We start from the raw sequence: 72,089 nt of genomic DNA, 5'->3' as shown, positions 1-72,089 counted from the left end.
AGCTCTGTGTGACCCAGAAGGGGTTCAGCAGGAACCAACAGAGCTGCATGGCTGTTTCTCCCAGTACATTCCTTCTGTATGCTGAAAAGAAAATTTTACCACAAGAAAATCGTACCCGGAGAAACTAAATGTCTGAAAGAACCACAGAATTGTTTCAGCTGTAAGGGGATTTAAAGACCACCTTGTTCCAACCCCCCATCAACGGGGACACCTTCCACCAGACCAGGTTGCTCAGAGCCCCATCCAACCTGGCCTGGAGCACTCCCAGGGATGGGGCAGCCACAGCTGCTCTGGGCAGACAAATGGGCAAACAACTCCAAAAATATGAATGACAGAAAGACACAAGATTTCTAGTACAACTGGTTCACTTTCTGCAGGGGTTTCAAAAGGAGCAGTTTGGTGGCCGAGCAGTGTCAGATCCCATTAGTGAGTCTGAAGCACAAGGCTGTTTGATTTATTTATCAAAGCCTTCATTTTCAAAGGAGTTTAAAGGGAACCTGGTCATCTGGGTGGGGAGGGAGAGAGAGATAGAAAGTTGTAGCACAAAGAGTTCACATCTAGAAAGGCCTTTTCAAAAGTTGAATTTCCATGAAAGATTTCTATAAGAAAACCCCAAAAGCTTCCACTGAAGCAGTTACACACTTCCCTGCCCAACTCCTGGCAAGAAGCACGAACACCAAGGTGGTAGAGGGATTTGTGTGCAACACCCACAAGCAATGCAGAATGCTTTGTCTATGGAGCACTTTTCTGTGGTTTTAACCTGGCAGCCATTCTTTGCTTGCTCCTCTGTCTTTTCATGGGAGAGCACATATCTACATGGGAGAAAAACACCTTTAAATATCACACTGTATTCTGGAAACACAATTTTCCACCCCAGGTAGCTTCTACTGGCAAACACATTTCCTCAGGAATTTATGAGAAGAGCCACAGGTTGCAGCAGCCACCCTCGGGGAGGAAGGTGGCCCTGCTGTCACTTGGTCCCAGCAGTGGAGCCTCATTCCTCTTCTTGGCTGCAGGGAACTTGGCTCCGACAGAGCTGCAGCTGCTAAAATAAGCACGGGATGAAGCCTTTTGTATTCTGAACGATTTGCTGCCCTCTGTAGTCCAAGCAGAGCTTTATTCAATCCACTACTGCTTGTAGCTGAATTTCTCCAGCAGCCCTTGGAAGTGAGAACCCGAGGAGGTGTGAGAAAAAGGTGATGGGTGCAACTGGGCAAGCAACAAAGTCACTCTGCCAAGTGTGAATCTTCACCAGGACAGCCATCCCAAGGGTTTCTCATCCCCGAGGAAGCACTGCCTGAGAGTCAGTCATCAAACTTCACAGGCACCACCCTGCAGTTAAAAAGGAGAGAGGCATGGCTTAAGGCAATACCTGTCTCACTGTTCTTAGTGGCTCTGCTGTGTCTCCAAGCTAGAGAAATTCAAAGCTGGAATAGAAATCTGCAAAGTCCGTGTGAAGCTGAAAAACAACCCCACAACAGTCTGAGCAGAGAGCCCTGGAGAGGCACAACTCTTCAGCACACTGTAACACACCTGCAGATAAGATATTTCACTTGCCAAGCTCCTGCTGCCCAACTGCACCTTTCAGTCCTGGAGTTGAGCAGGAAAAGGGGGCTCAGCCCATTGTCAGGCTCTGCAGAAAGGTGACCCCAAGGAGACTGAGGAGGGCTTGGGTTTGGAGAGCAGAGGGGCTGAGCCTCAGGGAAACACTGTCCAGCTCAGGCACAACACAAAAATAGATGGCTGGGAGTAAATTCGGGAGGTCAAGGACCTCTTCATCTCCAATGGCCATAGTAGTTAATTTGTGAAAGAGGGAACATAGCTCAAAACAAACTAAAGCTTCTCTTTTCACAGTCCTGGAATCCTGAAAAAAATTCTCCCCCCTTCCCTCCCAACCCACTGCCTCTATTAGAACTAACCACAAAGCTTCCAACAGGGGAAAAAGGTGCTTTCACTGCAAACCGATGAAGTTTACAGCCAGATTTTTCCCAAAAGAAAACAGTTTCTGCGTTTCAGCCTTCCCCAATTACTCTGGCACAAAACATCCCTCAAAGTGACAGGTGCTCTGGGTTTAGGGTAACCCAAATAGAGTCTGCAGGTAGATGCAGCCCTCCAGTGGTGAGAAGAAAGACACGCAGGTATGCATTTTATTTGTGTGTGGATAGAGACAGAGTTATCATAAAAGGGCAAAGGATTCTCCTCACTCTTGGTGGGTTTTGGGGGTGCCAATGCACAGAAAACTGTAAATCGAGACCCAGCTCAAGACATCACTGCCAATTCACCCTGATTGCAGTTGGTCTCCCATCACCTTTGCAATCAAACAGAGCCAAATTGATGGTCAGATAACAATTTGGGACACCATGGTCACCCAGGGGTCAGGGAAGGTCATCATTCTCTTAGGGCAGGGTCTAATTCTTACCTGCACAATGTAGAGATCATTTGCTGCTTCTTCAGGTCCTTCAAGAAGTGATGGGGAGGTGGAGGAAAAACCTAGAAAAGACAGCTTAATTCACACCTTTTGGCTCTGGCCAGTGCTGTTTTATTTGGTGTGAGCACCTGGGCAGAGCCTGGGTCACACTGCTATCCATCTTCTAAACCACCAGAGAAAGAAGGGAGTTGTCCCTTGTAAATTAGAGCAGCTCCTTGCATTTTGTCCTGCTCACACCAGACCTCTGCAGAGCTCAGTGAGCAGCACACTGGCCACACATCTTCTCAGGAGAGCAGAGGAGAGAGTTTACACCAAACTAGCAAGATTTGGACACTCTCTGGGGCAGCCGAAAGCTAAGGAAAAACACAGGATGATGTCGCAAAGAGGCAGCCTTGTTTGAGGGAGGGCTGTCCGTGGGCAACAGGGTCCTTTGATCCCCAGCCCAGCCAGTGCTGACCGCTGCACCCACACCTGAGCTCCCCTCCTGCTCTGCCTTTCCACACAGCTCCTCGACAGCAATTTTCCAGCAATCCTTCAATGTAGCAGTGCCATCTTCAGGCACAAAACCTGCCCTGCACGGCTGGGGGAGAAGCGACCTGCCCGGGGAGGACGGGACAAGGTGTCCCCACAGGGAGGGCTCAGTCCCTGTGGGGTACCAGCATTTGACTTATTATTGCCATGTGTCAGCTGTGTTACCCTGACTTTCCAGGTGATCCCAGCGTTGAGAACTGCAAATGCAAAATCCAGGAGGGCTTTTTTCAGCCTCATGACAAGCCTCCCTCCCAACACTGATGTTTTATCCCAAGTGGAGCCAGAGCAGACGCCTCTGAGCCACCCCATCAGCCCCTGGTCATGTCTTCACTCAGCCCCATCTCCCAAAACACAAACTACCTGTGAGGTTTTTTTGATGCTGTTGTTCACCACAACGACACAGACTCCAACTTCAGAAGGCTGAAAATGACCCCTTTATTTTTGGGATGTGTCTCCCTTATATAGTTTTTTACACAGACCAATTTGATTGGTGACAAGAAGACAAATCTCCTCAATCACATTGGTCAGACCAGGGGGATATCAAGAAGTCCCTCGTAGGGAAAAGAATGAAAACAAAGTACAGTTTACAAAAACATTTCTGTTTCCAGAAAATTCCCTGGGAAAAGAATTTTCATCTCAGGCATGAACCAGGGCTACCGTTTTTATCTTCTTTTCTTCATGTTAGAGCCAGGATTAATACACAGGAGTTGCAGTTTTGTGTTTGGACTCAATGTTTATTAATTTTTGTCTATATTACAGCCTCACAAGTTGTGAGCTCTAGCAAGGTAGAAAATGGAACTGTCTCTAACTCTTTCCAACTCTTTATTTAAGCATAAACTATCCAATAACAAGATGACACCTATATTATTTATACTTTTAAACCAAAAATTGACCATAATGTGGACCTTTTTCACTCAATTAGAAAAAAACACCCAAAACTCTGAAGAAGATGATGAAGAAGGACTTAGACAATGCCTTCAATCCTCCATCTTGCCCTACATACACTACTGTAGCCTAAAGCCCCAAAATTCAAGTTTCCAGGGTTTCAACAACTACCAAGTAAAACAATCCCAGGAGAAGAGTAATTCCTCGGTAGCGAGTGCAAGACTTTGGGGAGCTGAGAACTTCCAGCCCAGGTTTTTTGTCCTAATTCAGGTGCATCCTTCAGGTGTGTCCTAATCCATTCTGCAAACCACCTGTCTGAGCAGCAGCCAGACACAATCTCTGGCTCACCCTCCAGGGCAGACGTGTCTTCACCACAGCATATAGAGGTATATCCTAAAGGGTACCAAGGTGCCCATAAGCCTTAGACCCAAAATTTTGCAGAAAAATAGCTATTTACACTAATGCTGGAAGCAAGTGAGCCATCTCATTGGGATCATCAGGAACAGCACTCTGATTCCATTATCAAAAGGTGGGATATCATGTGGTGGGATATCTTTGTGGGATATCACACTGTACACGTGGCCATGCAGGACCTGCATTAATTCCTGCTAACACAGTGCAGGACCTTATAGCACTGTCACAGTGAGTGCATTCACAGAGTCCCGCTCTGCAATTCCACCTATCTACAAAATTCCAATGTTTCCCTGGATAACATGACCTCGAGATGCCACCCCTGCCTGCACCAGAGAGCTCTGGGAGAGACCCTGCCTGCCTGGAGCATGGTGCATCCAGCCTTTTGGAATGCTTTGTGTGTATGGGATTGATGATCCCAATAAGGACAGGTTAAAAAACTCTTATGGCTCCCCACAGGATCCCAGCAAGGGCTTGTCAGATGCCCAGACTGTGCTGGGCTGCCCTACCCTGGCACGGCAGCCCAGATTCATGGAGCAGCTGGCACAGAACCCAGGGAACCATGGAATGGGATGGTCTCAGCACACCTGAAATGTTTGCATGGCCCTGAGCCTCAAATACAGGAGAGCAATTACAGCTTCCCCACTATGAACAGGGGATTCTGGCACCTTACAGAGAGAAAGACTTTCTCCTTTCCAGCCATCCTTCCTCTCCCCTGGCAGCAGATGTTACACACAAACCTCCTTGCAGCAAATTGGCATTGATTTCCACTGAGCAGTTTACATCACAAGAAAAGGCTCCTTCAACCAGTAAGAGCTACAATTTGGCATCACTCAGCCCAACTGGGGACAATTTCCCATCAGTGGCACATCAGCCTGCAGGCAGCAAGGCAGAGCAGACCTCTCCAGTGCACTAGGAGAGGTGGGAGGCTGCAGGGCTCTGCACAGCAATCTGCAGCCAGGAGCTCAAAGCATCACCTGGTTTGGCCATCAGCACTGCTTATCTTGGGGCCTGAATTAATTAAGCCCTGAAATGCACCGAGGGTGGGCAGTAATGATGAGTTACAGCTCTGGGCTGGGTTCCCTGGCTCCTGTGCCAGCTGCTGCATGGATCTGGGCTGGCAGTGCCAGGGCAGGGCAGCCAGCAGCTACTTCAATTCAAAGTGGCTTTAAAGAGCTAAAAAGAAAATAGAGCTGAGTGCAGAGCAAGCCCACAATGGTCTGGCTGTGGTATTTTCATCAACTTCCTTAAGCAGCAGAGGAATTGGCATAGAGGACTCCACCTTAAGTCTGCAGCTGAATTTGCTTTGTGGCAGGATGATCCACATGACTTTGAAAAGATCCATAGTGGGAAAGTGTTTGCTTGTGTTGGACACTCCAGCTCCTCTCTTCTGGGAAGTGAGAAGCTGCTCCAATGCATTTTATTTCCACACTAAGGCAGTTCTCCCCACAACTGGGCCCAAGGAAGCCTCAGCAGATCTTACCAGTGTGGCGAATCGTCAGAGGTGGTGGCTCCTCCCAACATCCAGGAGGAATTTTGGGCATTTGAATATATTTCTCTATGCCAGGGCTATGTCACCCCAGAGACTCTTGGTCATTCACACAAAACATGGGGGAAAAAATAGGTTAAACTGCAGACATACAGCAAGCCCATTCCTCTAAGTCATGGCCAGGTCTAGGTGTTGCTTCTTGGTTAAAAAGAAGAGCTGTTCAGAGACAGGTAAAAGACTGTGTCTGATAAGGGTTTGAGTGGTGGCTGCTAATCCTGGCAACACCACATCCACATGAGGCATGTGAGGGGCTCAGAATCAGTGGTTTCAGAGCTGTCCTCAGGCTGAAACATCCAGCTGTTGTCTCCTGATGCAACACCTTTAGAGGAGGTGACTGATGTACTGCTGTGCTTATGGCACGTGGTTAGGATGTTCAGTCTTTACAAAACTTGGACCTGCAGCTCACATGGTACCCAAGTGCTGCTGGAGATGGGAGAACCTGGCCCCTGAAAGATGTTTCCTTGTGACTGCCTCAAGAAGCTCCTGGCCACAGGGGAAAGCCCATCCTTTTGTAAATAATTCTCCTTTTCAATACCTCTCAAATATGTTCAGTGTTTCACCTTCTTCAAGAAAAAAATCCTAAAGAAAATTCCTGAGGATAAGATGGTGATCTTTCCATCATAATCAGGATTTTTAGTAAAAAAAAGCCCATTTTTCTGAATGCTCCCAAAAGCTAACTATTTTAACTTTGACCCTTTGGCAGCATCTGAAATATGCCCTTCAGAACATCATTAGGAAAATGGTTCCTTGCAGATTTTTTAAATAAAATACATAAATAAGGAAAAGAAGGGTCTTGCAAGTTCGTAGGCAAGTTGGGATGCAAACAGTGGGATCAGGGCAGGACAAGTGAATGACAGAGGTGTTAGCCCAGGTTTACCCTCTGATCCAGGTCCCTCAAATAGTCTGTGGTTATAATTTTTTTAGGGGATTGATAGAGTTAGAAACTTTTCTTTAGAAACATTACATGTTAACTTGTAAACCAACCAACATACAGTCAACAAGAGTCCATCTGGTTCAATAGAAATAGATCTTTATTAATAACATGCACATCATACGTATATTTAAAATACATATACATTTTTTCTACTATTCACTTTAGAAAACAATTTCATAAAAACCTTCAATCAGGTCCCAGGTAAATTTAAACATTAAAAAGCCTTTATTACTATTTTTATTATTATTATTTGTTACAGAACCAGTAGTTATTATTCCAATTACTTGGTGTATAATCACCATGTATTTAACATAATGCAGGCTCATGCATTTCAGTAGAAATAGGTGTTCCCTTCTCTGCTTTATCAATCATATCAAATACATGATGATATACTTGACAACACCTGCCACAGTTGTTATATGCAGCTGTGATTCCCTCCTGAGAGTGTTTTACAGGTGGTGTTTAAAATCTGGAGACAACTTTTTTACAACTTTCTGAGCTCCTAGTGCTGCAAATGGCCCAGAGCCCAGCTATGGCAGAAACCAGAAAAACAGAATTTCATGAGTGTCAGAGAGGAAAGCAATCTGAAAAAAAGAAAAGAGGGAATTGGCAAATCCCCTCTGTGTTCATGGCAAACTGAGGTCAGGGCTGGGTTTCCCAAGGTCCTGCCAAGTACCAAATCAGATCTGTAGAGAGTGCACAGAGATACCAGCGATAGACGGTTTGCGGATTTACAGAACATTTACAAAGGCTCCTACGAGGGCGGGACTTTAAGGCACAATAGTCCATATACTCAACACATTCATTAGAAAACAGGAGTTCAATTTACAGTGCAATAGAGATGTATCCAAGGGCTCAAGCAGCAGCTCGGTGCTCACCGATAACGCGGCGGTCAAAGCGGGATCTCTGCGGCGGGCGCAGCCCCAGCCCTGCACAGGCTCATGCACATGCTGAGCATCAAGCACACCAGGAGCCTCCCGAGCTCCAGAGACAGGGTCTGTGCCAGGAAATCGGGTGATAACCCAAGCATTTACAGGATCAGGGCCCTAATGTTGCAGAACCGTGGGATCATGGAATGGTTTGAGTTGGAAGAGACCTTAAAGACCGTCTGGTTCCAACCCTCCTGCCGTGAGTGAGGACACCTTCACTAGAGCAGGTTGCTCAAACTCAGTGTTGGGGTTCTGCACCAGACCCAATACACACCCACACTGTGGCCCCCACAAAGCCACCCCCATGCACCCTTCACCAGCATGTCCAGCCAGAAAAGCAGCACAAAGAAAACTCAACTCGTAGAAACACTAATTACAGTCAAATGTGCTGCTATTCCCTGGTGAAAACAAATTGTCCTAAGCCAGTCATTTTCAAAAGGATCAGCTCTCCTCTCCAAGTCTGTCCTTGTTACCCAGCTTGTCTATATTCTCTCTGATGAATATTCTATCTCCAAGGCAACTGAGTCAAAGGGAAGCAAGGACTTTCTTTACATCCAGTGCAAACATAGCCCATACGTAGGAGTTCCTAATGCAGTCATAATAGAACATATATATATATATATCTCAATCTATCTCACTGAAAGTTGACCACCTACAGACAGATTCTCACATCAGAAGCCAGAAGAGCTGAACTGTAGCTACAAACCCAAAAAAGAAAAAAAATCACTCTATGTAGCTGTATTAAAATGCTGGTACCCAGTAACTTGGCGACCAAATGTTAAAATCAATAAAAGTATATAATTCAAAAGGTGTCAAATTAAATATTTCGGGAGTCACTTGCAATGCTATTGCACATTTGTACTTCTTCATCACCCCATAAACTATTTTTAAGTACTCAAGTTGAATTTTTCAGACCCATTTGCAGCAGCACCAATCACTGGGAAAAAGCAAAAGGCAGTAAAAACTGAAGCAGACTTAAAGCATATAGAACAGTGAACCTCTGATTCAATTCCACTACAAAAAGCTAACCATAAAAAACCCAATTTGTTCTCTAGAAAGAAATAATTCATTTTAATGGCTCCTGGAGCAAGTAAAAATTCAAAAAAAGAGACAACGGGTTTTGTTCAAGAAAACAGCACATGAGAAAAACTTGAGTAAATTATCATCCTCTTTCCTGGGTAGCCCAAGGAGTTTTGTGACCTGATACAGATTTTAGTCTGTTGTATCTGTTCAGTTATCACAATGCCTTCACAGAAAAGCTTTCAATTGGCAAGAAAGTATCTGCCTCTTTCAGCAGGCAAAGAACCTCTTCAAAGGTCAATCTGACCGGGCCAATGTTTTTGGGGGTTTTTTGTTCAGGTGAGGTTAAAGACTTTGATCCTACTGAGCTTTTTTCATTCCATTGAAACGTTTCTATTTTTAAGTTAAAAATTTTGGATATTCAAGCCAGAGCCATCCTATGAATGTAAAAAGTCAGTCAGCGAGAGAAAAGATGCATTTAAGCATTTCTTGTATGTGCTAGTGCATTATGAAATCAGGTGAAAATGGGCATGAAGAGGGGAAAAAAAGCATAAATCAGACCCCTTCAGAGTGGAAAATTACATGGTTTGAAAAATTAGGAGACAGGAGCAATTTTCTTTTACCATTCCCCCAGCCCTGGGGGTGGCACGAGGCGTTCCCGGTGCCGCAGAGCCCAGAGAGCTCCTGAGGGATGTAATGACACCTCTCACAACAGCAAATGGGCTTCTCTGCCACCTCTTACTGCTGGTAGTGGGGCTGTCCTACACACCTGGTCAGCAGCCTGGGCTCTCCCAGGCCCCTGTTGAAGTGGGCATGGCCCCTTTCCACTGGAGATTCCTCAAACTGGAGATTCCTCAAACCACATTGAAACCATTTCCCAAATCATACAACTGGATCAGCTGCATGATTTTGGGCTGGTGCAAGCCCAGGGGCAGCAGGAATCAAAGCACACAGAGCCAGGAAGCTCTGAGGCTGAACTGCACTGGCTGAGGATTGAAAGACACCCTTTTCTAAGAGATAAGTAAATATGACTTGTCTCAAAGCGAAAACAGAGACCTGAACATTCATCATGACTAACAGCACCTCCCAAACAGCACTGCCCTGTTTTTTCAGCCTTCCCACAGTATCTGAGATGTTTATATTCTCCAGTTTGCAGGTTATCCTTGTTTTGAATTACACTGCTAACTTTTTTTTTTTTTTAATTAAAAAAACTTCTAACTTCTAACTACTGATACCAGAGTTAACTTTGTTCTTCACACCTTTTTGCTTCTGCCTTTCTGCCTTTTCTCCAGCACTAACAAGTGACTGGAAGCTGTGATGATATGTGTGACACACATGACCAGGATGCTCTGAGCAGGGTGACAGGAGGAATCTGACACAAAAAAAGCACATTCCTGGCAAGCCACGGTATTTGTTCACACTATATAATGCTCCAGAAACAGCATCAGCCACATCTGCAAGAGCAAAGCCTTTCAAAATAAATAAAAAAATTAGGTTCTTAGATATATATATATAGATAAATATATATATATATATATATTGGCCTCCAGCTGAGTGTGCGCTTTTATTTACTTTGCTTTAAAGCTTTAAAGTGGTGATAGCCAGCGAGGCAAAGCCGTTTTCTTCGCTGCAAGCCAACAGACCTGTAGGACTTTGACAGGCTTTGAACCATCTCGTGTGTTTGTTCAGCAGTTCTGGGATGCAGGTCCCCCTGGGGAGCTGCGGTGTGTCACTAACAGCTAATTTACAGGTTCATTAATCACATTCCCCCAGTCTATAGTGCAATCTTCGCTTCTGACCCCATTGCTGGAGCATCATCTTTTCCCTAATGTTACTCTTTGGTATTTTCATGACGTAGCTTTGGCAGCTATGAAACTTTCCACTTGTAGTCATTCCATTTGCTGAACATCCCACATGCCCTAGCTTGTGAAATATATATATTTACATATTTTAAAGTTAATTCCCAGATTGAAATTAGACATTTCACTTAACCTGAAACATTATTACTAATGCTGAGCAGTTTCATCAGGAGAGCCTCTGAGGTCTTACCAGCATCTGTCAGATACATTCATTCTCTATCTATGAGAGTTATCATTGTTTTTTCTGCCTTTTATAGTCCACATAAAAAGAAATTGCTGTCTATTCCCTAGCACCAGTGTGAACCTCGGGCCAAACAGCAAATTAGCATGCAAAGAAGTATCAGGGAAACAGCTTGGGAAAGAGGCAAATGAAGTTAAGGGAACACCAATGATGGGCTGAAGAAACAATCTTTCCTGTGAGTCATTCTGGTTCGTATTAAAATAGCAAAGTAGATACCAGCTAAGAGATAATATAAGTAAAAGGTGAATGCAATTATTCTTTAAAAAAAAAAACCAACCCACAAACCCTTGCAAATCTCAGTACAGAGTGTCTGTAAGTAGCAAGCGAGTTCAGTCTCTGAAAATCCTAAGCTAAAGACTGATTCCTTTGGCACTGACTCCTTCACGGTCAAAGCAATTCCCAAAGAAACATTCTGTCTACACTTTTACAGCAGATAACTCGTGTTTTACTCCTCACTGTTAGACTACTCCACTGCTTCGGGGGCTCCCCTTGCACCGGGGCTGGCGTAATTTAACTGCGAAAGTGATTTGGAGCATCCGTATCTACACACAGGTAACTTTTAAGTGCAGCTTTGTTTCTACAAACCGCCTTGCACGCAGTCTCTGCAGGTTAGGGACCTCCGTATTACACCTGTGTGTGTGTTACAGCAAGGTGCTTCACACCGGGGGTTAACAGCGAGGGGCTGCAGAGCATCATCATCCAAAGCACCTTCCACTTAGCTCCCCACCGGCAAATAGTGCCTCATCTCTCAAACACCTCAACAAAGCAGTTCAAGCATTCAGAAACAAACATCAGTGGGTCTAACAGCTACTTTTAATTCATTTTATAAATAAGCAACTGAGAGTTTTGCTCCAGGTGGCTGCCCGTGTAGCCCATCCCGTAAACGGCGTTCTCTGCAGAGTAAGGCACGATGCGATACGAGTGCAGCTCTTCATAATAGAGCGACTGGGAACAGCACTCCTGCACCATAAACTTCAGCCGTTTTCGTGCGTCAGAGTAGGCAGTCCTATAGCACGGAGCCTCCTTAAAGTATTCATAGCTCTCCCTCTCTGTCTCTAGGTGAATCTTCCTCAACAGATTGTTAATTAATACAGACCTACGGAGATAGGCTTCGGGGTCGTCCAGGAAGCGGAGTTTCTGGAGGGATAGTTTTAGGATACAAGTCCGGTCCTCTGGTAGTATCAGGTGCTGGGGGGGTAAATGGATGGTCTTTAGCATCAAGGGGTGAAACTAGAGGGAGGGTGGGGTCTGGAGAGAGAGAGGTACTCACTTTTGGACAATACTCATGGTAATCTTGATGTAAATGTTCTTCTTCTGCATATTTTCTCTTAAAGTAAGCTACTTTCGACGTCGTTAATGTCTTTGGTAGGCCCCGATCAGATCAGCTCTGCACAAAAGAAGAGGAAAAAAGAAAGTCAGTAATGCTTGTTGCCGGGGTGGCTGCAACATCATAGTCTGGGGTGTGCAGGGGAAGGAGGGATCCAGAGGGGGAGTGCAGGCAGGACAACACTCAGCCTGCAGCCCTCAACCCTCTTGGAGAGGCTGGAAAATGTGAAGCTGTCTCTGCAACAGCCACCCCGAGGCTTCCCAGAACTCCCTCTCTGGAGTGACCACCACAGCACCGGGCACAGGCAGGATCTCCTGGTCCTACAGCTGAGTGGGGTGTCAGGGCCAGCCACAGCCCCACAGAACAGGCAGGAGATGCCCTAGAAGGGAATGTCACCGTGCACTGCAGGAGGGAACAGGATGGGGCCACCTGTGTGCAGGACAGGGGACCCTGTGCCCTGCTGTGGGGAGTGTGAGCCGAGGATTGAGTTTTGATTTCCACACATCATGCACGGATCTTCCCTGGAAAACCGATGCAGAGTGTATTCACTAGATGGTGGTGTTGTCTCAGAAGAGCAGGAGAGCCCCAGTTCAGTGGGAGGGTGGTGGAGTTGGTTTGTTCTCCGTGTGGCTTCAGTTTTTCAGGGCACAGAGGATGGAAGCTCAACATTTGGGGTAAGAAAAGGAATTATTGGGCTTTCTCCCTGTGACAAGAGCCGTGGGGAGGTTTGTTTCTCCAGAGCTGAGCCCTGCAGAGGACCAGGGCACTCTGAGCACCTGCAGCCAGGCCTGGCTGCCTGCTCTGAACTTGCTCATCTCCCTGGAAAGGTGACATGGTACTAATTCAGCATCTTAATGAGGTCCATAATTCCAGTGGAACTCAGCCTGGTGAGCACTGGGTGCCTGTGAGAGCCAGGACTGGGCTTTGCTTGGCTGTTCACCACAAAACATGAAGAGCCATGTGAATTTTTGTGAGGCACAATCTCCTCCCAGACCCTCCTTTTTATAAGATATTTCTGTTATTTGGTTTTAAATGTACTTTAAGAAACCCAAACAAACAAACAAACAAACAAAATCAACAAAAAGCACCCTGTTATTATACTGATGTCTAAAGGCATTCCAGGGAAAGAAAGTATCCAGAGACACTTCACAGAAAAACTCAAAGTCTGGTCCTATGGGAAATATTTTCTTTCCCAAATTCGGATCTCCTTATGGGAGCATTTGAAACTTAGATTTTTCTGAGGAAATAAAGGATTTGGTTCTGGACAGCTCCCCTGACACAATAGAAAAGCCAGAATGTCTTGCACAGCCAGAACACAGACCTCCTGTTGCTGGAAGGATCTTTCCATGAGGCATGAGAGGCTCCTTGAGTCTTAACTGCTGGTTGCAGTGGTGAGATACCCACACAAACATCCAGGGACTGACAGCATCTATTCTTCACTGGCAGGAAGGAGCAATGTGTTCTCCCTTCCTTCTTCTACAGCAAAAACCCACAAGAAAGGACTGGGGAAGAAATCCCTTCAATGAGAGGATTCTTGCGTTTTCTCACTGAATTTCAAGTCTGTGAGGATGAAGGTTTCTCATGAAGGATTCTGCAGATCTTTGCAGAAAACTAGCTGGTGGATTAACTCCCCATTTGAAGTCAAGACCTCTCAACCCTGCTCTGAGACCCATCAGGACACGGATTGCACTTCAGAGCAGCATTTCTCCAGGAGAGGGACTACTGCTCTTACAGTGAGACAACACTGCCGAGGTTGTCAAGGACTACTACAGGGTTCTGGTCGCCCTGGATCATCACACACACCAGAGATGCTCCCAGCACCCACCTCAGCTCTCAAGGGCAGGGTCTTCACCACCCCACTGGCACTGAGCATCTGCAAACACTGATTTACATTCATATGCAGCAACCTTCTCTGCTTGCAGGTTTTATTCCAGTATTTGAGTTACACTAGAGCCTGGATATTTAATTACTCTGATACCATGTTCTCCTAGGTGGAAACCCCACTGTGCTGTGTTATCTGAGCACAACAACAAATGCATTTATCTCCCAGTGCTGTGGGATGGGAGAACATTGCAGTTTTCCTCACACTGCTCTGAGGAAGACAAAGGTACAGACAGGTGAACTGACGTTCCCATAGCCACCCAGGCTGTCAGGGCTGGGAAAGGAGCCAAAGCCAGCACACAGGTAGATCCTCTCCCTCAAACCAAACCTCCAAATGCTAAAATACACTCCCTAGTGTTTTTCAGGGAAAAGGCTGGAAGCACAGTCCTGTCACTGCCTGTGTGCAGTGGAAGCAAAAACTCATCCTGGGCACAGGGGCAGCACAACCACAGCGTGTGGAGCATCTCAGCTCAGTTCTGCAGCTCCACCAGCTCCGTGCAAAACTCTCCCTTGCTGCTCCAGGCCACGGGAATTCCACTCCCTGCCCCAGAGATGGAGGGTGACTGTGAAATTCAGCGTCTCCTGAGCACAGCTGGTGCTGGAGACATCAGGGAGCCAGGGCAAGGGAAGGAGCACTGGCAGCCCGTGGCTGGGAGGGAAGGAGGGCTGTGGTTCTGCGCATACCACGGGCTGGGGGCTGGTGCTGGCTGGCAGGAGCAGACGGAAAAATTGTATTTTGCTGAGGGACACACATGACCATCCTGGCAGTGGGTTCACTGAGCACCCAACCAGCATCCCCTTTCTGATTATGTCCAGCACCAGCCTGGGACATACCCTTGGTTTGCTGAATTTAAATTCCTAAAGACCTCACATCAGCTAAAGCAGCAAAGTTGTCACAACCCCCCCACCCCAACACTTAGGAGCAAGGAAGGGAAACAATGACCAGACAAACACCAAGAGCATCTCTAGGCTGTAAATTTGCCTTGGAATGTGTTCCCAGTTTTAAATGAAAGACTACACTAGAGGAGAGCAAAGTAGCCCCAAGCTGCTCAACACCACACCATCTGTCAGCAAATCCCAGCAGCTCCAATTCTGCAGAGCTTGGAGCAGCACCCACTTCCCCAGCTCAGCAGCTCCCACGGGCTGTCACAGGTGGCTCAGCTCCCCGGGAGGGAAGGGGTGCTGCCTGCACACCTGCAGGGTGAGAAAGTGACCTGAAGACACACAAGTCCCATCCCAAGGATGCTCAAGAGAAGCTCAGGGTCTGCTCTTGTGATCAGCTCAGCTGCCATCCCACCACCACTCATTTCATCACTTTCATCGTTCTTTTGTGGCTGCTGCTGGTGCCCACACATCTGTCTGTAGGTTCAGGGGAACCAGAGCATGAGCTGTGACCTTGCACTGAGCCCTCAACAACAGCATCGATCCTAAACCCCTTTTCCATGCAGGAGGCTCACAAGGACCGAGCCTCTCTTCTCTAACACTTATTGGAAGTCAGCACTCGATGGCTCTGTGCGTGCCTGGGAGCTGCTTGCCTGGGGTTACAGCCATCCAAGGCTGTAGTAATGCCGCAGTGAATCAGACCTTTAGTGTTTTGTTTAAATATAAACATATTGAATCAGTGCTTTTTTTGTGTAGAAGGCTATTCTCGCGAGCCAAGTGTTTTGACAGCTCCGGCAAGGTGGTATGAGTCACTGCCTGTGCCTCACTCAAGCTCAGAGACAGATACATCTTAATCACATTACGTTTTTCTCCAGCGCTACACCACAAGTCAAGGCACGGGGCCAAATCTCCCCACGGGGACCAACCAGCAACAGCGCCGAGCGCTGAGCCTGAGCTTTGTCCTTCCAGGCTGGATGAGCGCCGGGAAAGCGCGTTCAGCATCCCGGCAGCGCTCACAGCCGCAAAGCCTCCGCCGCTCCCCAAAGGGCTCGGAGCGATTTTGCGGGGCTCGGCAGCCCCGGGGCGATGCTGCTGCCGCTCCCTCTGGCCGGTGTTCACACTCAGGCGGTGTTTGCCTGCTCGGAATGCGCCGCACATCGGGGCACGGCGGCTGGAGCTGCCATTAGCGCTAATGGAAGTTTGGGATATAAATCCCACGCGCGGCAGTGAGGGAATAGACGCCTCTGGAGCTTCGCAAGGGGTTTAATTGTACTTTCAAACAGAGCGAAATGTGTCCTTTCCTGTTTGTTTCTGCAGGAATAATTACGGCGCTCTATGGCGCGGTACTCGCGGGGTTATTAGGCGTGTTTGGACACAGGGCTGTCTTATCTAAATTGGATTGGAAATAGATTTATATCGTGGCAACTTCCCATTTGAACTGCAAATTGCAGCGAAGTCACTTCACCTGCGCTCCTGCATCGCCCCGGTGACAGAGTGACAGCAGCCCCTCTCCGGCGTGGGTTTAGTGCCGGGAGATTTCCACGGGGCTGAGTTTAAAACATGATTGAACATCCAGGGGAAAAAAAAATTAAAAAAACCCCAACTACCTGCTTTTACACCTCAGACAACAGAGAGGGGTCTGCACAGCAGCCCCATCCCAGAACTTGTACATGAGCCCTTGGGAGCATCCCCACACCTGCCTGCCCCTGCCTTTCCTCGGGAGCACAGTTCCTCCCTGCCTGCTCAGTGCTGCGGAAAAGGGCTCATCCGAGTCGATAACTCTCGGTTGTTGATGCAGACATCTGCAGGGGGTGAGCAGGGAGCCGGCTGGCCCAGCCAGCCCCGCCAAAAGCTGCGCACGGGGGCGGCGACTCCAATGTGCCGCTGCCCTGCAGGGTTTCCTATCGAGCATCAATATGCGAGCTACGCCTGCCTGAGACCGAGACCTTCGCTGAGCATCCCTTGCGTGCTCCAATACAAAACCTGAGGCTTCTGAGCGCACAGAAACCGGCCTTTATCACCAGCGGGAGACGTGACTTTGACATGGCAGGACGTGTCATCGTGTCCTTGCGGTGATCAGCTCCCCCGTCTCTGACCTTCAGAGCTCCCGCAATTAGGGGATGCTCGAGCTGAAACGTGCCCCTGGTTTCACCTGCTCTGCTGCTGCTTTTCTCCTCTCCCGGGGCAGCACAGGCAGCTGGTCCCACTGTAGGATTCCCAGCTGATAATGCAAAGCTACCAGACCACAGGAGGACGGACATGTGGATGGAAAACACACGGCAGCCCCAGGATTTCTCAGGCTGCCCATGGATGAGCAGCCCTTGTAGCATGTGGAGCCTTTACCAGCCCCTTTCATTGACTCCCGGGGAGGTGGGGACCCCCAGCCGCACTCTGCTCTGCTGCCTTTGCACTTTAAAACCGCCTTTTAGCTCGCTGGATGCTCTGCACATCTCCCTAATTGCAGATTCTCCCTGGGCACACATGTGTTCGAGGCTCAAGCATCTTAATAGCTCTCGTGAGGGCGTGAAGGCATGAGAGTTAATGGCTGAGTGACTATTCCTGCTCTCCCTCCTTACAGTCCCACTGCTTTCCTCAACAGAATAAAACAGTCATTCCAGCTTCACCCCCTCTGGACATCAATCCCAGTAAATTCCCTCACTCAGCCCAACCCCAGCTGAAGTTTGCAAACTTGTTAGTTACCTGAGGATGCGGAGTCAGCCTGCAAAGGGTCTTTCTGGGGTGATCTCAGCAGTTCTGGTAAGATTTCCCCCTCGCACGGGCTCAGCGAGCATTTCTGGCAGCACGGCACTGCTGAACGGTCACCTGGCGTGGCGGATCAAGGAGAAACACACATGGCTCAGGTGGCAAAATCAGGACAAACAAACACGGCGAGCAGCTGGACCACGAGAGGAGAAAGTGCTATTTCAGCATCCCCACAGGGCTTAGGAACAGGGATGAATAAGAGTTGTGATGTTACACTCAATTCTCTAACTTTGACCTTGCTTCCTGGAGTCCCTTTCACACATCAGGAAAGTAGATAAAACATTAAGAAAAAAAATAAAAATCAGTCTCTCAGGGGTGTAGCTATAATCGTCTCAGAGCAAATGCTGTAAAAATGCAGCTTGCTCCTCTAAATATCGGGATGTTTCTGAAGCTAGAACATTAATTCTGCCCCAACCACCTCTTAAAATGGCACATTATTTTCTCCATTAATTCTTGTCAACCTCAAAGGAAAGCTAAAGGGCTGCTATTAAAACCATGCCATTATTTTGAGTAGCAGCATTAATTTTCTATCATACACACTCACAACTGCCTGCAGAGCAGCACAGGTCTGGGGAGAGCCAGATTCCCATTTCCCTTTAACAGGGTGCACCTTTCAGAGTTTGCCTGACATACAGGACGTTTTCCAGGCTGATGCCTCGCCTTCCTGGTGAAGCATTTGGCACGTTGTAGTAAAAATATCTCCCACTCTCAGGGGGAAAAACCATCACAGATACATGTGCATAGCTAAACTCTGCACTTTTACATGTGTGTGCCAGAGATACTCAGACTTTTTTTTACTACATGAACGGAATTAGACCTGTCTAAATCCTGCAAGAGAGAAGGGAGAAGAGATATATCCTCGTGTCTCGCAGCTACGAGACAACTATATTTAGACACTTGTGTCAGCCCGGAGGATGACAGCATGAACAGGCGATGGAAACAGGAGCTGTGGTTACTTTGCAGAGTTCAGCTCTGACCGTAAAAAGGGGACTCTGATGGAAATGACCTCTCGTAGAGTCCGGCAGAGCAGCAGCACCTCTGCCTGTGGCACTGCGGGACGCGCGGAGCCTCCCCCTCATCTCTCCCCTTTGCGCCGCTGCAGCAAAGCCACGAGAGCTCCCAAACAAACAAACAAACTCAAAACTTCCTCCACTCCAGCAGAGCCACCTGCCAAACCCTTCGGAGCGGATCCCGCCAGCAAAGCCCCACACGGGCAAACCCCACAGCTCCGTGGCACTCACCCAGCGAGCCCCGGCTCCAGAGGGAGGGCTGCTCCGTCCTTCCCTCGCTGCTCCTGGAGGAGGTGGCGGCGGTGCTGCTGCTGCTGCTGGTGGCGGTGGCGGCGGTGGCGGCGGTGGCAGCTCCTGCGGGTCCCTGCAGCCACTGAGGAGCGCATCACCTCCCGGCCGCAGCCCGCGGAGGTGGGTGCCCAGATGTTCCCCGCGCGGATTGGTCCAGCGGGAGCAGATGTTGCCCGGTTGCCAGGAGCGTTGCTAGGAGCGCTGCTAGGAGACCGTGACGCTCTCTCCATCACTGGCGCGACTCGAGGCCGCGGGGAGGGAGGGAGGGAAGGAAGGAGAAGAGAAGGAGGGAGGAGGAAGAGGGGAGGAGGGAGGAGCAGGTCCCGCCATCGGGATGCTCCGCGCCGGGCCGGAGGATGGGGCAGGTGCCGCGGCTCAGAGCTGAACAGGCGGTGAGGAGCTGCCTGGGGCTGGCGGCAGAGGATGGGGATGTGAAACGCCAGAACCGGGAGGGGGGAGCAGCCAGGGGAGGGGGCGGGCAAGGGGGACCATAAAACCTGCTGTCAGGGCGGGCTGAAGGATGCTCAGAGCGGGCCGGGAGGTGCCCAGGGCTCGGTGCAGCGCTGAGAGAGGGCGAGAGCTCTGCTCGCTTCAGGGCAACACTGGGAGACACACAACCCAATGTCTGGAAGGGCTGGAGGGAGAGGAGTCCAATTCAGTCCTGCTGGCAGAGAGCCCAGCTCTTCTGCTCTCTCACTGGGTCATGTTCCTCTTCCCTCCTGATTTATGATTCTCCCTTTTCCCTCCATGTCCACCATCAGATCCTGGCACACTTTTCCCCCTGAGCTTTTGGGAATTTCCACCACGGTGCTTTGGGTCCCACCCTGGCACTTACACCCATGATCTCCTGGCCAGGGATTGGATTGCTGTAGGAAAAAAAAAATCTGCACAGCAAAACAACCCAGACCTCCTTCCAAATAAAAGAACAGGTCACTCTCGGGTAGAACAACTCCTGTCTCTCAGCCAGACAGTGAGATTTTACTGCTGAGCACCCTCCTTGGGGCAATAGGTGGTATCCCAGACTCAGCCTACACTCACAACCACTCACAACCCACCCAGAAAAATACTAAAAGGAGTCAGTAAAATCTCACCTGTAAAATAGAGTGCCCAGAAAAAAAGGGAAATCCCTTTCCCTGAAAGCCTAACTCTGTATCTAAATACTGGCAGATAGGAAGGTAAAGAAAAAAAAAAAAAAAAAAAAAAAAAAAAAAAAAAAAAAAAATCACAAACCAACCACCACCACATCAGCTACGTGTAGGAATCTTCCCTGGAAGAAGTGTGTCACTCCCAGAGTGAAAAGGAGTTGCACAAGATGAGCTTTTCTGGACAGCCAGACTGGTGCCAATGGCTGCACTGGAGTTAGTGGTACAGCACTGGCTTGGATCAGCCCCAGCACCAAACCTGGGCTTTGAGCAGGACTTTTCTCCAAGAAGAAACATCTCTAGACAACAAATTTTCCTCTGCACTTGCCAGCTGTGTCCATTTCCTCACAACTACCATGGATGACAGTGCTGCTCCTGCAGGCTCATGTTCCTGCCACAGCCTCCCTCTCCAAGCTGTCACCCAGTCCAGCCCACAGAACCTCAGAATGGCTTGGCTTGGAAGGGACCCAATAGATCACCTTGTTCCAGCCCTTGCCAATGGGCAGGGACACTCCCCACTACACCATGTTGCTCAAAGCTCCATCCAACTTTACCTTGAACATTTCCAAAACTACTGCCAGCTCCCATCCTGCTACTAAAGGTGACTCAAAGGCTCAGACAGGGCCAAAAACAAGGTAAGGTGCAATGGGAATATATTCATTTTGACAGCATTTGAAGCTCCTGGGCAATTCCCTGTTCGCCTGTGGTCTGTAAGGTATCCAGTGCATATTCTATCTGGTCATGTCACTGCTGGAAGGACACAGGGACTTCCCCTCCCTCTGGTTGCTCCATGAAGGTTCCTGCAGAGGATTTTCCACCAGGCTTTGTCCTCCTCCCTCTTGGACAGTGGGAATGGAGGCACACAGAATTTGGTATTCACCTGTATCAATATCTCACCCAAATTTTAACAAAGTGGGTCTTGGCAAGCCTGAGGCTCAGCCAGCACATGTCAGTGCAGCAGCCTCAGATCAGTTATTCCCTTAACTTGGATCCCTTGTCTGCATTTGGTACTCAGTGTGCTCCCCTGGTCTTTGCAGCTTGAGGAAAGATCACTCACGGCCACATATTTACTTCAAATTATCTGTGAAGCCCTGCTTCTTTTATTGAGAAGTCAAATGAAACTCCAATTTCAAATCTGAATTTTCTAGGACAATAGGAAGGCACTAGAATTTAATTGATTTTGATTACCTGCCTTATTATTATGCTGCCAGTAGCAGTAGTTCAGGTTGGTGTAATTTTAAATTTACTGTGAGATGAATCTGACATTTTTCTACTGCTGAATTGAGGACTTGAGCGATTCTTCAGCTCTTCACAAAGATGTGGTAATTAATTCAGTAATATCACTTCTGTAAGCAGAGATAGAAAAGGAAGACACAGAAGCACCTACTCTGTGCCTAAGAGCTGAATGAACGACAGCATCACTCACTCTTTGTGAGATTTACTGTATTTTTTTTAACGTTCAACACAATTTCTACTGCAAAGACACGTCTTCCCCTCTCCTGTCAGCACACAAGCAGGACTTACTAGCAGGCAATAATTTAAAGCCAAAAGGTCAGCTGGATTTAAAGTTTCCTCAGCTGGATCCAGGAAGTTTCCATCCCCTGACCAGCCCTGAGGAAATTCTTCCACAATCCAAGTGTAGCTGCTTTTCTTTGCCCACTTTCCAAGGGGGCAGAGAGCGCAGGGCAGCAGATCCCTGCCAGTGTAAACCAGCACTCAAAGGGATTCCATCAGGAAAAAGAGAAGATGCTCCCTCTCACCCCATCCCATCTCCTTCCTCCTGCACTGGAAGTATGAGAAATCACCTCCCCTCCCTGTCTGGAGAGGAGTTTTCCCCTCCACCAGGGATGCCTGGTCAGGAATCACTACCCAGCTGACTCTCACAGTGTTTTAGTGCAGAGGAAATTAAACAGAGCCATGAACTAGGACCAAAGCATCTATTGACAGGGATATTGTTTGAGAAGATAAGATTTTAAATGTGTGCTGCACAAGATAAAACCTGGACAGGCAGACAATAGAAGAGCAGCTTTTTTCTTTTATTTTAGTGTCTTGAAAGCAAGATTGCCTGACATATTCAGTGCTATAACAAATACATGTTTTAAAATGGTTTAGAGCAATTGGAAATATAAAACCCCAGAACATTAGCATTTACTTCAACTGTCTCACAGAATTAGAAAAAAAAAAATCAGTTCTTTCTTTTCAAAGCAGTTATGTCTCCTCAAGTCAAGTGTTAAAGAAAAATGGATTAAATTAATGTGCTCTTTTGAATTCAAGCACCAAACATTCAAAAGATGTGTGTATAAAAGCAGCAGCCCTGCCAGGCCACATGTACCTACACAGGTGCTGCATTTCTAAACACAGCATGCAGAAGGTATTTTCAAAAGACAAAATGCACCCAAAATGTTCTGCATTTGTACCTGAGAAATTTCAGATGTGAGGAGCTGCATCCTGGGCTAGGTTTCATCTTTGGCCTGGCCCGCTCAGCTGCTCAAAAACTTTCCCAGCCATTGGCTTGTCACAGCAAATGAAGATGGGTAGCTCCAGTTTCTGGACCCTGTTCATGCCTCCCAGTGGTTGGCCAGCCTCAGAGGGACCAGATGTCTTGGGAGGCTAATCCTGCCTCCATCTGAAATCCACACCAGCTCTCTCTCTTTCTGTTCTTTCTGTAGAATGCTATTTTCCTCTTCTATCTTCCAATTCATTGTACAAGGAAATTTGTTGTTATTTTAGTTTTTATTTTCTTTTACTTTTGTACATTTGAGAAAAAACTTTTTAAAACAAGCTGGGGAAGGGCAGAAAAAATGAAGCTTGTTTTCCTACATATCTGTGCTCTTTACCCCCTACACTCTCCCCACATCCCCAATCAAATTCTACCACGTCCCCTTGGACACCCCCAGTTCAACCAGAGGCAGCACTTGCTGGAGCTGTCACAATGGACCAGCTCACCAACCCTTGGCCATCAAACCCACTCTTTTCTGCTTCTCTGGAAATGATGCTCTGCCAGCTGACAAAACTTGTAGAAGCATAACTGTCTTCGAGACAGTTACCCTGCTCTCAAATGTGATTGAAATTGGCCAACCTGTTAAAAAGTGATGGTGGTGGAAGAGAGGCTGGCGAGGAGACAGATGGCAGACAGCTCAGCTTTAGCCTCCACTGAGCTGATTGAGAAGTGGGAATGCTTTCACCCTCTCGTGAAAAATGATATCACTCTTTTGCTGAAATTCAAAACTTGGTTTCCTGACATTAAAAATGTGACTTTTCCAAGTGGTCAAAATTAGGATGGGAAAAAAAAAAAAAAAAATGTCTTGACAAAACAGCACTTGGTGCTTTGCCAAGGGATGAAGTCATTCTAAAGAATTAAAGTGCAGCTGGAGGAAGGACGGGATAATCAGAACGATAAAACACAACACAGCCGGGAGCCCAGCGGGGCCCACACGTGCTCGTGCTGAGCAGTGGTGTCCCAGCAGGAGCAGCAAGAGGAGTGCTAAGCCTTTGCATTTGCATGGAGGTGCTGTTCACCAAGCACACAGAAAACCTGAGTTTTTAACCACCAAATTTACGGGCAGCCTCATTTAGACCAAGCTGACCAAGTGCTGGCACCGAGACCTACAGCCTGAACTTGCCTCTCCCTGAGTTCAGTGCCAGCAGGTTCATTGTGGTGTGTGCTGAGCTCACATTGGCTCACAGGCAAGTCTGCCTGCAGGAATGAGACAAACCCTGTGCTGGCTAGCCCTGAAATGGGAATCAGCCTGGGAAAACCCACCTGAGGCTGAGGATACTCTCACAAGGACAGGGTGGGGCTGTAGGAACAGTCGTGTCTGCAGCAGAACCAGAGCCAGCACCATCATCCCTCAGCACTGGGGTTACTGAGGATGATTGAGGTGATCTGGTGGGAGAATTGAGGCTGGTTGATTGGGCAGGGAGAATTTTAAGTGGTTTTCAGAAAAAGCAGTGTTAGGATAACCAAGCCAGGAAAACGCTGCCCTGGTACTGACTCAGACCCTGGCAGCAGCTCCCACCTGAGCTCCCAAACCCCTGAGCAACTCGCAGATATTGCCTGGCTCTGCAGATCCCCCTCTGTGCCTGGAGGAGCTGCTGGGGGACTGCTGCAGCCCAGAACAAGCCCCAGCCCACCCTGCAGCCCCCACCAGACTTCTCAGCTGAATTTGGTCACTCATGAACATCAGTCCTTAGCAAAACATGTATTTCAACTCATTTCACACCAAGGAGAGTGAATTTTTCCAAATTCCCTAACTTCTCTCTGAGCCTCCCAGCATATCCAATTTCTCCACTGTCTTTAAGATGAAGAAGGGCCCTGGGCTGGGCTTTCTGTGTCCTCAGACATGTCTTATATCAGCTGCCTTTGCTGAGGTTTCCAAGCACTGAAGCTACCAACTGTTGCCAGAAAAAGAAACTCTATTTCAGGGCTGGTCCTGGAAAGCCAACCCTGTGGGTGCCAGCAGGGCTGCAGAAATCGTGGTTTCTCATGTCTCCCTCAAATATGGCACTGCTATTCTGAGAGGAGCAAACTAACCACAGTTCAAAGTCACCAATCTGGGATTTATTTTTTTTTTTAACTTCTATCATTCTCCATCTTAATGTGGGCAGGGATTACAACTGCAACCTACCAGAAGTAAGCCACTCACAAATACATCATGACCAAAAGTAGATGCAAACAAAAGTAGCCACCAGATACAGCCACACCCTTTCTTGGCCCAGTTTCAGCTCTCCAGCTCATCATTTGACCTCTTACCTTTGTTTCCACCAAGTGGCCACCCCAGCTTTAATGGAGGCATCCCTCTGTGCCCCATAAACACAGGCAGGATGCCAGCAGTGCTGGTATCTACACAGAGCAGGGACACTGGTGACAGTGACTCTGTGCCCTGGTGCAGGTGCCAACATGTCACTGATGTGTAGGGAAATGCTGAGTCCAGGTACCACCACAGAGGGGGATGGAGGGGCCTCTCCTGCCAGGGCTGGATGAGAGACCAGGGAAGAGCAGATGTCAAAAGCCCTTTTTCTTCCCCACACAGAGTTGGCTGAATGGCTGTATGCAGAGAGGAGCAGAGACATGATGGTGATGCTTTAGGATTTAGCTTTTATATTTTTCAGATCTTGTACTGCTTTTGCCTATAACTCTAAAACTCCATTCCCTGTCAGCTACTCTTCTTCTATTTTATCCAGACAAAACAATTCCTCTCTAGGTCTGAAACTCAAGGACACCTTATTGTCTCAGGCCCCTAGCAGTTCTCCAGCAGTGAACTGGGGTGGGCGGCAAACTTGGAGTGAATTCCTTCATTACCTGAAACTGTAACTGGAGGATTAACCCCTGATGTGTAAATGGACCAAACCTGTAACTCTATGAAAAACTGCTGACTGTTGTCCATCTTGGGTGTAGCCCCTCAGAGGATTTTGACTGCCCAAGGTGAAGATCTTCAATAAATACCTGCTTTTATTCTCTTAATATTGTCTAGCCTTTGTTTCAGGTAGCCAGTCCAAGGCATCAGTGGGACATGGGAACCTCTTCCACCCCTAAAACACCCCAGCCTGCTGCCACAGGCCCCCCTGTGTCCATGTGGATGGGCAGGGGGACCAAGGGCAGGGCAGATACTTCCCATCCCTCCCCAGTCCTGCATTATGCACCAGGCTCCTGCATCCCTGTTCTGAACACAATACGTCCTCCTCTCCTGGATGCATATTCACTGCTCTGCCACAGCGAGAACAAAAAGGAAGATACGTTGGGTTTGCATGTCTACATGAGCCATCTGCTTCTATTTTATTGATAAAACCTCTAACAGCAGCATTCTCCATAACAAAATAAGACTGTTTCTAAGGTGTGGACAGCTGTGTGTGTGCAGGAGTAGTTTCAGCCCAGAATTCTGCAGAAGCTGAGTTTAGTGCTGAATTTCTTTTTTTTTTTTTTTCTTTTCCAGTCAGATATCATCTAGACATTAGTATTCCTAACGCAGCATATAATTAGCAAGAGGCAATATATTGTATGATCATGCACGTTAGCACTTAAGTAGAATAAAAAATGTTTCATTGTCAACTACATGAAAAGCTAAGAATAAACCCATACCAGTTTTCCAGTTGAATGGCCAAACATCTTTTCCTTGTATTTTTCATCTTTCTATCACAGTTTTGCTCTGCAGATATTTCTTTCAATCACATACCCAGCAAGTGAAACAATGTTCACACCATCCCAGTGGCCTCTATCCAGTCAACACCAACCATCCAGTAACTAGATTCAAAGTACAGTTTTCAGTGCAAATCTTTGAACTTTACAAAAGTGAAAAGGACATATGAATTTGTTTCTTTTAACCTTCACAGTAGGAAAAGTTTTCTCTTTATAAATTTATTCACCATAAAAATAATTCGACAATAAATGCAAGCCCTAGAATCCTTGCTTTTGCCCCAACAGAAGTTAGGGCTGTGGCATTTTTATTAATTTGTCTGTACTGTTATTTTTTTAAAGTAAACAATTCATAGATAAATTTTGTGCTTTTCCGGAGAAGTTGTGGATGTTCATCCCTGGAATTGTTCAAGGCCGGGTTGCACAGGGCTCTGAGCAGCCTGTTCTAGTGGGAGGTTGCACGTGGCAGGGGGCTGGAATGGGATGGTCTTTAAGGTCCCTTTCCAACCCAAACCATTCTGTGGTTCTATGATCAGGCTGGGAAAGGGGAGCTGGGATCTCCATTGCTCCTGGGGCTCTCTCAGCCATGGGGCTGAATCACTCTGAGCCCCAACCAGCTCTCTGTGCTGAGATGACAGCAGAGAGAGGAGAAATACTGAATATTCTACTAAACACCAGGAGGGAGGTGCAGTAGGAGGCTCACAACACAAACCCCAGGAGCAATGTCTGTCCGCCCACAAAGCTCCTGAGGGAGAATAAATCCCACCTCATGGAGGACGAGGAGGAACTGGGACAAGGACACACCTCAGTGTCTACAGTGTCCAGCTGTGCCCGCAACAGAGAGACAACAAAACCCTGCCAGAGATGGTATATTGTTCCAATATAGAAAGAAGTCAATACACACTAAAAATAACTTATTACATACCGTATATTTAAATCAACAGTCAAATATACATCGAGATGTGCTTCATGCAAATGCCCCGCGGCACTCTGCCATAAAAAAAAAACCCATTTTTATATATACACACACATATAAATGTCAGGCAGTATTTAAATGCTAAGTCTACCAAATGATTACTTCATTTACTCTTCTTGACAAACAAAACTCTCTGCTGGGGAGAAGTCAGTGAAGTTACAGCTGAGAATACAGCCCAGCAAGACACAAAGCAATGCCAGCAGAGGAACACAGGAGGGATGTGGTACCAGTTTAATTGGAAAGATTGTGCTTGAGGTGCCACGTAGTGACAAGGGATCAGAGGACAGGTTTTATCCTGAGCACCATGAACATAAAATATTGCTACCAGGCACTGACTTGCCTTGGACCAGACCTCTGTAGATGTTAATGAGAGGATGAGAGATGCAGTGATGGGGACAGCATGAAGGAAAAGCACCTGGAAAAGTGTTAACAAGACACAACAGGGATGAAGAAAGCTGGCAAAATGAGATGATTTTTTTCCTAGTTGCTAATGAAGAGAGAAATTTGCAATATTGGCCTAAGAGAAATGAATGAAGGGAGGGGAAGTATTTGGCAGGATGAAGTGCCTTCCCTGGAAGTCACAGCTAATTAATGGTTGTGGGGCTCAGGAAGAATCCTGCTTTTGCATGAACCCTGAATCCTTGTTCCTCACCCATGGCCAATATCAGCTTTTTGTCTCCTGTTTCCCAGTAAGATCAGCCCACACTGAGAATGACACTACAGGGGACAAACATCTCCAGAGTATCTGGTGTCTATTTGAAGTTCCCTACTACAGCCAGAGGAAATACAAAAATGAAGAGGAAACATCCTTCACTCCTCACACCATCAGCTGCCAAAGCAGCTGTAATTTCTGTTAAAGCAAAAACACCCCTGCTTTCCAATTTCCTTGAGAGATGAGCAAGTAACAGGTCTGAGTGGAGTTTCACAGCTCCCATCTGACTTTTGTGCTTCTTCCACAACTATTTCCAACCCCGGCTGCCTAATACTCACTGAGGGCAGCTCAGTGACTGTAGACTTTTTGGTGTGTGAGGTCACAGACTATCACAGCCTACCTGCATCACCACCTGCAGTCTTCCTTCTGCTCCACCAGTGAAACCTCAGAGGATTCAAGGGTTTGTGCTCCTGTGATAGGCAATCCTATGCAGGTTCCCAAATTAAGACCAAAAAAGTCCCATTTACTGGGATTTTGTTTGCCTTCTGCAGGAATTAGGTTTTCCCTGCTCTGGATGTAAAGACCTGTCTAATTGACAGAGTTTTGCTGAGGTTCTTCAGCTTTGCAGAGAGATCTCAAAATTCATCCATCCAGGACAAATTCAGGAGCAGAGGAGAGAGAAAAAAAAAATCTCACCTTCAGCCTTTTGTTTTGGTGGAGCAGCACAGGGAGAACCCAGCCCAGAGCTCTCCTCTTACCCCTTCATTTTTATGGAGAGGAGAGGGATTGTAATTCCAAAAGAGATGAATGGCATCTACCAAGTTTTTTATCCAGGCTACAGTATTGACCTATATCTGCTTTATAAAGGTGAAAAAACATGGATAGCTGTGTAGGTTGAGCAGGAGCATCTTCCTGCTGCCAGCTGGCAAACAGCTTGGGGATTACAGCATGAGGATTAATAGCCTTTGTCATTTGTAAGTGCAGATGCTAACCTTACTCATATGACAGACTGATCTTCTTTGGATTCTGTGCCTGTTTGCTGTTCCAGAAAGATGACCTTGGGCTGCTGTGAGAGACAAAATATTTACACATTCATTTCTTAGGGCCCACAGTGTAGGCTGCAGGAAGACGCAAGCTCACTCTGCACTGAATAAAAAAGCTCTGTGCCTTCAGCAGATCTGGAGCTCAGGAGTCATGCAGAGAAACTGGATTTCAGCTCAGGCTTGATGGCACTGCAGCTGCTTTCTGGAGTAGGGAGTGAGCAAATTCCCAGCTCTACGAGCACACCAAGTGCCTTCCCCTCCTGCCTCTCTCCCCCGCCACCACCTTCCCACCACTGCTTGGGGTTTTCATTTCTTGCTTGACAGCTTGTTAAATCCTCCCCAGATCCCAAATAAACACCCAGACCAGCTCTGTGGAATTATCTTGGATGCCTTTCCAAGCTGTAGGATCTGTCAGCTTCTGGCTGCATGTATCACAGAAGCAGATGAGCTCAGAGCCAGCACTGCTTCCTGGGATATGAGAAAGTATTTGTTGGGGTATCACATGCTGGAGGGAAAAACCTGCCTCATTCAAAGCTGAGCTTCTCTACAAACCCTTGCTGCCTTGTTTCTTCCCCTCAAACCATAGCTGCAAACATCACACTTAGCACATTTTAAATGGAAAGAGGATGTTCCTGCATACTAATTCCTGCAGGCTCTGTTGTCCTTTTGCAGAACACAATGCCCATGAGAAAAGGAAGAAGGCAAATAGAGAACAGGTTGTTTCTTCTGTCATTAACTCGGTCCACACTGAGGCGAATGGGTGTCACTACTCTGTAAATATTTGTCACAACCCAACCAACAACCTTCAAACTCCAAAAGCGGGCAAGAGAGCAGGGAGACAAGGTCTTGATCAGGAGCACCACAACTTTGAGATGACCCCTGTGGGTGGGGATAATACAATGGAGAAGGCCACATTCTTTGCTCAGCCTTTCAGTCAACTTTTCGTGCTGAAGGGCAGAAGGCAGCTGAGAGAGGCAGAGAGATGAAGTGCTGTGATCACACAGATTAAAAACGATGATAAATATGGGAGCGGAAAGCAAGCTCTGCAGGCACGCCAGCTCCAAGGTCACTGCCAGCTCCAGCTGAAGGGGAAAATGAACTGCCACCAGAGGAAATGCCTGCTCCTCTGCCAAGCTGCCACCTTCAGCTTTGTGCTGGGAAAATGATCAATAGCAGCTGGCAGCCTTTGGATCTGTGCATCCAGGAACTTCTAACGACATCCATGACTGAGGATCAGTCGGCTGTGTAATGCACCAAATAACTCCTCGGGATCTGCAGCTGCTAAAAATACACCCAAGCTTTGTCCACCTACCCCGGGAGCTGCACAACCCACATGGCCCCTGAAGGGAAAGGCAGACAAGGCAGAGCAACAGGAACGAGCAGGCCACAGCAGGGTCCAGCTAATTAAAGACACCGGTAAAAAGGAAACCCGGACAAATCAAAGGATGGAGAAGATCATCCAGATAAAGCCTTTGCAAATGGGCACTTCAGTGAGGGATTGCTGCAGCTCAGCGGGCTAAAAGAGGAACTCATTCCTGTGGGCATCAGTTGAAGATCACCATTGTTGTGGGGAACATAAACACGGTGAGATCATTCTGTTCTGTTGTCGATAAACATTAAAAAAAGGAAAAATAAAATAGAAACAGAGAGCACGGCAAGAGGGGGGCATGCTGGCCGGGGAGAGAAACAGACTGAAACCAGGTGAATGATGCTGTTCAAGATACAGAGATGTATCTAGGGCACTTGCCCATAACACTCTGGGCCAATGACGTTAATCCCTTTCCACATTTTCAGGCTTCTTTTTTTATTTTTTTTTTCTTTTCATTTTTTAAGAAAATTCAAATAATCTACGAAGGAATTACAAACAGTGGTGTCAAAAGGGAACTAATTATCTTAGAAAACACAAGTGCATTAGGAAACTTCCATAATCTAGACCTGCAAGTGCCCAAGCACCCCAGAACCAGGTTATCCTTGCTATCCTGCTCCCTGAAATCCCCATGGCCCTCTCACAGCTCTTCTCCCCACCTGGAACCCCACAGAAGCAGAGGGCACCAGCACCCACATGGAGATGCCAGTGGAGCACAGGGTCTACCAGCCATCTGCGAGTCAACTGAGAGTCAGGATTCCCAAGGAATGGAAAACTTCCTTGTCAGCCCCTTCCAAAGGAAACAAGGGGTTAAAGCAGTGACTAAAAGGGCAGTGGTGTTTACATAAGAAAGACCATGAGCACAAGCCCAGCCTGTATCAATATTAGCAATGACTAATTCAGTCTGTCAATGGGAAGAATTACAGGAGCTTTGGAATATGCCAGAGCTGCTGCAAAGCCTCTATTTCACAGACAGTCAATAACAGAAGGAAAAATAAACCACAAAAGCAATAAGAATCCCAAAATATAGCTAGCCAGCATGAGTACCCCTAGCACCTTGCTCATCCCATCATTCCTAAATTTCTCCACTTCTTTAATAGGAAAATAACATCAAGAACCCCACAAACTCATTTCTCAAGGAATGGATGTGCCAAGAGTTTTGGCAGTAGCTCCAAAAACCCAGTGGTCCCCCTGCCACAGTCCTTGCCCCCTCCCTCCAAAATTTTCTGATCAAACATAAGGGTAAAATGTGGCAACAAGGCCAGAGCAACCTGTTTCCCTTGGACAGCAAAATTTTGACACATCCTTAGGTATTAACTTACTCTAAGCAAGCCATTTTCACTTGCTTTTCTCTGGCTCCAAAAACTCTACAATGAAAGTATATATTAAAATTCAATTCCCTTAATGCCATATCTTCAGAAAAGATCTTAATGTGAAAACAGCATGGAAGTCCAAACCCAGTGTACTTCTTTGTTTTTTTTAAATTATCTTTTTCATTAGGACTTTTTTTTTTTTTAATCATGCTGTTATAAATCTGGGTTATCTCCAGTTCACTGCTGAAATGTATTATGAATTTACACTTTTTCCTTAGCTAATCATGAAGCATAAGGCAAGACTTTGCAGGTTCAAGAAGTTCTGAAGAGAATCTCAGTAAGTTTATTACACACACACACATATTCTAGGTAATAAAATTAATTATAAACACTTGCATATACATTTTATGCAGTTCAGGACAAAAAAAAAAAAAAGATGGAGAGCTTGGAAAACAACTGGAATCAGCAAATGCACCTTTCGAATTGGGCTGTTTCCTCTACTTTTTTTTATTTTTCCCCAGCAGAAAAGTGTATATGATAAATAAAATTCTATGCTGCTGGTTACCACTCAGATATTCACTTTTTCTTGCATTGGTAATACAGCAGCTTTAGCAGTGCAGTCACAAACATATTTATTGGGTGAGCTTCATTTGGGTTACACCCTGTTTTGTGTTAAAAAGCCCCAGTAGTGCAAAGCAGATGTGCCAGCTTATCTAGACAGTGGAGGAGAACCCTCCTGCATAGGATAACCACCAGTCTCCCTGGAAAAATGATGCTCAGACAGGTGATAAGAGGATATAAGAGCGTGGTCTGTAGAATAACTTGTATCACCTGTACCAGGAGTGCTTCTCTGTGCAGATTATTCTGTCTGCCCCCTGAGGACAGACAGAGCCGCTGTGTGACACCAAGTGATAACCTGTGAGTGTCACAGCAGTGCCCTCAGGGTCTGTCTAGCCTGGATGTGACAAAAGCCAGCACCAAGGACCAATTTTGGTCAAACAGCCAGTGCCAAAGTTTGCATTAGTTAGATTTGCACAGCACCGTGGAAGCGAAGGAAGTGGCTGTGGTGCAGGAGGAGGCAGAATTTGGTGCCAGGTCTCTGTAAATGGCAAAAACAAACCATGAAGTGATTCAGTACAGACAAACCTCTTCAGCAGAATATTTCCTGTGTCTTGCTGTCATCAGCAGGAATGGAGAAAAGACAGTCCTCTCCTAGAGACCGTGGGGAATGGGAGATTGGGCAGCTGATAGCATTCCAGATCTCAGCACCTCACTGCCTGCATTCCACTGAGGATGAACATCCTCCTTTGTGTCACACACAGCACTGCAACAACAACCACTCAGCCAAGCAGCAGACTGAGACACATCCTCTATCCATCATCTCCATGACTTCAGCTTACAGAGACAGGAAAAAAGATTAAAGTGGAAAAGGACAATGTAGTCTGAAAAGTAACCATGTGACAGTGTCATCACCTCACCCAGCAAGGCTGCTCCTTGCATTGCTTTCACTTGGAGGGCAGGAAGCATAACTTCTTTTCTCCAGTGCTAGTCCAGCAGAGCCAGCAGTCCCTCTGGATCCTAACCCTGGCCTGCAAGAGTGCTCCTTCCCCAGGTTAGGTGACATGGTCTGGCATCCTCTACTGCTCAGCATGCCAAAACCTGTCCCCTTCCATATCCCAAGGAGGTATTACAGGATAGCACAGGAGATTTGAAGAAGAGCCCTCAGCAAACTGAATCACAGAAAAACCATGGATCTGAAAACCTCTCCTGTAATGCTCACAGAAATGCTTTTCTGAATGAACCTCGCATCTAAAAATCCCATTAACGTGTGGGCAAAACGATGAAGAAAGGAGTGATTCAGGCACAAAGGTGGCTGTGCAGTTTGTTCTGGTCTTTTTTTGGTATTTGTGGTGACATAAGCCATAACTTCAAGTAAACATCTAAACATGCATCTTGTAATGCAATATAAAACTAATGCTTGTTATCTCTTGTGCAAACCCATGTCAATGCAGGCTAACAAGTGCACAGGGTGCCTAATTTAAAATACCAGTTGCATTTAGTCCTTATATCAATTGTTAGTACAGGAGAACAGTAGTAATGTCTAGGCACTTAAAAGTTGACAGAGAATTCAAGAGTGCTTTCTCATGCTGCCTGAAAAATATATCATCCAGTCTACAGTGGTATCAAATGCTTATTTCTAGGACTTAGAAACACGATAATAAAAGGGAGAGGATGTGATCTGCATGCAGGTTAGCTTTCCTGTGAGCTATCTGCGTGGCAAGAATATTTGCAAACTTCATTAATATAAATAAGGGCAGAGAGGGAAGAGAGAGTTTACCCCAGAAGAAAACATTATCACACCAGAACCAGTCTGTGGTGATTAAGCCTACAAAAAAAAATGAGCAAGACAATGACCAAGGAAAGAATTTTGCAGGTATTCCCACTGCTTCTCACTAGGGTTAATTATCTGGAAAATGCAGGGCAGGTTGGAAAGGCAAGAACTAAACTTGCCACCTTTGATACCCATGGCTACTGACACTGAGCAGGCAGGTAAAAGCTCCATGCCCTGCCAGAGCTGTTTCCTGCTGGCAGAGAACATGGGGGAGACAGCCCTTTGTGCCAGGACACCTGCAGGCTGCCCTGGCCACCACTAGGACTCCAGCAGCGTGTGCCACCTGCAGACCTGCGTCCCCTGCGACTCCTTCATCTCCTGCCAGTGGCTCTGCTCCTCCTCCCCGCTGCTGCTCTGGCCCAGGGAGATCCAGCCCACCATCTCCTTGCGCTTCATGCTGCGCCTGTTGTAGATGGAGATGAGCAGGGTGACGTCAGAGAGCTGGAAGAGGGCGACCTGGAAGATGAAAGTCTCCTTGTAGACAGGGTTGGGCTGTCCCCTGCGGACGGAGGTCTTGCAGCGGGACATCTCCTGGCCCACAGAGTTGCGCAGGCAGAGCTTTCCATAGGTATCTAAGGCAAAAAAAAAGAAGAAATTATGTGTTTGGTGCAGGTGAGAGGCTCAATGAAAGTCTCAGGAAGTCAAAAAACACTCCCAAAAACCATCCGGGTAGAGCAGTTTAGTCTGCAGTGAACAACACTCCTTGGTAAAATCCACAGGATGAGAAGTAGATGAAAGCACCTCTTGGATTTTCTCGTATTCAGCTGGGGAGAAAACTGAAACATGTTTCAGGCCCACTCTCTTGGAAAGAGCAAGATTATCAGGTATCCGGTCTCAGCAAAACTGTCTAAGACTAACCAAAACTGTGAGCATCTCCATGGATTCTCCACTTCAAATGGTGTCTCCACCTTCCCCTCCCTCACAATCAAGCTTCACTGAGGCTGTCTTAGCCAGGCTTCCCTTGGCTGCCCTTGCCCCTCCACCACTCTCTATGATCTATTGTTTGAGATACCAAAAAAATAGGGGTCTTGAAAAGGAGGGGGAAAAAACCTGTATAAACAATGAAATTATTTGATCTCCCATGATAGTTTCACGTTTTTTCCAAATTCTCATATTACTTTTTTGATGGACTTAAGGTCAATTTTATTTACAATTTAAGTCCATACTAGGAGTCCATACAAGGAGAATACATGTTTAGCAAATACAAGAAAAGGGGATGGTCCCATTTAGTGCTCCTATAAATCTACTCTTTAAATTCCTGCTGCCTCTTGTATTATTCAGTTCTCCTCTGTTGTGGTTGCTAATACTGTGGTGTCAGAGCTCGCAGTGCTCCACAGACCCAGCTCAGTGCAAGTTTTCACCTTGCTCTGCACGTGACAGTGACAGATTGCTTGGCTAGACAAGTCCTCTGCTAACCCCTTCGTAATCTGTGCCTGGGTCCCTGCAAGTGAGTATTATTTCAGAGTGTGCTGAAGATAGGAAATAAATAACAAGCCTCCACCTCTTGTCTGCAGCATTTCTATCCTCTTCTGTTCCCGTTTGATGTGCTATTTTACGCACTTATCTACTGAGCAACACAAGGTGTGAAATTACACTTCAGGTGTGAAAACACTTCCATGTCTCCAAAGCAGGGCTCCCCGCTCCTCTCAAACTGTTCCACTGAAAAAACTGTCAGGAGGCTGACAATCAAGGAGCAAATTGTGAGCCTGCACAGCTGTACAGATATCAAGTTACTGCGGGGAAAGTTCAGCCCAGCCATTAGCTGGGGGTGCCAGCTTGGCTCCCAACATAACACTGGGGATGAAGAGGATCTTGCCAGCAAAGACCTACTTGTCACACAGAAAGGCAAAGATTTGATTCAATTTCCTGATTGTGTCTGGGAAGGAAAAGAAATCCACTTTATTGAAAGGTGGACTAATTTCCACCTTAATATTCAGTGTTGAGGGATTGAAATCTGTAACAACTTCAGACCCATCAGGAACACAAAGCCCGAGAGAGGACCTTCTGTTCCAGCTTGATTCAATGTGAAACCAGACACAACTCCTACAGTATTTGTAGGGATGTCACTGTGCTTGGCACTGACAAACCACAATGTGCACTCAAGCATTCCTCATGTGTAAGTCCTGGCTGCTGGTCTAGACTGCAGGGAAGTCCCTGGAAATAAAGATAAGTAGGGGATTTATGGATTTTTTTAAAATGTATTCATCGTTTTTGTTTTGTTTTGTTTTCTGAGAAGGAGATTTTAAAATATTGGAAGAATTCCACCGGGCTCATTTTTAAATATAAACAAGCAGGTAATTAGTACATTTCTCTGTTTGAACTTCAAAATTTTTCTTTCTTTTCCCAACCAACCCAATATTACCTCCCTATGCTATTTCAGGAAAAGGTCCCCCATATATGCCTGCATCTCTTTTTCTAAGAAGACAGGGAGAGGACTGAGGTCTAGATTTTAACCTTAGCATACTTTGCTGTCATCCTTCCTTCTGACTTTCACCAGTACTGGCAGCTCAGGTGGGATTCATCACACCTAACTGCAGGCACATTCATCTGAACAGTGCCCAAAGGAGTCAACCAATTCATAATCAAAAAAGCAGATGCCATAACTCAGCAGTGATCTAGCAGACAGTGATACCATTACAGATGATTTAGGTGTTAACACTAAAGCAAGTGCCACAGCTAAAACACCCCATAGGATACTGTTTCAGCATGTCCCAGTTAATTTTGCAGGCAATGAATGGATGAGTGTCTTACAGCCATAAACTCCAGGATGTCACATCCCTGGATGAGGCCTCAACGTTTGAAAGTGAGGGATAACACAGCTGGCTCTGAGGAAAAATGAGCAGCACACCACCAATGAGTTTAAGTCAGAAAAGTTGGACTTTTCTTTAATATACCTCAGATTTCCACGTAATTCTGCACCAAGACCCTGCCTGTCCCATACCAAGGTGAGTGGGGATTCTGCTTTTATCTTCTGGATCAGGCTGGAAGGAGACTGTTCTCAAGGCAGAGCTAATACCAGGAGCCCTATTCACCCCCCAAAAAACACAGGCACAAAACTAGTGCAAGTGACAACTAAATCAGGCTCCTAATTCTCCTCAAGTTTATTCCACTGGATGTATTTTACCAGCCAAAAGAATCAAGCTTGCCTGAACAGAAATAAAAGAGTAGGTGTGGATCATATATTTAGCATCTGAAATTTGCTTTGCAGAGATGGTACATACGAGGCTGAGCTGTTATTCTGCTTCACTAACTAAATTTTAACGTTGTAGTTTTCCCTTCCTGCACTGTGCTCTTTGCAGCATCTTTTTAGGTATCTCATCAGAAAACACAGCTTTTCTTGTGGTCCAGAGTCTGGTCCTCTGGGGTGGAAATCTCTCCCCGCCTGTTGACTTTGCCAAAGAAAATCCATCCCCAGTTACACAGTGAAATTAGTGGAGCTACAGCAAGGATGAACTTGACGATTTACTGAGGAATGTAAGTGTAAGAGCATCTATTCATTATGAAGGCAAACATTTTCCATCTAATTACATGCTCAGGTTCAGTAATGGCCTCATTACCGTGGTGTCTCAGCACTCTGTGCTCTTCAGAGTGTTTACTTTTGTGCCACCTCCATCAAGCACAAAAGGAAAAGAGATTAGGGCTGACATTCTTTAAAATGCTTTAGTGCTCACCTTCTGTTTAGGCACCCATCTCACTGACATGAGGAACAGTGAGACCTCTTAATATCTGGGATTGTCTGAGACTGCAGCTTGCCCACGGTTACACAAAGTCTGTGAAGATTCAAGAACAAAGTCTAATTTTGACAGGACCAATTTTAGCGCCGCATCTACCAGGCTCTCCTTTCCATACAAGTTTTGGAACAGAAGTTCTCACTGCAGAGCATTTTCACTCTGAACTCACCTTGCCTCTCTGGTGTGAGTGGACTGGACAATGTTCACATATACATAAAATATCAGCATCTCAGCATTGAATACCAGAGTGAAAAGCACTAAATCAAGGAATGCTGTAAGAAGCCAGACACATTTTGGGCTAGTGCTGCATCTTCTTACTTGAGAGGGTTGGGCAAACCTCTTCTAAGGCAGACTGCTCTGTCTCCATCAACTATCAAACACCTCTCAAGGGCTCGTCTGCAAAGGCAATCAGTTTTTCCAGGATTCTTCTAATGACCCATTTCTGTCATGATTCTTCAGAGGGAACTAACTGATAATGACAACTCAGGGGAATAATCAACTGTAATTTATGCGTTCCTGTTTTTGGAGCAGGGACCATAAAGTGCCTTCTGCTTTCACTTGCACTAAGCACCACCATTATTATTAAAGCTGACCCGAGTGCAAGAGCACTGGAAATACAAAAAGAGTCCGACCCCCTGCCTGAATTTATATTTAGAAAGGAAGTAAACAGCCAAAGACTCCTGACCCCTCACGTCTGCGGACCACAGGGCAGCGCACAGCGCCGTGCGGACTTTCCCGCCCGCGCTCCAGGCGAGCTAGCTCATTTCCAAAAGGAGGATAACCGTGTCAGCATGCTGCAATCCACACTAATAACAGCAGCAGAAGAAGAAAGCCTTGGGCCTGGAGCTTAATTTCCCCCAGCTGGCAATCCCACGCTCCCAGCCTACATAATAAACGGCAGCACCGCATGGCGAAACCGCCCCAGAGCTCGGCTCTGTGCTGCTGGGTACAGGCAGCTCAATGTGAGGTCTCAGTTTGAGGCCCAGAAGAGCATTAGTGCTGGCTTTGCCTCCCCTTTCGACCAGCAGTGGGGCAGAGTATTGAACATCCACACTCTGAACTGGGCTCACTGCACTTGGATCAGGAAAATAGCAGGGAGGAGAATTGCACCCAAACTTTTTACCCCAACCCCACTGTCGCTATTAGGGATACAAAAAGAACTACACTCACCCGTCAGGTTGAAGTGAGGAAAAGAAGGCCATTTATTATGATTTAGGGTTTTTATAGTATTAGGAATTTGGTCGAGGATTTGGCAGATGAGAGGAACACCTCTCTGACCCCAGTGGTCAATTCAGAAGTCCATTACCAAGAAGAATGAAAACAATCTACATTGTTTTGAGAGACTCCAAAGGAAAATATGTAAACAATCATCAGAAAGTTAAGGATAAAGGCAACACCCCACATCATGAAAGCCTGGATTAAGGCAGTTTATGGCCTACTGTATAAATCATACGAGAGCTGGGAGCTGCCTACTACATTGTTGAGAAGCCAGCTCTCCTTCCCCTGTTCCACCAAGCCTCTTCTTCTCAGACTCCCTCTCCAGGGCTGGCAGCTCTCTCCCAAGGGAAAGATTGGGATCTGGCAACCCTCACAACATGAGTCATCAGAGAAGAGACCAGCAGCGTCTTTAATTTAAAATGCAGCAGAAAAGAATGCACTGCTCCCTGGGAGCACTGTTGAAGGAATTGCTGGCATCAGTGACATGCAAGAGGGGCAGCAGATGAGAGCTCCCTGGAAGCAACTGCACTGGTCTCTCAGGAGGAAAAGCTGATTCCAGAGAACTTTGGAGCTCATTTCCTCAGTGATCCTTCTTTGCTGCCTCAACACTCCAGGTCCACCCATTCCACAGCACCAGCCCTCTCCTGGGATATGTGTCAGACTGCAGAGCCAGTTCACCACCTGCCTGCACTCCCCAGCCCTGAGGAGGTGCAGCTTCAGCCTGGGCTGACACAGCCAAAGCAGAGCACAGGCACCTCTCCAGATGCACAGCATAACTCTCCTCTAATAAGGGCATTTCTGCTCTTTTCCACATTAGTGCATTGCTGCTGCCTCAGAGATGGGGCTGGAACTTTACCAGAGAAAGCAGGGATGCACAGCCGAGCAGATCAGGAAGCGACGGGAGCAGCAGGATGTAAGGATGCTTAAACCCGGCTTTTGTCACCTCCAGCAGCAGTGCCCACAGGCATGGCTTGATTGCACAGCCTGTGATCAGATCTCCTGCAAACGCTGCTGCTCGCTAGTGCCCCTGCAGATTCACATTGAATATTCAGTTCCGGCTGAAATCTGGACTTAAGATTGTTCCCTTCTGGTAGAAATGGCTTTTTTTTTTTCTTCTGCTTGTTTTGGGAGGGGAAGAATTTCCTTGTTCACACCATCCATCCACTTCAGATGCAGCCCTTTGATTCAGAAAGATCTTCATTTCTATACCCAGCACCTGTATCATGGACTATTCTTTTCACAGACCTTTTAGAAACCTAAAGCTATTGAAAACATTACTGGATAACCATGCACTATCCCTGGTTGTCTAATTATTATGGAACATCCCTAATCTCAGTCTCAGTCAGTCTCACAGTCACTCCTTGAAAGTCCATTTTTCACTTGTTTTGGCTGTGACACTTGTTCCCCTAAGTCTACTCAGTCCCAGGTCCCACATGTGGTGGGAAGAGCTGTACCCATCCACCCAACAATGCCCAGTGCCACACAGAGCAGTAAATCCAGGAAAATACAGCATAGGCTGGATCTCTCACAAATACTCTCTGATCTCCAGCAATTTGTGACTCAAGAACTTCCTCATCTAGAGGCTTTGTGTGGAACTTTCTCTATGGATTTCTCCTGTGCTGCACAGAACTGAAGCAGGCTCCCAGCATCCATGACATCCTGTAATGAGGGATGTGACAGCGTAGGTGAAGAGCTGTCTCCTCCTCAGAACCTGCTCCCTTCTCCCTTCCTTTAACCATCCTTTGCTTTTGTACCAGGAGAAGACAGGATGATTATTGTCAATTCACTTTCTCAATGACACTTAGAGCCCTCTGTGAATCTTCCCCCATCTCCCTTTGTTGTAGCATGGTAGGAGGCACAGTCTATTCAGCTACAGCTCTCTGGAAGCTGTTCCCATTCCCCTGATTGTCTCACACGCTCCTCACCATATCTTTTCAGTTCTGCCATATTCTGTTTGAACAGAGGAAGACACAACTGTACATGATGTTTGTCACACCAGTGAATGTGTATTTACAATCAAATACCAATCTTCTGTTTTGTCCACCCTCAATTTGGGGGATATTTTTACTATTGGTGACCCTTGAGTTGACATTTTCCTGCAGCTATTTACCATAAGCCTAATATTTCACTCCCAAGTGGTTCTGAGTCCATCAAGCTCTTGTTTGAATTCCACCTGTGTCCCCATGCAATATCTTGCACTCATCCACACTTCCTCTTCCACCTCACTGCCCAGCTGCTCATTACTGAGACATCCTCCTGGGGCTCCTTGCATCTGGCCTCATCTTTTCCACCCAGAACAAAGCTTCCTCAGCTGTTCTTATTATAACTTTATTCCAGCTGTATTCATGGATGGGCAACAAGAAGGTGCAGAAGGAGAGGTGGTTTTCTACAATCTTGCTGTCACTGACTGGCAAGCACTCAGCAGCAAGAAGCTTCCCAGCACATCTACTGCTATGTAATCCAGTGTCTGGAGGACTGAATCCACCCCAGCTTGCCTGGCACAGATCCCTCTCCTATTGCTGATGACATGGGAACATGAATCACAAAGCTTTAGGAGCTCAAGCAAGTTCCCTGTTCAGAGCAAGATATACAGGTGAAAAGGTTAGTTTATTTTATTCAGCTTCCTGGCCTGCTTTGAAGTAATTAAAGGAATTATCCTGTGCCTTTGTTCTCCAGCAATGTAACAGGGATAATAACTTTTCTTCCCCCAAAAATAAGCTGATAAAATAAAATTCACTTATGGCTTTCAAGCACTTTGATCCCAGCACAAATAGGAGATCCTAATTTAAAGATCTTAGTTTTCCTATGGGGACATTTTCTGTACTTGTTGGCCTTGTTACATGTGGCTCAGGTAGATGTTTGTTTTCAGACAAGTCTTTACTTCAAGAATTTCTCCTGTTACCCATAAGAATCCTGACAGCTTGTTCTCTTCCCTCCTGTCTTTTCCAGCATCAGTGCTATTGTATTTGTTTAATGGGGTTAATATGCTGCTGGTATAATAATGATCATGCACGGATGCAATTATTATGTGTGATTAATTCTGCAGATGCCGAAAAGCTTGGAGGACATTTCTTAGGCGAGGGAATAACTTCACAATAGTTCTTCTCACATTACATTACACACAGACATAAACCCCAAAAGAAATGCAGAAGGGAACAGAAGGAGGGCTGGATTAGAGGAGACAGAGCTGTGCCCAGCAGAGCAGCTGATGAAAGTTTAGCATCACATGGGCAGACACATTTCTGTGCTTTGTGTCTCTGCACTGACTAGCTCAAATGATTCCTGGCCCATCACTGTGATCCCAAGGTATTACTTCCATGCACATAGTATGTAGCTGGTTATAAATTTTTAAATACTTTTCTGCCAGTGGCGTAGGCTTCTCTTGTTACTTTCTTTTTTTTTTTAATAATAAACACCCTTTAAACCAACACACTGCATTTTGTCCTAAGAAGATACAAGACCACAGACCAAAATATGAACTCCCACAAAATGCTAGCACAGGTTAATGATTTTTTGCAAGAAGCAAGGAGAATGAGGGGCATAGCACACAGGGCATTAGCACTAAAATACCAACAGTGTCCACATCTGACAAAACTGTAGATGCTTTTCTGCACGAGGCTTTTTGACACACCCAGATAATTTATGGCCATATTCTTGAGTGCTCTTAAGTGCTCTGAGTGATAATGGATCTATTTGTGCGATCAGGGATTGTGAGCTTAGGCCTGTAACTCAGCATGCACCCCAGAACAATACCTGGACACTTATCCTTGACCAAACTATTCTTAAATCCCATTATATGACCTTTCTAAAATCCCACGTATGTGACCTGAAGAGAAGACACTGCTTGCATGCTTTAAGTTTCTGTTAGCTGCCCAGCAGTTTTCTAACCCATTTATTACTTATGTAAGCATCCATAACTTTGACATTTACCTGACTCAGTTTAAAGGTTTAAGTGAAGGAGAAAATGTGCTCAGGAAACACTGAGACATGCACCATCTCCCTTTTCTTCTCTAGAAAACCATCTGTTTCAGCCCCTGCTGACTTTAACACCTAAAATTGCCAATGTCCCAGTCCAGTTCCTTATTCTGCACACAATGAAATCCCTGTGCAAAGGTGCCAAGAAGGCAGCACACATGGTGTGGGTCTACAGGTGGCAGAGAAGAGGGTCAAGGTGGGCAAAAATCACAGCTGGAGACTTTGCTGTTGTGCAAAATTCCTTTGCCATTGCTAAAAGCTGACAGGACCACATATAGGTCCAGTACAGGGCCTGTGTAACCAGGGCTGGGAATGGAGATGGATTCTGCCCCTTGGCTTCTCTCACTCTTACTATAAATGGCTGCCCTGAATAGCAGTTTAGGCCGGGTATTTAAGTGTTCCACAGCGCTATTATATCCAAAATTTCCATGACACTTTAAAGAAATCATTCCCTCTGAGCCTCGAACAACAGAACCTCAAATAGGACCTATTTAAGAAAATACAAGGGCTCTTTGCCCACCCTCCAGAAAGGGGCTCAGCAATTTCAGCTTTCACCTTGTGAAGGACTTATTGAGCATCTCATTCAGGCAGCAGCCTTCACAACACTGCTCTGCAGCACCCGAGGGGTTATCAGTGAAATGCTGCTCCAGCACCGAGACAAGGGCTGGTTTCCTTCCTTCTTTTTAATGCCTTTCACTTTCTGCTTCACTGCCTTTTCTTTTTCTCACCACACTACTGGGGGCTTTATAGGCACAGAAGAACAATTCAGAAGGCAGAAGCAGCAATGTGACTTGGAATAAAAGAAGCAGATTTTGATTGATTCAGAGTTTGCCTATAAAAATTTATGGATTTCTGTGTTTCACCTAAAAAAGTTGATTTAGCACTGAGAGACATTGGTCTGATACTGGTCTGTATCATCTGGATACAGAAAGGATGAAATTTCATTTATGGGGAAAAGAAGTGGGCATTACAGATGCCTGAAAATTAATTTGCACCTATATTGAGACTACTTTAATTTCATTTCTGAGAGTAAAACTTTAGAATGTATCTACTCTGAGGCATCTATAAACAGGAGAGCTTTCCTGCTGAGACACGGTTGCTTTAGTCTACCTTTGTTTTAAATTACTAAAGAAGATCCCAACTTAAAACCTTTTATTAAAAGATGTAAACGCAAACAAGAACATGCCTTTAAGTAACCCACATGGAGAGCTATGTTGTCACAGCTAATAAAAGACAGTGAGAGCTGCACAGGCTGGGGTCAGGTGTTTTAATGTTGCACAGACTTTCCCTTATTCTCAAGGGACTGAATGATGACACAGAATATTTCTGTAATCTACTTAAGTATAGTTTAGTGGAAAATCTGTGAGTTTTCACAATCATGTACTGAAATAATTCATAAATATTTTGTTAGATCTGAACCAAAGAGCAGAGCATCTTGCAAAAGCAATTTCAGTGTTTTGCAGCTTGAGATACTCTGTCAAATCCAGAGGAGGCAAGGAACTGTCAGAGGTTTACTGACTTTGACAAGCAGGCACACATCAGAGAAAGCAAAGACACCAACAAACAACAAGATGTTGTTTCACGTGTCCATGAGCTGCTGGTCTCAGACAGGAGGCACAAGGACAGCAGGAGGTGAATGAAGCACTGAATGAGGTAACCCAGCAGCAAACAGGTGACTGTGGCTGTGGCTCCATCTCCATCATGAACATCACCAGCACCATCCTTCTCAAGGACTTACTGCAGCTCAGGCACCAACTAAACCTACAATAAGGCAATTTCCATTTTTTCCTTTAGGACTGGAGGAAGGGAACTCAGCTGTTGCAACAGCTCTCCAATCTTCTTTTTGCAGAAGATTTCCCTGTGCAGCAGTGGAGAATTCCCAGCAGGAGGGTCCCCAAAGGGCCCAGAGCACCAGGTCATCCAACAGCACAGCAAGGGGACTAAACCAAGTGTAGCCTTGGGAAACACTTAATGGCACCAGGCAGGGCCTCTGTGGATCACATGGTAACATTTAAACACTTGGAAAGTGCTTCTTGCTTTTTTTATGGGTCTATTGAGAATTAGGCTGTGCTTTGGGTACAACAGCACTTTTGCTCTAATCAGATATTGTAAAGGTATGAGCAATAAAGCAGATATTTGGGGTTTACTGCCCCATCAGCTGAGCCTTCATATGATTCCCTTCAACCCTGTAATATTTATCAGCACATGGATCTAAAATAATACTTAATTTTCAATCAGGTGCTCTGCAAGGAAACCCAGCTCAGAAACGCTGTAGTTGAGTACCTTGAGGAAGAAAATTAAAAAAAAGCAAATTCTGGCTCAACAGTGCTATTAAATAGCAGTGGAAGTACTTACCAGGTGGCCTATTAATTGCAAGGTTTCGGAAATGGCTGCCTTTGATCATCTCCACTGACAGCCTCCCTGTAGTGGCATTGTATGACAGCCCCACGAGCAGCTCTGGCACCCCTCCATGCGACAGGGACTGTGTTGAGGAAGCGCTATCACTGTGAGAGATTGCTGACAGACTCAGCTGAGAGTCTGCACTCTGCAGGGAAAGAGCACTGAGAGAATCATCAGGACATTCACCACTCCTCCCCTCCCCCCACCCTTAATTTATATCTCGTGGCCTTGTTTAGTCAGATCTCTCTTGGAGAAATTACAATAACTGAGAATTAATTATGCTGGGGCACCAGAAGGATCAGAGCGCCACTTTTACAAAAAACACATCTCTGAACTTTCTCTTTAAAGCTGAGGAACTCTGAGTAAAGTGTTATCACGAGTGTAAATCAAAGCCTCTGAGATAAGCAAACATCCTACTACACTAATACTCTGTACATCTCCTTGATAATGGCTTTTGGATGGAATACACTTTTCAGTTTGGCAGGTTTTGGCCATGTGCTGTGCATTTTCTTACTTTCTTTCCTTGTTACCACAACGCTTTCACTATTCTCTGCTTCACCTGGAGTAGGATGTTTTATTCATTTCACATGCACAACCTCTCTCCGAGCTTTTTGTAGACAATGAGTCATGACAGAGCTCATCTACACAAATTGATTGGCATAGCCAGAGCTGGATACAACTGTGATGTGCATGGTAAATTAAGAAGCAGCACAGCCAGTTCCTCTTCACATGACCCACCTCTCCACTTCCATCTGTCATGTAGAGGAACATTACTAAGCACTTCTGGCAAGATGGAAACTGCACAGTGGAGATCCACAAGCTGGCATCTAGGGCCAAATGAGGTAGATTTTGCAGTGGCAGTACCAACACAGTGGTGCACAAGAACCACTGCCCTTATTGAAATTGAGACTAATTATGCCTTGGTGGTTCCCAGCCCAACCTACTGTATCTGAATGGCACAGCATGTGGTGACTTGTGCAGATGTAGTAGATCCACATGATTTTGTGTAAGCTTCCTAGCTGAGCTGTTAATAAAAAAAACACAGCTTTGCACAGGGAAGAAATGCCCTTGTGCTTCCCCTTACTGATAATTTTCCAAGTGACAGCAGGTCAGATCCTATGGGTTTTACCCACACTTCTGAGGGCCAACGTGGCAGAAACGTGGCTAATATCAATTAGCAAGATGGTATGATCGAGTGTGTCTTGAAAAATCAAGAAGGTTTTAATAAAGAAGGAAAATAATGCAAAAAACAAAAACAAAGCTGAGCACAGCACAGAGACAAGTTTCCTGCTGGCTACAACACCTTGAAAAGCTTGGAGTTTCTTTGTTCTCTCTCTTTAGTACTTAACAGCTTAGGTGAGCTTTTTGGCCCTTGGCCAAAGGAGATGAACAACAGACTTTGAGTTACACTCTTGGAGTCCAATCCACACTTCTGTGCTCCAAGCCAATTACAATGGGAAATCCACAGAACTTTCCAGCAAATCCCTAAAATGTCAAAAAATAAACTGAGACTCTTTCCCTATTTGGAAGCACCTGCTGGAGGTGTAGGGATTCCATCACCACAAGATCCGCCAGTCACACACACTGACAGCCCTGAATGAAAGACTTCAGGAACACCATATTCACCAAAAAACCCAAACAATTTTCTGGGCTCCATCAAACTCACACTCAGGTTACTCCTTGGCTCCAGGAGCAGTGTCACCTTCACCTCCCCTTCCTGGCTGAGGCCGCTCAGGTAGAAAAGCTGCTCCCCCATCATCTTCTCCCCGACCATCCTGTGCACGGCGTAGAGGCGGAAGCGGATGGCGTGGCTGCTCAGCTCCCGGGGCTCCAGCTTGCTGAAGGTGATTTTGTCCTGGAAGGTGGGGATGGGCCCTCTCTGCACGCTGGTCTTGCCCCTCTGTTTCTTGCCTGGCATCAGGACGGCGTGCACCTGCCAGGTGTTGACGCCGCTGCGGTCCTTGTCCGGGATGTCCCTGGCCTCCAGGACAGTGGCTGTTAGCTTTTGGCTCGAGGGGTTGTAGGTGAAGGTGACATCCAGGTCACCACATTTGCAGATGGGCTCATGGGCACTGTGATGAGCTGGCACACTGTTCACTTCATTGTGCTCCTGCAAAAGGGAAGGAAAAATTAAACCTCCACTATGAGTTCAGCTGCCTCTGTGATTCCAACTCCACTTAAAAAGGAATTGTTCTCCTCACTTGTGCCTGCAAGTATAGGCAGTTGCTGTGTGAAATATGGATCCCACTGTTTCTGGAAAGGCCAATGATAGTTAATTGCCTGATTTTGTGTAATAGTCCCCATACGCTCTAGTAAGCAACAGCACTTGTTGAAACATTTCCAATAAAAAGTTTCATCAATATTTAAGTGTTTTGTAAGAGACGGTTAATTTGGCAAACATTCTACATAGAGAAAAACTAAACAAAGAAATTTTTACATTTCATTCATGTCAATATTGAGGCAGTAGCAAAACAATGTGACCTATTTAACCTGTTACTTTGAACACACCCTAGAATTGTTTTTCAAGGTGGATTTTTTACATTATTAAAATTGAACAATTCTGCCAAGTCTAATAACTTTTTTTATATTTTGTTCTGCTAGAAATTAAGAAAAATAGGCCCTGTGTTCAATTTGAAGAGGAAATCACCATGTCAGAATTTCTTGTAGAATGGAAATTCCACTTCTAGATGCTAACACATAATTCAATACTTTTCCTACAGCTAAAGCAATGATAATGGGGAAAAGCAGTCTGATTAAATACATATTGATTCTTTATACCCTTCTAAAATCTCCCAAGAGAAGCATCTGTTCCTTCTGTTCAGTTTGGGTACTAATACATTCAGAATAAAAATTCAAAGTAAACAATCACAACATGTGCAGGCCAATTCACACACAATCTTTTACCTACTTTTGAAACAAAAACCATCTTGATAAAACAAGATAAAACCATGGATTGCTCACCTTTCCTTTTTCTGAGTGGGTGTGTGGGTTTCTGCTCAACAGTGCTTTTTTATCTTAGAGCTAGAATGTGCTTCATATGATAAAGGGGTTGCTATAGTGATCAATGATTTGTATTTAAACATGAGTATACACTGTACTAGGGAAAGATTTTCAGTTAATAGCCAGAAGGTGAATTAAGGCCTGTCACCAGCATCTGAGTCACCCTCCTCCTCAAACATTTATCTTCTTTTCACATTTCAAGTAACACTTCTTTCCAACACAGGAATCTTTTTGTTCAGAGAACAGATGATGGGCCACAGGACGTCTGGTGTTAAGTCCCTTCAGAAGTGTCTGGGGTGGTGTGTCTCCAACAGGGCCTCGGATAAACATGAAAATTTTTGTTTACTTCCTGTCAATCTACTTTTGAAATGCTCAGATTCATCTGCCATGACATGCAAAGCTCCAGATTTTCACATTTTCAGAGGTGTTTAAGACTTGTGCACATGAGCACAAAAGTCCAAGTGTGCAGATTAGAGACCTGCTGTTGTACGTCTTGCAGAAGTAATGTCAAAGGGAGAACAACACACCAAATGACTTGCTTAGCTACAGAAACACTTTTCTCTATGAACAGCAGGCTGCTAAAAACAAAAATGCGAGGCAGGCCAGGTTGCCTGGAGTGAGCATGGTGTTATGAAAATGTTAAATGCTCCTGTGTAGCAGTCAAGTTATTCCTGTCTGGTTGATGAAATAATATTCAATACAGGATGGGATTGTGCTTGACTTCTATTTCCCTCCACATTTTCATCCCTCCACAGTTTTATCTGTGCATTTGCTGTTGAGGAGATGGAATCAAGGCACATTTAAGGACTGCTGCTAAGGTGTGGAGGCAGCTGTGATTGAGGCATAACTTTTCTTTCATCTACATGTCTGAGCTGGAAAATGTGAACTCCAGCCCATCAGCACAGACCCACAGGAACAAAAATCCAAGAGACACTTTCCTGACCCAGCAGGGTTTAGTATCTCCCCTTCTGGCAGTGTGTAAGCCAGACTGAAGGTCAGATCTGCATTTTGACTGAACAGCTAGAAAAGATTTAGATTTCAGGAAATCCCAAATTGTGCTCCTAGAGCTGTGGCCAGATCCACTGCAGAGAAGACTGCATGAACTGGACGCAAAGAGGGAAGGAGAACTGCCAAAGTCTTTGGCAGTAAGGTTTCCATGGGAAACCAAGCTTTGGAGACCTCACAGACTGGCCCTTTCTGGGTGCATTGTGCTCTCCAGCACTCACCCCCATGCAGGTTTGCTACACACCCACAAATCCTCCTTCTGTGGAAGTCATTGACAGAATTCCCCTCTGCTTTCGGAGCTCAGCTCAGCTGCAAGTGATTTGTGAATGTGTTGGTTATAGAGACACTTGAATTGAAATCCAAGAAAGAAAGATTGGAGTTTAGACACTTCATCTGGATTTCCTTCTTTCCCTCTTCCCAGCACAGTTGTTGAGAGGCCAAGCCAAACATCCTGATTGATACTGTACGTCTAACCCGGTCATTCAGGACAGCCAACATCCACTTCACTAAGTAAAATAAGTCCATTTCTGCCAGAGAAACCTGAAAGAGCAGCTAATTATGGACAAGGCTTGAAATGGTACTTGTGGTTCCACTGCAGGGGCATAAAATTACCATTTCTGTCTCTAAAGAAAGGTCCTTTGAGTGGAGCATAATAACACTTGGACATTTCTGGCATGTCAGAACATTTAGTTCCTGCAATAAAAAAGTCTTTCATTAATCCACACAATACCTTTGAATGAGAAGCTGCTTGTAAGAGATAAACTGTGTCTTGGGCATTTCTGCTCCAGTATGCTGGAACCCTTCTTTGCATTTTTAAAATGTAGACACGGGGAGTAAAATGAGCCATGCATTCCAAAGAAATACAAGAGGACACTGGAGACACTGCGGCACACGTGGACCGTGGCAAAGCACATCAGACATGGAAAAGGAGAAACGAGCCTCAGATGGGCACACAAACAGTGTGTGTCAGAAACACAGCAAAGAGAGGGCAGGGCTGCTGCCACACACGGCTCCCATGTGGTGTGTAATCTTTTGTGGGGCTGGGTTGTGTAGAAAATCAAAATGCTGCTCCAAACACCCCTTAGGGCTGGAGCATCTGCACCAAGAATTGCCTTCCAGCTCTGAACTGGCTGCAGGCAGCCTGCCCCAAGGATAGGCACCTTCCCTCAGAGCCCTGTTGCTCACAGTCTGATGGAGGTATGGATTTCCACAGCTCTCTTTTAACTCAGGCAGAAGATATGACCTTTGTGCTGTTCTTTTAATATGTCTGATGCAGGCTGATATTTTTCCAGAAATTTAATCCTGCAGTAAGATAATGAAAATCAACACATCATGCAGAGGGATTAGGAGAGAATAGGGGGATGCAAAGTCATGAGGTGTTTATAATACCTTAAAATCCAAAATGCTTCCCTGAGGATTCAAAATAAAAATGCAGAACTAAGGGAAAGCAGACTCAGGTTCTCTCCTTCCTTCCCTAAAAGTTTGCCTGGTATCAGTGGGGACAAGATTACAGTCATTTGGCCAAGTCACAGGCCACTCCCAGCAGCTACCTCCAGCTTTTCAGATTATTCCCATTGTCTAAAAGTCATAGAAACTACCTGGAAAAAGACACAGATCTGACCCAGTGGCCACAAACCATGTCCTGGGACACACACCCTGCACGTACAGCCAGTGACCAAGCCAAGCCCTGGACCACCATGGAGAGCTCTTTGCTAAATGGCAGTAAATGCTGCTGGGTAGCTAAAGTTCCAATTCCAGTTCAGAGGCTGCAGTGAGAAATCAAGCAATGAAAGCATTTCTGTGAATCAGTGTTAGTAGCAGGAGGTAAAATACCAGCAAAAAGGAGAAACACAAAGGAGGAGGTGTATGGTCATGCACACAAGCACACAGGAGTACCACCATCTTGTGCTGCGCTGATCAATTTTTCACTTCATTTCTCCTCTAACCTTTTTTGGCCCCCAATACCCTCCAAAAGCTTTCACCATGTGTAATAAATGACAATCCACTGTACCTCAGGGCTCCAAGCCGATGAGCTGTCAGTAGCATCATTTACTTCTAATCTCTGGTTGGCAAATGCTGTCTCCACTTCCAGACGTCCTTCCCTGTGTGACTGGCTGACACCATCCCCAGTTCTGGGCTCCATCCCGGGCCCTTTGTGCTGCCCAGTGCCCTCACTCCTGGTTGTTGTTCTTGAATCAAGAGATACGTGGTCATCTTCACGACAGGAGAGGTTGTCTTGGTAACTCAGTAGGCTTAGTCCATCCAGATCTAACAATTTTCAGCAAGAAAATAATTTCAGAGGGATTAGAACAAATTCCTCCCCCTTGCAAAATGTGCCTTTCTCTCCTTTCTTTTATTTTTTTAAAACTTTTCCCTGATCCCCAGTGCTTACAATAGACAGTTTCTGTTTCCTGCAGCGCTGAACCTATAAAACAACCAATCCTGTTTCAATCAGCATTTGATGGAGGGGACATGGCTCTTTCTCACCCCATCCTGAACTGAGAAACCCATTGCCTTTACTTGAAGAAGTTATCCACAAAATGCAAGTATCAGTGGAGTGTCTGGGACATCCAAGTGCAGCCCCAAAGCAATCTCTTCTATGAAAATACAAATCAAACTACAGAAGAGCACAGCAGAGGCCTGATGAGCAGGTGTCACCATTTCCTCCTGTGCAGGAGGAGGAGATGACATGAGTTAGCATTGTCCTCAAGATCATGGTGCTGGTGAGGAAAGCAGCTTCACAGACATAACAGAAGGCCAGCATTACTCTCTCACCCATCCCTGAGAGCTTGTGCGAGCATGACCAGCTCCAAACCCAACCAGGAATCTCTAAATCCCATTCTTGGGCTGAATTGTCCTCCCAAGGACAATCGAGGGGAGATGTGTTACCTAATTTCCTAACTGCTTTTATTAGTTTTAATTCATCTTGTCCTACATGCACGTACTCCACAGGCTAGAGTAAGCTTCATTAATGAGAATAAATAATCCTCTCTGCTTCACACCACAGATTCCTTTCCTATACCACTGAAGTCTCTGTTATGAACACAGGGCACCTTTTCTCTACTTGAAAGCACCAGTGAGAGCTCTCTGGATGGAGCAGCACAGATAATTACATGTCCAGGGACACAGATGAAAAAAAGTCATGATTTGGCCTTGGATGTGTTCTACAAGCACTTCCAGAAGAAAACCAGGGACATTCCTCCTCCTGATGCACCTCATGATGAGCCTTGCTTCAGGAACACAGAAAGACAGATTCTGCCTCCATCTCTTTCAAACAAGGAAAAAGCAGTCACAGTGAAAGAATGAGTTGTGCTTCCAGACAGCTGATGACAGCAATGAAAACATAACAATTTCCTTTGCAAATGGAGCTATTTGGGGTTTAAAGGTTTCACAGAAGGAAGTGAAGTTGGAAGGGGCCTCTGGAGGTCACCTCATCCATTCCCCTGCTCATGAGGGGCCACATCTTTCTTTGTTCCTACAAATGTCACTGCTAAAGAACAAGCATTGTTTTCAAACTTGGTCTCAAATTAATTTTTTTAAAAATAGTATTAATTGCTGTGCTTATTAGAAAACTATTCATTTGATCTTGTTAAATGAATCAATGTTTTTATTCCCTGTCTGATAAATGAGACCAAGAATCTGGTGACAACCAACATGGAGGCAGCTGAGGTGCCCAACAACTTTTTCTGTCTCAGTTTTCACTGTCAGCTGCTTGTCCCACATCTCTCAAGTCCATGAATCTCCAGACAGGGACTGGAGGAATGAAGTCCCACCCATCTTAGGAGAAGATCAGGTTTGAGAGCCTCTGAGGGACTCAAACAATCACAAATCCATGGCATCTGATGAGATGCATTCCAGGATCTTGAGAGAACTGACTCATGCAGGAAAGACATGGACCTGTTAGAGCAGGTCCAAAGCAAGGCCATGAAAAATTGTCTGAGGGCTGAAACAGCTTTTGTAGGAAGGCAGGCTGAGACACTGGGGGTTGTTCATGCTGGAGAACAGAAGGTACCAGGAAGACCTTACTGGTGCTTTTCAATACTTGAAGAGGGATTACAAGAAAGATGGAGAGACACTTTTTACCAAAGCCTGTAGAGACAGGACAAGGGAAGTGTTTTAAACTGAAACAGGTAAATTTAGATTGGATATAAGGAAGAAATTCTTTATTCTGAGGTGGTGAGACCACTGGCACAGGCTGATCAGAGAAGCTGTGGTTACCCCAGCTTTGGATATGTTCAAGGCCAGGTTGGATATGGTTCTGAATAACTTGATCAAGGCAAAGGGATTGAACTTGATAAATTTCAAAAGTCCCTTCCATCTTGAGCCATTTTATGATCCTCTACACATCCCTCTGTCCTAAAATGAAAAGCCCAAATCTTTCTGAGTAGAAGGAATGTTTGGCCTTAGCAGCAAATATACTGTTTCTGATGCTTTTCTGCTCCACACACACACAAAATTCCAATGAGAGGAGTGAGGATTATACTCAGGAAACATTTCCTGCAGGTGAACAGAAGTCCTTTCTCCTTTCCTTGGCTGCTCTTTCAATTTAAGAACTCAGAAATTAGGAGAATAACTTTATCCCCTTTCTTCAACTATGAACAATCTCCACTCTCCCTCCCAGTAAAATGCTTCAAGCATTTCAGGTACTTCAGCCAAGAAGTCTGAGAGCATCTCACAGCTTTGTAATTATGGCCCTCTTCCTCATGGGAGATGGTCCTTCAGGAGCAAAGAGGGATCCAAATTCACATCTCTCAAAATCCAGGTGAGTGCTCTTCTCACTCCCTGCTGAAATGCAAAACCCATCTCTTCTCTTCGTCCTCATACCTGCCAGACCTAGTTCTGAACTGAGAGCCCTCATTATCTCCCCTCTGTCTTCAGCTGAAAGTCTTGAGTAAGGGTAGAAAGTAATCTTGGTGGGTTTTTTTCCATTACTCCCCTTCTTCTCTACAGTCAGAAAACAGAAAGAACTCAACATAAAAGCATAAGCAAGAAATAAAATAGCAGAAATTCCACGCATTTACTGAGACTGAATGGATACAGGCACTCCTTAAGGCATTTAATTAGCAAGCCAATGTCTAATACACATTTAAACAGTGGGTCATCCATCAAAGCACACACCACACAGCAGGCTTTCAGAATAAAATGCTTCTGTAGTAAGAAATTATCCTCACACAATTGTCTTGTGGGCTTGACTCCTGCTGGGATAATATCTAGATCAATAATAGAGGAATTTTCGAAAACTACATTAAAGCCGTAAAAGTCTACCCGTAACAGGAGAACTCCAGAAATATATTAATAGAGCAAGCCATCTCCCTGAGACTCAGGCACAAAATGAATGTGTTAGGAAAGCAAATGTAGTATTCAGGGGAAGTAAAGAAAAAGGTGATTCACCCAAACCAATCAGTGAAACAGTCTGGCTTTTTTTTTTTTTTTTTTTAATTTAAAGCAGTTTGGTAAGAGATAATCACATATAAATACCAGTATTAGATGATCATTACAGGTAATAGACCAACTCTACAGACTAGAACAACTACACCTCTCCAATTACACCCGTTCCCACATTATATTCACAAAATAAACGTTGAAAACAAAAGTTCCTCCTGTACAGGAAAAGGTCAGAGCAGTAAAATGCCTGTAATTTACCTGAGAGATCTTTAAGGAAGAAAATGTCAACCGTCTTATGAATACCTGACGTGAATAAACAGCACAGCATCAGGGACAGAGGTTGAGACAGCATTATCTGAACTTTAATTAGCCAAGAGTCCCTGCAGAGCAATAGCAGACAATTCTCAGATTAAGGGCAGATAGTACTGTACAATGAAAAAGAATGATTTTTCTTAAGAATCCCGTCTCCCAAACTTTCCCTTTCTGGCCACATGCTCACAATCCAGGAAGGAGGCAAGGGGGATGCTGGGTAGCAGAAGTCACCAGTAAATCAGAAAAGCCTGTGTTCAGGGTTGGAGAACTGGCTGTGAAAAAACTCTCAGATGAAAGGATGAGTATGACCTCCTAAGAAAATCCCAACAGGAACTGGGATATAGAAGATATATATCCAGAGATACAAGGAATGCTTTGGACATCAAACACTGAAAACCGGGCTGGAAGATGTTGTGCAGTCCCACCTCATGTTGGCAGGCAAATGTTCTGGCTAATTTACAGTACCTTTCTTCTTTTTTCAATGACACACAATCTCTCAGTTCCATGAATCACCACATTGTGCCAAAGAAATGTCCTGAGAGGTCTCATCACTTCCTAAAACCCACTGCCAGTGTTAAAAGGTGGGAACTGGTAGATCTTGCTAAATTAACACCACGCAGTTCATTAACCAGCACAAAACACAGATGAAGAATTTATGTGTGATGTTACCTGTGCTGACCAAAGCTGTGTTTGCTATGTGAACTCTAAGGCATCACTACACTTCCATGCAAAAAAACTTAAAACTAATTTTTTTTTCTAAAAAAGCATGTCTCTTATTTGAAAGAAATTAGATCCCTTCTTAAAACTGCATATATACTCATGATGAAAGTTAAGAACCTGTTTAAGTAAAGTCCAGAGGAAGAAGGGATTGCAGTATGGACCTTGGTACCTCTGGACTTGAAATCCTCCTAGCTACAAACAGTGATTTTCCAAACCCCTTTTCCTATCAGACAGCAGAGCTATGGCTTGTAGCAATGTGATTTTAGATGGACCTGAGGCATATTTGCCCTCACACGGCAGCAATGCTCTTGCCTGGCCCCTGCTGCCAGCCCCAGTTCCAAACCCCTCTGCAGCATCCCTGCACCTCTTGCACTGAGACAAACCCACAGGGAGACCAAGAGTGCTCCTGCCTCTGGTTATTTTGAGATTAGCCAACAAAAGAGTGCTAAAAACTACCTAGAAGAGCCTCAAAGGAGCAGAGTCATTATCTAATTACAATAAATCTAAACAAAAATGGCTTGTAAATTTTAGGGGTTAAAGAGAAAAAGGATCTTAAATTTCAAGTGACATTATGCAATCAGGCCAAGATTGTTTAATTTACCACATGCTGGGTAATAGTCTGAGAAGGCTCCATGTTTCCAGAACTAAAATAGGCTCTTTATTAACAGGGTGATTTGCAGAGAGGCTGTGGGCAGAGCTGGCACTCGAGCCCGTTCAACTCCCCAGAGCATCCTCCAAACACTTCCCTCATGCTGTGTGCACTCCAAGATCTATTCAGGTTACTACAAAGATTTTCTAACAGGTGAAAAGTTAAAGCTAAACGAGTCCAAAGTGCAGACTGTCATGACAGTGAAAACAGAAGCAGAGGGTCAAGGAAGCTCTCCTGTAAGAACACAATGTGAGAAGACTCTGCCATATGCCAAGTCTGAGTGGGAGAGGAGTTATTCAGGGCTCTCCAAGATGCTCAGCTTCACTCTGTGCCTGAGTTTGCTATAGATTTCTGATTATGTAAGAAATGAAAACTATCAGCAATATGTGTAAAAGGTCTGCTAAGAGTACACAAGGAGAAGAGAACTCTCAGGCAAAGGCTGAACATGCCACAATCCCAGTCTGGACCCAGCACTTCCAAAAGGTCCTTCATCCTTCCCACCCAGAGGATCTGCTCAGCTGGAACAGTGTGTGATACACCCTTGCAGCATTTACATCCACAAATCCTTATGTTTTTGATGGTGGCACCAGCTGAATACCTCTGAAAATAAAAGTAAGAGCAACTCTCCACTATGTTGTACCAGTAGAGCTAGATAGAGAGACATATCTTCAGAAGATCTAATTGGAGGGTGCATGAAATTCAAGCAATTATATTTCAAAAATAAAATATTCTATTGAACTAAAAACAAAGGGCACTTTTATGGCTCTTCCCTCTAATGAACTTCTTCAGATTTTAGAATGCGTTCAGGCCAATTTTCTAAATAGCTATGTTTTTTTAAATGCATTTCATCTCTGTTTGTATAAAAGAGTCATTACATTAGTCCATGGAAGATCATAAAATTCTTCCCTTTTGTGCTATAAATTTTTAGTTTCTGTCATTGCCTGACATTTGGCATATGTGCTGGCAAATGATACAGCATAATTCATTCAATGTTCACCTTGTGTTTGTGAAGTTGTTTCAAAAGGAGACATTCAGCTTCTGCTAAAAGGCTTGCTAAAGAGATGGCTTACGTGGCACAGATAAAAAATAATTACAACCAAGTCCTGCAGACTTTACTGTGGAAAAATTTGCAATAAAAATCCATGAGAAAACCTGTGGGTTAAGGAAATAGAATTCAATAATAATATGCAATTAATGGAAAGATCTTAATGGACCTCAACAAGTCTTGGACACTTCACTCTGAGTATTTTAACTGCAGGTAAAATCAGGAAATCAAGTTTAGTAAGAGAGAATGAAAGAACTAGGACTTCTTGTCCTCAGCAAAAGCACCTCTCTATGTTGAGGCTACAGATCTCAGACTCCAAAATTTTAACCTTTTTCCACACTCTGCATCCAGACACCTCTGTCCTGTGCTCCTTGTGGCTGGAGGGCAAGTGGCTGAATTTGGGTCTACACTCCACAGCTACTTTTTGTTCAGATACTTCTGATCAAAAACTATGTGACCATGACACAGAGGTCTCAAATTGTTTAATCATGTCATGGTTATTGCCTGAAGAAGCTGCCCGTTCATCCTCCTCCCTGTATCTTTTCAGTGGGAGAAAAACACAACCCAGGCTTTAGTCAGTCTGCTACTCCTGGCCAAGAAGCCAGAGGACACAGAACACTTCTGACCCTCAGCTGCACCCTCTGGGGAGGAAAAGTGACCAAGGATTTTGGGAGGACTGGGGCATGATCATGAGAATCACCTGCTTCTCCAAACCCCTGGAAAGCATGGTGATTCCATATTGTATCAGCATCATTTTCATATTATTAGACCCCACTCAACTCTTCATGTTGACCCATTTGGGGTTTTTTAGTGAAGATATTTAACAGAGCAAAGCACAAAGTCACAACACACAGAAGAGCCATTTGTAAAATTATTTGCATGTGCAAAGACGAAGTAGTAAACAAAGGACTTGAAAACTTTTTCATGCTTCCATTCCCCTGCAGCCCCTGCTAAGGTAGGGAGAGAACTTCTCTTGTGCAGAAAAAGCAACTCAGCTGTAACCTGCTCAGGGCAGTACCACAAACACAAAAATATGGCACGTGGCGAGCAGGCACTGCTGGCTCCATCTGCCAGCAGCACACGAGCTCTAGAGACTAGTGTAAATTATAACCCCTAAAAGTGAAAATAAGGCATTTGAGCACATCCCTGTGCTGCCCTTGCCCTCCTGCTGCCAGCACAAGGTGATGGGGGATGGCTGTGCCCTCATCAGTGCTGAGCACCCTCCAGATGGGGCAAGGAAGGCTCAGGACATGCTATATATTATATATACATGCTATGTATTCTTGGCCTGGCTTGGTCAGGATGGAAACACAGGGACATATTGCTGATGTCCCTGCCAGCAGAGCCAGGTGAGCACAGCAGCAGGATGTTGGGAGCTGTGGAATGGCAGCAGCCGCTGTGTGAACAGCCCAGCTGGTCAGGCCACTGCTGGTCCTGCAGCACCAAGGGCATGATTTGGTTGCCAGGACTCACTTTGATAATCTCCATGGCAAAGCCCAGCAGCTGAGCAAACGGGTAGAGAGGGAGGCTCTCCTGTTTTTGGAGTGTTATAAATACATATTATAAAGTTGGCTTTTCGTGAATATTAATACAAATGCTATATGTATAATGTTTAAAAAACTTTGCTTTTATTTCTGCTATTAACGAAAACTTAGACATGGTAGTAGTGGTAGCTGATGTAGTTATGAGTGAACTATCTGTCTGGTGGGGATAACACCCAGTGAACACCTGATGAAGACCCTGCTGTTGATATGCCAACTATCAGCATCTGCCCTCTGAAGAAAGTATGGACTAAGCCCAGAGTGAAGGTGATAATAAAACCACAACCAAGAAACAGGCGTGCTCTAAAAAGGCGGGCCCAAGGAGTGGCTATGCTAAACATTTCCTAGAAAAATATGAATATGCATAATTATCTATGAATAGGCAACAGGATGATGCAATAGGAAAGGTATTTAAAGGGAACCTCCAAAGATGAAAGGTGTGCTCTTGGCTGAATGCCAAGCACCCAGCCATTTTAACCCTTTATTTCTGTCTTCTATTGTCTTTTTATTAAACTTTTTAAATTTTACCAGGAAAGTGAAGCTCATTTTTCACAGGAGCGAAAGCACCTTCCTCCACCTCAAACCTAACATTACCCTCAGGTGAGGAAACTGGGAGCTGCTCTAACATACTCTGCTAGGTCAGTAAAAAATCTGCAGTATAAACTTAATGGCAACTGCTATCACAGCTCCATGAATCTGCCTGCTGCAGCAGGGGAGGCAGCACTCCTCTCCCAGGACAGAGCACCAAGTCCAGCTGATCCCAGCAGAAGCCAACTCCTTTCATGCCACCACACTGGCAGCTTTGACCCTCTGGTGTGGTGTGCCAGACAACAAGCCTGCTCTTCCTGCTGGAAAACTGCTCTCAGTTGGAGGCAAAAAACTGTGTTCCTATTCCAATTAAAGTGAAAAATGTTTAAACATTAGTTTGTAAATGGTGGGTGACCAGCTGTCGTAAAATTTGATTACTTTTATGTAAGCTATTAAAAACAACCTTCTTTGAATTTTTCTTAGATAAAAATTATGTCAAGCTGTAACAACCCTATGACCTAAATGTGATATAGTCAAATAATCAAAACACATAAAAATAAACATTCCTTTTCAGCCTAATACCTGTATTTCTACCTGCAGCTCATGTAAGCTCTACAAAAATTATCTAATTGCTCAGCAACTGCCATAAAGTTCTATTAACATGTGCATATCTTTTGGATGATTAAGATAAAAATAGAAAATTATCCCAGTTTAACCAAAAGTCCCCATTTCACTCGAACAACTTTCTAAAAACCCCGTGTGAAATAACATCTTTAGTAATTAAACCACACCTTTCACCATCTTCTCAAACAACTGTAACATTAAAATCCATGGGCATGAGGCTGTAAACTTAGATAAATGCTCCTTAACACAATGTGAAATTCTGATTATTACAAGCCATTTTGCAAAGACTATGTGGATGGCAGGACTCCTGGACAGCTCCTGCCAGGGCACTGAGCCACCTGCAAACCCCTATGAAACACAGCAGAGCTCTTTTTGCTAAGAGAGGAGGGTGCAGGGATGGAGGAGAGAGGCTTGGCATGGTGTGATGTATTATTGGCTGCTTGACTTTGATTTCAACTTCCCCCAATCCCCAAGGCACGGCTGCATCACTTGTTATGACAGTGGCTGCTGTTCCTCACAAACATTTGGAAGCACACAGGCTAATTAAACGGTGGCACTGGGGAATCTGCAGCAAAAGCCTGGTGCTCCTGCTGCTGAATCGCTGCCTGAGCAGCCGACAGCTCCCTGTCAACTTAATATCTCTGTATTAATAACAGTAACTTAACCCAGGGGAGAGGAAAACGATCACCATTCAAACACACAAGTGGCCTGATTAGCAAAGGACAAGGGGGAAGCATTTTCTACATCACCATGGAAACTTAAATAAAGGGCCCATAATTACAATCTAAATTCTGGAAAGATAATGAATACATCTTGAGATCTGCAGATGTTTTGTAGCATATACATATTTCTAGCAACTTCAACTCAATTACTTCTATGCAGCATCTGTTTTACAAATCAACTTCCCACTGCTCATAACGAGGCATGTGGGATTTTTAATATTTTTTTTTTTCCCCCCAGAGGAGACAGTGGGGGAAGAAGAAGGGTGACCTCTTTTTTCTGGCAAGGTATTTCAAGCTACCACTATTTATTTAGAAATTTCAAACACTCAGTCAGTTCCAAAGTTAGCTTACAGGCATCCAAACACACCAAGCTAAAATGCATGAAATAAATAATTCAAGAACTCTCTGCAGTGTTACCAAGTAGAAAGAATAACTTACCATTTTCTCTGAGCTCACCCAAGAAAAAAAAAAAAAAAAATCCCGGATAAAATACATCATGTAGATGTGAAATATAGAGGTACTGCACACATCCTGTCTGCCTGGGTGTTAAAGAACAACAGCAACAAAAAACAGTCATTTTGTCTGAACAATGGAAACATTCCAAATGCCAAATTTCTGGTTTTCCTACACATTTAATGCTGCCTTTGTGCGTCCACTTTTGTCTTAGAGATTTTGATCCTGCTCCACGGAAATCAGCGAGAGTTTCAATGGGAACATCACCAAGCCCTGAAGGAAGCAGGAGTAGTACACAAAAAAAAACCCTATTTGATCACATAACCAAGACAATATCAGTACATTTATACATAATGCATACAGCCAGGGCATCCCAGGAGCACTCACTTCTATGTTCTCTGCTTTTATAGAAACAGCCACACAGGCCTGGCCTTAAAATTTTCATGATCAGGATGACAGAGAGGAACAGGGATCTGCAACAGCTCCTACCCCAGCAAAACACAGAACTGTGCGCAGAAAGAAAAGATTTCTTTGGAAAACTGGAAATGTCTGTGGCAAACAAGGGACTTGTTAAAAGCTTCTCAGAAAAAGGAGGAACGTTTTGTACTGGGAACACGCAGCAACACACATGGGGTTGCTCCTGTCAGTTCCTAGGTGGCTGCAGCTCTGTGGTGGTTTTCAGTCTGGAGCCTTCTTCCTGCTCCTGCTGTCAGCCCCTTGAACTGGGAATTCAAACTGAGGCACCTGCCTGATTTAGGCTTGACTAAGGAGGAGGGCACTCAATCCGAGCCATTCCCTTCCATCCCAAATGTGTTAAAAAATGCAGCAGTAAACCCACTGACAGGACACCCCTGACTAACATCCACTGGATTTCTCCTTGCACCATCCCTATGTTTTTTCACCCCCACCTGCCCAGTCTAACAGCCAGGGAATATTTGGTGTTCAGTGCTAAAGGTGAGGTTTGCCCCTCCCTGCTGAGTGTCAACAGACAGTGCCTTGCTTTTGCTTCTCCTTCTGTCCTCCGTCCATGACCAAACCAACTAGGGAGCTCCCCCAAGGTGAGTTTATTTGGGTGCTTCCGTGCAATACAAGTGTAGAGAATCACAACTTGGAAGCCTTTGTACCAGGGAGTATTTACAACAAAAATATTTTTTTAAGAAAAGAGAACAAAACAGCAAAAAGAAATAGAGTAATCAGAAAAAAAAGACATTTTTTGGCTCTACCTCTACAGTGAAACAATACAGCAGTCAGAGCAGCACACCCCAATTCTGTGCACAACTGTGCAAAGAAATAGAGGACTGCCCACAGAAAACAGCATGAAAACCAGAATGTTTTCCTGTTGTTTCTTTCCTACTCACAAAATTGGACTTTAAAAATAGGAACATGGGATTCCACGTCAAACGGGCTCTCACTGTGCTGCCTAAGGTCCTTCCATAGCTGTAGGAAACGGCAGCCAAGAGACTGAACCACAATCATCCCTGATTTTCCCAATCACCTACTTTACATCTCACACGTGGAGCAAGTATGAGTCAGGCTTCATTTACTCTACTGGGTTCTATTACTACAGGCCCAGGATTTGTGCAGGAGTGGAAGAAAAAAAAGAGATTACACACTGTAGGAGACCCTGCTAAGCCAGGAGAACCCCTGGTGTGGATGCAGTTACATCCATGAGTCAGCCTGCACCTCCCTGCCAGCTCAGGTTGGGCTGTGAGCAGGAAACGTGCAGCTGCAAAGGCAGAAATGCACCTTCTGTCAGTAAATGTCATGTCACACTGCAGGGCACAGGTGGAGCTGAGTGTGCTCTGGGGTGTGGGCCTAGAAATGCTCATGGGCTCAGAAACTAAACAAACTGCTGGGTGCCAACGGCTGGTGAAGTAGAAAACATTGTCCTTTCCTTCCAACAGAAAAAAAGCTTTCACCTCACCAGTATTATTTTATGACAGTTTGCCTGGTAGTTTTTGTGCCACAATGGGTTGAATTACTTCAGGTGATTACCCATCCATCATTTTTCTATTTGTTTGTTTGGCTTGGATATGAACTGCCTCTAATGCAAAGGAGTCAGTTCCTATGTTTCCTCCAGCATGTTTAGGGAAGTTTCTCTGGATTGGCACTTGCTGCTTTTCAGCTAGCAGAAACCAAAGAAACATCCAGAAAACTCAGGTCGCTGACTCTGCTCCTCTTTAAAGTGGTTTCACCACTCCACACAAGACCCAGGGTATGCACACACCATTCACAGCACCCAACCATCAGCTTCACACCCACAGGCCTTTGTTTGCTGATTAACAGTGTGGAAATGAACTCCCTCGAAAAGATATTTGTTTGGATTCAATACCGAAAACAACTGCACTGCAACGAGGCAGATATTTATTTTCCCACTGATTTTTCCTAATTGAAACCTTGTTTGCTGCCAGAGAGTTGATTCACCACAGTCCTCCCTTTACTGCAACACCACAGCAGAACTCCTGGGAAAATCAGCAGCTTTGGGAGCAGCAGAGGGTGGGGATGTGGTGCAGCACAAGGAATATTTGGTGTACAAAGGCTCTCATGCCTTTGGGACTGAAGCTGTCACCCAAAAGGGTCAACTCTGTCCTCCTGCTCTTCCCCTCTTCACTTTGTTTTGCTTTTAGCACTCACATGGCCAACTCACCTGGTTCAAAATAACGGGAAAGGGGCTGCTGGCTCTTGTTTTGAGGCAAGAGGCTGGGCTGAGTCACCACACAGTGCCTTGCTCTGAGGGCAGGCCTGGGGAGCAGCTCAGCTGTGTGAGAGGGGAAGGATGTTGTATCTCAGCTGCAGTTTTACATCAATAAGTGGCAATTGCAAAGCTCAGGCCCAAGGGTTTTGTAGCGACATTATTTATGGCAATAAGTCTAACCCCCAAACTGACCTTGAGACACAGAGCTCCAGCAAACCACAGGGCTCTCATTAATCCAAATTCAGGGTTTTCTCTCCAGCACCACCAGTCTCATTATTTGTTAGGAAATACTCCCACAGCAATTATGCTGTATGGATTGTACAGGTTTGAATCCCTCTCAGCGTGAGGAAGTGAATTCCTCCAAACACCCAGCTCGTGGGGGCAAGTCCTCATGAGTCCCTCCAGGGATGCTTCATTTCACAGGGGGATTGAGTTCTTGAGTCAGAGAAGCACCTGCCTGGACATGAGGGAACTTTTAGGTGATGCAATGACGCTATGAGAGCATCAGCTATTTTCATAGTCACGGGAAGGGATTTTCTACAGATTTTGCTATGAACAGATTCAAGATTCAACCCAAGTCATTCTTGTTGATATTCAAATAGGTACTGATGGAGTGTCCCTAAGTCCATCTGTGGAAACTGCGTGAAAATCCCACAAGCAGCATCTGTGGAGGTACAGCCCAACCACACTTTCCTCATTACCTGCAACATCCCCAAAGCCCAACAATGATATTCCCTGTTCTTTAAAACTACACAGTTTTATTTCCATGACTGTAAGTCCCTATTTGCCTTCATTGCAGAAAATTAATTTTCCCCTTAGTTACTAAAACTACTTGAGGAACCTGTGAGGCCACTCAAAATGATGGCTGCTGCCACCAGGTCATCACAACAGCCAAAAATTACCTGGGCACAAGGAAGTCATACTCACACCCCTGTCTGGCAAAGGGTGAAGATCAACACCAGTTCAGTTTTTGTCAGAGTGATGCCATCTCATATAAGCTTACATTTAGAGGGTTTTGTGCTGTTAAGCATTGCAAAGGGGCTAGGAGGGAACAGGGATGGATTATCCATGCTTCCACCAAGCCCCTGCAAGCCAAGCTGGCAACAACTGCAACAGAAAAGAAAACACACACACACGAAAAAAAGAAAAGAAAAAGAAAAAAAAAAGACAAAGAGTACTACTGTTGGTGTCAGCAGACAGAAATACTATGTTCCAGCTCTGCACAGAGTGCTGCTAGTATTGCCTGCACGTAACCTCCACCACAACACAATGAGATCATTCACACCTGCCTCGCCTGTAGTAGGAGAGGGAAGGTGAGGAGGCAGGGTTTCTAGGAGAAAGGCAGCATTTCCCAGATGCTGCCAAGATGCTGTTTATTGGTAAATGAAGTCTCTTGAGTCCTAAACAACCTTCCCAGAGGAAGATAGAGTCGCAACTGCCATATGGAGAGTGGGAAGAGGATGTCACTTAGCAAAAGTGGATCAGAAAATACATGCACAAACACACACGCTCACACACAATTTGTTCTGTAACTGCACTGAATGGCAAAATCCATTTCATCCTCTCCAATAAATCCTTCACTATACAGCTTATGCAACCTTCTAGGTGACAAGAGCAGATGCCAAGCACTCCTGGACAGAGCATCCTTCCCCCTGCCCCCAGGGAGATGGGCACGAGGAAGCTCTGCCCACCAGACAAGGAACTTGGTGAGCACCCAAACCTCTGATCTACTGTGGGCTGACAAAATCACTGACTGAGGATGAACAGCAATGCTGCCAGGGCCAAGACAGAGCTGGCAAAGGTACCACCTTTGAGAAATTGTGGTTTGAGCCACTGTTTTGCTTCACCTCTCCAGCTGTAAAGCTGACAGGCCACAATCCACCCTCCTTTTGGGGCTGTTGTGTTCTCTCATCCCCACTCACGTGTGATACCCTGCATGAAGAACCCTTGCAATTCAAAAATTTGAAGAGACAGTGCTGCAAAGGACTACTTTAAATACAAGTAGGAACATTGTACCACCTTCTCAAGGACAAAAGTCTGTGCACAAACACTTTTGAGTGGCTCTGAATTTTCCCAGAAAGAAAGCATTCAGTGCAAACTCACGTCTGCACTTCACTTCAGAAAGCCACGGGCTTGTACCACATTTTTCAGAGACCAGATGCATGTCCCTGGTCATGTTTGTGCTCTGTCCCACTCGAGCAGCCAGGAGTATTTTCTCTGAAGTGTTTTTGTCCACTGTCTGCCTTTGCTTTCATTCCCTTAGTCCTCGTGGTGGTATTGATTCAGTGTAGGCTCTTTAAATGTCCTTCTTGGAGTAGAGGCATGGATTTTTATAGGGTTACATTCTGGCTAGAACACTGGCTGGCTCCATACCCAGACAGGTGATAAAATTCGTAAACACTTCACTTCTCAATGTGGAGACTGGCCATCTATCTATTTTAGTCTCAAGTTCAAGTAGAAATTTAATTTGTCCATAATCAACATCTTTTCCTAATGGGCATATTTTGTTATATGGGTTTATAGAACCTAATGAAAACCTCACTTCTTGCCTAGGATTTCCTGCCTGTATGAAGGGTCATTTAACTGAGGTCTGGAGTGTTCATATAGAGCAGAAAGAATAATTTCCTTTACTACAGCAATTACTGGCAAAAATCAATGACCCCTGTTAAGCTGGAGGCCAAGGTAAGTAAATACAATAGTGCTTTCTAGATTTAAAAATTCCCAGAGCCTCAGAGGTGTGCTTCCCCTCTCACACATGCTGAGGGAAACTAGCCAGCCATCTAGACAGGGGAGTCACACTTCCTAGCATTCCGAGGCCATAAAAATTATCTCTGTGCAACTGAAATGCAACTTTTAGCTGGCACTGAGGTTGTGAGGGAGAAAAAATATCTCTAAGGGCTTCTTGCAGTGGAAGTGCTGTGCTCACCTATCCATCACACCAGTGCTGTGAGGAGTGTCAGACAGCCTGGGAGACTTCCACCACAGCACTCACTGTGCAAAAACAGCTCAGCTCTCACTCAGAAGGCTCAGCTCTGCTGCTGTGTCTGTCCCCTTGCTGTGCCTTTTCAGGGCAGTGTCTGGTGAGACTGAGAACTTAATGGTCAACTTTGGCTTTTTGTTTGCAAGGACAACAGCCCTGAGGGAGAAGTGGGCTGAAGCTCTCTTGTTTTCACTGCACAGTCACTGCTGTTCTTCACTTATTTTCATTATTGCTGGCTTTTTTCCCCCTTTAGATTCATGCTGGGAAGCAGGAGGACTGGCCACCTCTACCCCTCCACTTGCAATGCACTACTTTCAGATGTGGTTCCTTGCTCCACTGTTTGTTGGTTTGGATTTTTTTTTTTCAATTCTCAAGCCAAGTGTGCAGTGATGGATCTGGTAGTCACACTCTTGCCAGCCACCCCCAGTCAGCTGAGCAGCAGCATCCCAGCCATGGGGGGATGGAAAGGCTGCTCTCTCCCTGCTCTGCACTCTGAGACAGTTTCTCTGTCACAAACACTGAGGTTAAACAGTGGACAAGGGGCTGAGAGAGCAAGTCCATCTGTTCCTATAAAATTCACAGCTACACGATTTGCTGCTGGTGGCAGCAGTCTGCACACACAGGACACTCTGCCTTGCCATCATTAACTTCTTAAGCCAAACACCTGGCACTGCAATGATTCCTGCTGAGCTACCTTCTCAGTATTCAACTGTGGTTCTAAAGCATCCAAAGTAAAAATAAAAAACCAACCAATATTTCCTTGCATTTATTTGAAAACTTGCTACAACTTTACTACCCTAATTTAATTACAGACCAGCACTGAGCAGCAGCAAAACCTGCACCCCATGATTGACCTGCTTCATGGCGTCTGATGGATATTTGACTTAAAAACCCAATAATTTCATTGCTCAAACAATTTTATTAGATTCCTAAGCCTAAAATAGGTTTTCAGTTGTAGGTGTGCAGCTTCACAGCCTAAGAAAATCTACTCTGGGAGCCAGGAAACATTTCCAAAGAGGCAAAAATGGGATCAAAAACATATTTGATAAAAAGGAAAAGGAGTAATGATGTTTTTTAACTACAGTGTTATTTTATTTCATCTCAGAAGCATGCTGTCAGTTTAAGAGAAGGGAACATCTACCGGATTTTGTTTTGCATCTCTTTTAAAACAAAATTATTCTCACCAAGGGCTGCAGGGCCTTTTCCCCCTAAACCAAATAAACTATATATTGGAATGACCTTGTAACAGGTTTCTGTGGCTCTTTAATCACCAGTGGCTGCTAAATGAAGCATATCTATTTTCTCTGTTACATTACTATTGGCAACCAGGTCTTCAGTAAGTGCCCAGAAATATTTCCATGGCAACAAAAAGCATTCAGCATTGCTACTGTTTTGTGCCAATTTAGCTTTAAAATATTCTATTGTGGAGAGAAATATGGTACATTAAGTGAAATAAAGTCACGATGCAATGTTCTGAAAAGAATACAAGGATAAACAGGAAACACGTATTTTGCAGAAATGGGAGGGGGGAGGAACTGCCAAATGGAAGGAAAAATGTTCAAAGCTCATTTTGATGCTACTGAACAGCTTTGCTGAATGTCAGCAAGTCCATGTGTCACTCACATTGTCACTTAGGGTTAGGTAAAAAGCTAACAGAAATAAAGATACCTCGAACATCTTCTCTTGATCATTTTAATCCATGACTGAAATTTTAAGTTGCCAGGGTATTATAGTCTCTCTGCATGTCTAGGTTACCATCAGAGGAGTTCACACTCTTGATGTTAGAGAATGAATCTAAAGGAAAAAGAGGAAATAAAGAGTTGAAAAATAAAACACAAAGAGCATGTGTGTTTTGGAAGTGAAAGTTCACTTAGAAGAATGAAACAAGTTCTTCCACATCAAAGGGTCTGTGGAAGACATTTTCAAATCACAGTTCAACACTTTCTCTCCCTTTATACAACTTAGTTCTGAGAGAAAAAGGTATCAGTTCCCAGCCCTCTAACCCTTAAACAGCCAACGTTCGTGACTATGAAGTCTTGAGACCGTTGGATGGCCCTTTGTGCAGCCCATTTCAGAGATAAAAAGATTAAAGTCTCCCTGAGACTGTTTGGAATGACATCCCCTAAGGTGCAAAGAGCTGTGCAATGCTCCCTGAAGGGCTTGGTGTGGAAGCAGAGAGCTCTAGGAAGCAGCACTGTAGGTGCTGGGAGCTCTGTGGGACCAACTTTCCAGTCCACAATGGCTCCAGGAAGGTTAGGGAGAAGGAAAGCCAAAAAATATGAAAGAGAGAGTCAAACAGCAACTTGACCAGTACCTGCTCTCATCTGGGAGAGATGTCCAGAGGGACCCTCCCTTGAGCTGCAGGGATGGGTCACTCTGACATCTGTCTGTCCAAGTTTTTCACCAGGAAACTCCATCTGGCCCATCACCCACTCCTGAGAACCCCTTTCTCAGATGTCCCTGCAGGTGACAAACAGCTCTGACAGGGACAGCAGCTCACTCCTGGCCCCCATTTCCCTGAGAGCTCACCACCTTTCCTCCCACCCACTGTGAGCAAGGCTGTGGCAGGGGGCTGCCCTAGGAATGATGCATTTGACACCAAGATTTGTGTGAATTGCTCCAACAGCCCCTCCTGAGGCACCAGGGTGCAGGCTCTGCAGGAGACAAGGTCATGCCCTAGGACAGCACTTGTCCAAGAGGATCCACAGCTCCAGCACTCCCTGAATGGACACCTGGTGCCCTGCTCCATGACTTCTGTGCACACATTGGTCACACAATCCAAGCACACACAGCAAACCCAGCCCTGCAGCACTGGCTCGGTGCCTATGGACAAACCCTGGGGGCAGGACATTGCACAGGGGTACCAGAAGGTAGGGGTTGGGCTCCAAGAGATACAACTCTGAGATCTCTAATCTGAGAACTGGCAATCTTTCATCTGGAATACAAAACAAGCAGTCCCAGTTTGGGAGGCAGAACGGCTAGACCAAAAGCGCTTTTTAATTATTTACTCCCTAGCCATAATGGAGTGAGAAATAGCAATAAAGAAAAGAGCTAATTTTACAGTCATTAAAGAGCACCGTCAAGGTTCATACCCTCTCAGTCTGATATTCCAGTTAAACACGAAAACAAACAGGCTGATCCTTCCACAGTCTGCACAGAAAAGGCTAAATACGGGAGACTTCCCTAGAAGCCAAGAGTGAAGAAAAGCTCCTGGTCATAATAAAGTAGACATTTTCAAGAGCACCTACCACCTGCTTAAAAAAAAAAGTTTTGAAGCCAAATTCTGTAGATCCTCAGTGAGTCTCAAGTTCTTCATCCACTCCATATTGTAGAACCCAGTCCCCCCCCCCCACCATCCTGTTTCCACCCTTATCCCCATCCCTAAGATGTTTGTAAAGAGCAGGTTTTTGCCAGCAAGACCCAAGGATGGTGTCAGCAGGACTGCAGCTTCCTTGGGTGTAGTCAGGACCTACATCTCCATCAGACCTCTGTGACCCAGGACACCTCCAGCCACACTTGTGGTGACATTGAGTGAGCACAAAACACTGAAAACTCAGTTCTGGGCACAACCGCCTGAAAACACTCCTGCTGTCATTTAAAGATCAGAAGTCATAGTTAGGCCTATTTAAAACTGAAAATATCAAACTCAGTTCTCCTTCCCATAATCTCCTGCCTGCTGTCTCTTCAGTCTTGTTTGAAAAGCCTGTGGGGGCGGTGGGAGGGGAGGAGAGCGATTTGGGAGCCTTTCATCCATAAAATCATGAGATACGGGCTGGCTTTTTAGTACAGCATTTCACAGCACATGGCACAGTAACATCTTGAGATTCCTGGCACAAAGAAACAAGGTTTGAGATTACATACATGCATACATATATATATATATATATATATATTTTTTTTTTTTTTTTAATAGCAATGACGCAAAGGCAGATGGTTCTCAAAGCAAAGGCTTAAGGCTAAACATTCCCTTTGAAGTGTCCTTCTACCAGAAACTAAATGGAGGGGGAAGCAAAACACTCCTGGCTGCAGCAACAGGGCCTGATTGCCTTCTAATACACAGCATTTCACCCTGGAGATCTCCACTTCTTTCAATAAGATTAGTCTCACAAACGAGGGAAGAATTGGAAAGGTTAGGTTTTTCTTGGGGATTTGGGGAGTTTTATTTTAGCTGTGGGAAACAGAGACAATACAGAACATAATGAGCAGATTAGCAGCTAAATCAAATCAACAGCAGAAAGGAAAGGCCTGGATAATGCAGTCGGGATGTGTGCCAGCTGCTTACCTGCACAGCGTGCCGGGCCATTAGCATTGTTTAAGGAGCCACCCAGGCTGAGGCTGTGCTCATCACCTCCCATCCTCAAAGAGGGCTCACCTTCTTCCTCAGCGATGGGAGGAAGCCGATCAAGAAGCTGGAGATCTTCATTTATCCAGTAGGATCCTTTGGTTGTCGAAGACCTGTTGCTTTCAGCACCCTGCTCTGGCAAGCTGCTGGTGTTTTTAACCCATTTTTGCCTCTGTGGACCCGTGTCAGAGCCAGGAGGGAGGTTTTGTGAAGCAAGATCAGGGCCTCCAATGTAACTGTCTTCTCTAGGATAGAAATAGTCCTCATCCCAAAGGTCCAGGTCTGATTCCTCAGAATAATCCTCATAAACGCCTCCATTGTTCTCCAAGTCCTGGGTCCTCTCTTCTTCTGGCTTGCGACCCACTCCACTCAAATTCAGCAGTGAGGAGGATATGGAGTCTCCTGCTTGTTGGATGGCTTCATATATTTGAGACATCCAAGAAGACAGTGGCTGGAGGAGATTCTGAGCAGCCTCAGAAGCCATGTTTAGCACTCTGCCTCTGCCTGGTGATCACTTGCTCAGCTTTGCCAGCATGTCGCTCATAATTCAGGGAGCTGCAGAAGAAGCACCACAAGAAATTATTGGAAATTGCTTGTCCATCAACACCTGTCGACACACTATGTAATAAGACGTCTAGAACTGAGAGGGGGAAATGGAAAAAAAGCTCTTTTAACCATTGAGAATACACCAGAAATCCAGAAATGATGGACAAATTGCACATATTCCTGCAGAGATCTGGAAAGCTTTTATTCAACTGCTAAACCTTAGATAATAATATGAACACAGATCCTTGGAACACAAGTAA

General features: G+C 45.3%; 1 protein-coding gene across 1 annotated transcript; it reads right to left on the bottom strand.

Annotated features, from left to right (window-relative positions):
- Window positions 1-34,216: 34,216 nt before the first annotated feature.
- SYT16 (synaptotagmin 16) lies at window positions 34,217-71,767 on the bottom strand (the record flags this gene model as incomplete). Its single annotated transcript, XM_083864144.1, has 5 exons — window positions 34,217-34,530; window positions 45,238-45,427; window positions 46,949-47,392; window positions 51,299-51,555; window positions 71,224-71,767. The coding sequence occupies 5 exons, from the start codon at window positions 71,765-71,767 to the stop codon at window positions 34,217-34,219; spliced, it is 1,749 nt and encodes a 582-aa protein (XP_083720270.1).
- Between the last annotated feature and the right edge of the window lie 322 nt (window positions 71,768-72,089).

The sequence above is a fragment of the Zosterops lateralis genome, assembly GCF_965231275.1.
Source record: "Zosterops lateralis genome assembly, chromosome: 6".
Taxonomy (NCBI): Eukaryota; Metazoa; Chordata; class Aves; order Passeriformes; family Zosteropidae; genus Zosterops; species Zosterops lateralis.
The sequence above is the reverse complement of the archived record's forward strand: the minus strand, read 5'-3'. Positions and strand labels throughout refer to the sequence as shown.